Raw genomic sequence first — 72,089 nt, 5'->3', positions numbered from 1 at the left:
CACACATTTAAGGAGTGTTAGGACATATAGGGCTATAACCTTCTGTTTGAACTACTGTTTGCTGCATATGTTTGTGTTAATCCAATCTATTAGCTACTAGACTCATATTTTGTGAGCATTTTTGATTATTCTTTAAGAATGGGGCTGTAAATGTTACATTTAGGATTTATTATTTTGCTTTTATCATCATTTCATCATGTCCAATTGGCAATACAACCAGCAGTCAAAACGCTAATGTATTACATTTATTGTAATGTAGGACAGAAAATAAATCAAATAAACTTTAAATCATTGCTGCAGCTCTGTCTTTAAATACCCTTCTAGTGTGTTTGCATATTTTACTTTAAGCTAAGCTCCAACTTCTTTTGCATGTGTTTTATATTTCTTTGTGTTTCTTCCCTTCTGTGCATATGAAGAATGTGTGTGTGCCTCCTCTCCCAGTTCAGCCCAGTGCTTCATACTGGGTGTTTGTGCAGGCTGAGGAGGCAGAGCAGAGCAGTGGTGATACCCATTCCACCCTCAGCTGCAGTATGGCTCTGTGGTGGAAGAGATCGCTGCTACAAACTAAACACAACAGCTAACGTGTGGCTAAAAAAACTAGCATTCGACAATTCTGCGTTTTTACAGTTAAAACAGCCGATACTCAAAGTACCATGTCATTAATGTGCATCTTGGGTTGATTTACTCACATTTTGGAAGCAGCAGCTACTAATATGTGTTTTTTTGTCTTTGCATGCTTGTTCTGCTAAGAGGTGTCCTAGGAAAGGAAGATAATGCAATAATAATACTGTAAAAGTTATAACATGTCTGTCTGTCTGTCTGTCTGTCTGTCTCTCTCTCTCTCTCTCTCTCTCTCTCTCTCTCTCTCTCTCTCTCTCTCTCTCTCTCTCTCTCATCCTGCAGGATCCAATGTGGGACAGACCGGCCACAAGACAGCGCACATCAAAAGACAGAAGTTTTTTCCATTTTCCAAAACTAAAAGGAAACTACAAGAGAAAAATAAATAATATTAAATTAAATACACAAGTCAGGAATTAAGGTGCATATCTTATTATTATTCTTTTTGATATAGTTACTATATTACCCTATAATATTATTACTTTATATAGGACTTTTTAAAGTTTAAGAAAGAACATTTGTGTATGAAATAGTATACCAAAAATCTGAATATTTTGAAGATACGTTATCTACTATTGAAAAGCGTACTGTAACTTTACATTAAACACATTTTAAATACTTGACAAAACTGTGATTTGAGTTTTGAGTTCTTGAACTTATCTTATCTTCTTATCTTAAAAATAAAGTCTGAATTCATGCAAACTGTAAATACATTAATTTAATAAAGTCACATCTGATCACTTCAGCTTGTTGTCTGTGAAAAGGAAAAGATGGCTCCTTACAAGTGCTGAAGATGAAACTTATAGTTCTGGGGTTTGATGTAAAATTGTGAAATACAAAAATAAAGAAGGACTTCTTTGAAGCCTGAAATGTTAGCCACCGCAGAACTAAGACACATGTTCCCATGGAAACACTCAGTGATACCCGTGGACCAGTGTTGCCATGGTAACAATCAGGGACAACTGTCATGTGATTTACAATATTATGGATCAAACAATGAGGGAGGACGAGTTTCTAGCGCGTACTATTAAATGTAACACAACTACACTTAATTTCCCCCTTAATATATCTTGTAACTGGTGGACATGTTCTTTTTTTAACACTTTATTTATAGATAGATTTAAAATAAACTATTTAACATAAGCAATCATCTCAAGGTACAAGTTCAGAACTCACTGTTCACACAGGTTACAACATTCTCCCCTCTCATCCTTTTCTCCATGGAAACACTGGTCAGCAGGTGTCACTGATTGTTACCAAGGAAACACTGGTCAGCAGATGTCACGGATTGTTACCAAGGAAACACTGGTCAGCAGGTGTCACTGATTGTTACCATGGAAACACTGGTCAGCAGGTGTCACTGATTGTTGCCAGGGAAACACTGGTCAGCAGGTGTCACTGATTGTTACCATGGAAACACTGGTCAGCAGGTGTCACTGATTGTTACCAGGGAAACACTGGTCAGCAGGTGTCACCGATTGTTACCAGGGAAACACTGGTCAGCAGGTGTCACCGATTGTTACCAGGGAAACACTGGTCAGCAGGTGTCACCGATTGTTGCCAGGGAAACACTGGTCAGCAGGTACCAGACACTGCGGGACCAATACCAGGAAACTGGTCAGGTGTCACCGATGTTGCCAAGGGTGAAACACTGGTCAGCAGGTGTCACCGATTGTTGCCACAGGGAAACACTGGTCAGCAGGTGTCACACCGATTGTTTGCCATGGAAACACTGGTCAGCCGGTGTCACCGATTGATGCCGGGGAAAAACCACTGGTCAGCAGGTGTCACCGATTGATGCCGGGGGAAAACACTGTTCAGCAGGTGTCACCGATTGATGCCGGGGAAAACACTGGTCAGCAGGTGTCACCGATTGATGCCGGGAGGAAAACACTGGTCAGCAGGTGTCACCGATTGATTGCCGGGGAAACACTGGTCAGCAGGTGTCAGCCATTGTTGTACCAGGGTAAACACTGGTCAGCAGGTTGTCACCGCTTGTTTGCCAGGGAAACACTGCTAATTCAGGGAAAACACTGGTCAGCAGGTGTCACCGATTGTTACCAGGGAAACACTGGTCAGCAGGTGTCACTGATTGTTGCCAGGGAAACACTGGTCAGCAGGTGTCACCGATTGTTGCCAGGGAAACACTGGTCAGCAGGTGTCACCGATTGATGCCAGGGAAACACTGGTCAGCAGGTGTCACTGATTGTTGCCAGGGAAACACTGGTCAGCAGGTGTCACTGATTGTTGCCAGGGAAACACTGGTCAGCAGGTGTCACTGATTGTTGCCAGGGAAACACTGGTCAGAAGGTGTCACCGATTGTTGTCAGGGAAACACTGGTCAGCAGGTGTCACTGATTGCAAACAATAAATAAAAACTCCCAGACAAAGTTATTTCCGAAGGCAGCCCAAAAAACTAAATAAAAAGCAGTTTCATGTTGTCAGTAAATCTGAGGAAGGTACTGTTAGGACAAAGCATTTATTTTGAAATGCTATATTTGTAAAGCTGACTTCCTGTTTAAGACCAGGCTGCAATCACATCATCATCCACAGCAGGTCAGTGTTGGATCAACGTTTCTCTTGCTGACTTGGTGTCGTCTGCCACTAGTTTTGAACTATTCTGGCAAATTTAAGAAGTGAAGGAAGACAAATAAGAAATCAGTGAAGCACAAAACAATCATATAAGTTTTGAAAAAGTTGCCATGCTATCACAAATAAGCATGAATCAATCAAACTAAACGTTCTTCTTAAATATTGAATTATTTTCAGATGTATTTAACTATTGAACACGTGTAGTTTAAAGTATTATTGTATACTGCAGAATTAAGATCTTCCTTTTGAACTAAAGTGTCCGAACTATGAAACAGCTTCAAACTAAAACACACACACACACACACACACACACACACACACACACACACACCCCTGATTATCTGCATTGTCTCATGAGGATTACTGGCGCATCGACATGAGTAACATCTTCTCCGTCTGTAAGACGACTCATCTCTCTGTGTGGCTGTTTGTGTTTATGCTGCATATTGTATTATTTCTTTTGAAGTTATTCTGAATTATTTTCTTGCACATGGTGAAAAATGATTTACCCATTTTCTCATTTTGATGTTCCAGGTTAATAGATTTGACTTTGAATCCCTCAAGTGTGTCCAACATGATTGATGGGACATGATTAAACATTATGACTTCTTTTTAAAGGACATCAGGTCACTTGCAGCTTCACTCGGCAACTTCTCATTTCCCCCCCATCTCTGAGGTGGAAATGATTTAATGCGACGTCAGTAAAGTGCACACACTCGTGTTTAGAAAAGCATTCAGTTCTGTGAAGTTCTGTGCCAAGAGAACGAAGAAAAAAACATTGTAAAGACAAAAGTTGTGCAGCTTTGCATGAATCGCTCACTGCTGCGGTTTGTGAGGCAGTTAAGATTCAGCACTTCCTCCCAATGTCATCATTTAAAATGATCATATTGGCAAAATCAACAATCTTCTCTATTTTTAATTAAACTTAAAGCTGGATTTTGGTGTTTTACATTAAAAAAATCTTTATTGATGCCAAGTTAAAAGCAAAATGCAGCAGTTACAGGAGGTGAGTTTGTGACTCGACTGAAAGGATAAATCTGGGTGGGGAAGTGAAATAAAGCCCCTTCCTCATTACTAATGCTGAGCAATGCACTTAAACCCCAACTGCACCTAAAGCCTCACAGAGTATCTCCACTAGGGGGCAGATCAGGGCTGAATCACGCCTGTGCAACACTGCAATCAAATCAAAAGTAACACAACATTAAGGTTATGATGCAGACAGATGATGCAAAGGCATGAAGACACAAGACGATAAAAGATTGTTGTTATTTATGAGCACACATGGAATAAATGAAGAAAAGCAGGATGCAGGGCGGCCATGATGTTCCTGCAGACATATAGTTATAAGCAAGTACATCACTGCTCATTCGCTGAGCAGCCTCCAGGTGTGGGTGAGTAACTGTGTGAGGACCAAGTGAAGCTTTCCTGAAATAACTGCTTTTAACCGATGTCTAGTTGTTTAGTATTTACAGCATCAGAGCCTCGTGGCAAAACATTTCAGTCCAGACGAATGACACATTCAACCACAACATCCTGGTTCCTTCAACTCTAAAAATAAAGAGCCAGAAATCTGAGTGTCTGTTGACCGATGTCCTTAATCTGAAGACAGACTCACAGCCGGAGGTCAGTCTGTTGTTCTGCGTCATCTTCTTTTTCACGTCTTTGAATTCGTATGAAATCTGCCTCCAAAACTAACAAATTGTAAAATGTAGAAACAACTCAAATGTGTGTAAATGTCCCTCTCAACTGTCTAAAATGACCATTTACACCTGATATGAACCTGTGACCTGTCTCTGGATATATAATATAAACAATGACATCCGATCTGCAGGCCTTTGGTATTAAAACGCATAACCTTGATTTTGTGACCGGATCCCAACATGTAAGTTAGTTAGACGTGCTGCAGGACTTGAAAACAAACATGTGTCGCGGGTCAAGAGAAGCAATGGATGGATTCTGCAGGAAGCAGCAGAGTTACAGCAGGTGTAGGTGTGTGCACTTCATATGTTGATACAAAACTATTTCAAGTGCTGAAGAAATCGGAGGATGTGTGCAGGAAGCAGGTTAAATATTCAAGATGCAAAGACTTTAGACAACTTTAAAGCTAAAATCAACACGGTTTTAGGCATAATGACACAATTAAACATTTTATTAGATCCTCATTTAAAGCCACTCCTTGAGGATGAACATGATCATCCAACACTGAATTCTTACATTTCTATTTCTATTTGATGCATAAATATGAGGATGTTCTTGCACCAATGACCGCTGTGTATCCATACATTAACTTCACTTCTCCTCCCCTTTAAAAAGAAAAGAAATGGGATTTATATTTCATGCGACAAATCTAAAAATACAGTGACAGGAGTGAGGAGGACGGGCCAAGAGATGAAAGTTGAGAAATGCAGTAAGAATAGAAGGAGAATAATTAATTGTGGAGTATGAGTGATGAATGTGCGTACCTGTTAGGTCAGCCTGACCCTAGAATAGCCCTGCAGTCGTTAAAATGCCATCCAGCCCTTCACATTACAGCAGTGACTGACAGGCTGATTTAAACAGATTTAATTATGGATGAAGACCAAGTTAATGGAGCAAACTGAAATGCAGATGATTTTACACATGCACATACTAATATGTATGCACTGTCAAAAACACAAAGTCACACATTCAGAGCAGTGTGTCCTCTATAGGATCTATTTAAAACACAGGCTGAGGAGGAGACGAGGTCTGCAGGGACAACACACAGGATCCATTAACATCTACTTATCATTATTCATTTCCAAATGGAAAAAAAGCAATAAATAACAAAAACCTTTGATGATGAGCAGCCAATCAGCAGCAGCAAATCTTGCAGACACATAAAATGTGAGCAGGGAATTAAGACGTCCCGTGTTCCGTACAGCATGTTCGACATTTTCTATAAATCATTTCAGTTATTGATTCATTTGATATCTTGTTTATATCTCTGGAGACCCGTTTACGTGTCGTTTATGATTTAAACTGTGTCTCATCCAGATGAAAACACTGATCTGTTGTGGTTTCCCCCGGGCTACATGCAGGTCGAGGTCAGTTCTGAAGGTCATCAGCCTTTTAATAATACGTCACACGGGCCAAACTGCACCTACTACTTTGTAAAAGTTGAAATAAAAAGTTGAAAAACTGAATCAAACTTCACGTTTTGAACACAAACAAAATAACTTATTTAGTTTCAGGCAACAAAACTACTTAGTTAAGTCTTGGAAAGTGAAATAACAACATTCCAGTCTCGTAACACACGAGTGACTCGCGGCAGATAAACTCTACTCAAACCTTTTGCACCAACTACTCACAAAACTCAACAATTAGTGAAAGGGACAAATTAAATCTCCACTTCTTCTCCGTTCATTCCTACTAAACATTACAGCAAAGCAATGTATGCTACGACCCACTGCTGGCTATTCGGAGCAATGTGAATTAGAGCAGGTGGAAATGATAGATATCTGTCGTGAGGCATCTCCGACACTACGGAGGAGAGAAAGGCAGAGGGCGAATAAAGGCAAATGAAAGAAGAGGGGGAAAGAGGAAATTAGATAAAGATGACAAGACAGGAGAGCTGAAGAAAATGGAGCATACATCAAGAAAAGTGAAGGCGGTATGCGAGGGGAGAATTCAAGCAGGGAAGATGAGAGCAGTTTATATTGAAGGCCTGGAGGCAGAGGGATCTCACCTGCGTGTGGGGAAGAAATGAAATATATTTATCAGGTTAAAGCTCTGCAAGAGAACCCTCGGGATACCTGATGTAAGTGTTTCTTTGTGTATTTATACGACACAATTATCTGTGTGAAAGACGCCGACAACACGTGATAAAAGTTAACTTCATTTGGCTGTTAAACTGTGTTTTCTTCTTCTTCTCAAATGTTATAATCAGAATCCTCTGAGCCGTCCTCGTTCACTGTAACCTGAAGTGAGCGTCGTCTTCTTGCAGCAATGCAACACGATAACCTCTGGAACACGTGAATGACACATATGAGAATAACAATGTGACTCGTGACTATCGCTGGAGAACACAGTGAAGCATTTAAAGAGTTATATTCACTATATGCACTTATATATTCGCCAGGTGTCCAGAAACACGACTCCAAATAAATGATAATGTTACTCAGTAACTGATGTGTAAATAAGCAATTCACTTAAATGCAGAGGCAGGAACAATTCAGCCTCTACTGCTGAGCTGCACTGCATACAAATGTTATGTTTTGAAGCAGCGTTGCGCAAACTGGGGGCCGTGGCCCGATGTTGGCCTGCCATGAGGTCGATTTGGCCCACCAAATGTTTCTATCAGAATTATTATTTTAATTTTAAAATATATATTTATTATTATGATTACATTTTTAAAGTTTATTTATTTATTTATATTATACAGAATTATAATATATATATATATATATATATATATATATATTCTGTATTATAATAATTAAGAACATTATTTTATTAAAAAAATATTCTGAGCTAATATAAACTGCTGGTAATTTTTATTTGTGAGGTAAAATATTCTCTTTTATATTAAATAAGAAAAAAAAATTAAATGAAGGACTTTTGGATGCAACCAACATTTTGCATTTTAACAATATAATAAAATACAGATGTTTTCTTTTGGCCCCAGACCCACCATCAAGTTTCACTTTCCAAGGTAAAACGTTTGGCATCCCTGTTACAGAGTGTGTGACAGTATAAAGTATAAAAATGTTGATCAATGTTTCTTTTAAATGTGTGCCATGAAGTGAGAGTGCTTTCTGTTGTTATGCCTCTGGATAAAAGAACTGCAAACTCTCTCCATATTCTTAAAATGAATTAAAAAACCTTTTTAATCTGGCTTTTAATTTGGACAAATGCTAAAGTCTTAGTTTTTAAGATTGAATTTCTCCATGATCTTTTATCCCTGGTGTTTATTTTATTTACTTTTACATATTCACTAACCTTCACCATAAGCACAAAGGCAAATGCAAACACAGGTGCAGTACCTTCACAGGCACAGGTACAGTATCTACACACACAGGTACAGTATCTACACACACAGGTACAGTACCTACACACAGGTACAGTACATACACACAGGTACAATACCTACACACAGGTACAGTACATACACACAGGTACAATACCTACACACAGGTACAGTACATACACACACATGTACAGTACCTTCACACACAGGTACAGTACCTTCACACACAGGTACAGTACCTACACACACAGGTACAGTACCTTCACACACAAGTACAGTACTTACACACACAGGTACAGTACCTTCACACACAGGTACAGTACCTACACACACAGGTACAGTACCTTCACACACAAGTACAGTACTTACACACACAGGTACAGTACCTTCACACACAGGTACAGTACCTTCACACACAGGTACAGTACCTTCACACACAGGTACAGTACCTACACGCACAGGTACAGTACCTTCACACACAGGTACAGTACCTTCACACAGGTACATTACCTTCACACACAGGTACAGTACCTACACACACAGGTACAGTACCTTCACACACAGGTACAGTACCTACACACACAGGTACAGTACCTTCACACGCACAGGTACAGTACCTTCACACACACAGGTACAGTACCTTCACACACAGGTACAGTACCTTCACACGCACAGGTACAGTACCTTCACACACAGGTACAGTACCTACACAGGCACAGGTTCAGTATCTACACAGGCACAGGTTCAGTACCTACACACACAGGTACAGTACCTTCACACACAGGTTCAGTATCTACACACACAGGTACAGTACCTTCACACACAGGTTCAGTATCTACACACACAGGTACAGTACCTTCACACACAAGTACAGTACCTACACACACAGGTACAGTACCTTCACACACAAGTACAGTACCTACACACACAGGTACAGTACCTACACACACAGGTACAGTACCTACACACACAGGTACAGTACCTACACACACAGGTACAGTACCTTCACACGCACAGGTACAGTACCTACACACACAGGTACAGTACCTTCACAGGCACAGGTACAGTATCTACACACACAGGTACAGTACACACACAAGTACAGTACCTACACACACAGGTACAATACCTACACATAGGTACAGTACCTACACACACAGGTACAGTACACACACAGGTACAGTACACACACAGGTACAGTACCTTCACACACACAAAACATGAGGTGTCTCTTGTAATAACGAACAGCTTGTTATCCCGAGTAATTCCTTTATCATACTGTCTCTGCTGCGGCGGCTCCTCACTGCAGAGACAGTATTGCTTATAGGACAGGAGGATTACACACTAATGCATACCAGCAGTACGTCTCCATGGAGCAACGTCTCTGAAAACATATTTATTCATCACAGAAACCACCGGTAATAGAGAAAAAATGTATAAATCACTCTCACCTTCTCAGCTTATGAAAGACTGATTGACTTTTTTGTGCTGATCGTAACTCTATATGACACCACACACACACATGCCGTTACACAGCTGGGCTTCACTCCAGGTTTTCACTTGTTTGGCCTGATTAGACCTCGTCTCAGTACTGTGTGCACAGACCAGGCCTGATTGAAATCTCCCTCCTTTGACCTCTCTCATTCATACATGAAGTTTGGTAAACTCCAGTAACTCCCTGCACCGCTCCGCCAACATCAACCAGTGTTGTTCGATTAGACAGAATAACTCAAAACACTCAGGTGGGTTAGCAAGACCAAATGTACCAAATGCATCAAAAGAAAAAAGCAACACTTTAAATGCTAACACATGCTCATTGCTAGTTAGCATCTTTCTTTAGCACGTTAGCATGGAGACATTAGCCCTGAACTCAAAGCATGTCATTAGTTTTGCACGCATTTAGTCATAAACCAAAGTCTTGGCCAAAGTTAAAATTTGAGCGGATGATGGTGCTCGATGAAAATTAAATAACCACCAAAGATATTACAGTTCATCCTGACGGGTTCCATATTTCAACTCCATCCAATAGTTGTTCACCAAATTGGTGGACCGACATTTCCCTCCATAGTGCCAGAGTGTGTTAGCGTTTCTACAAACACACTTTGCTTCTCATCTGATAACAGCAATATATCAAAGAACACATGACAGCAGCAATATCTTTCTATCCATGTAAAATCATTTATCTCAGAGCTTATTAAACCAAGCAAACTTTTTGCAGCCAAACAATGAGGAAGAGCATTGATCCAGAAGACGCAAGAGTCCGTTGCTCACATTGAGCTCCTCATTAAACCTGAGAGATGGTAACCAATAAGCACCAAAGAAGAAGAGGCTGCACTTGCCTGTGGTAGCTGCACATGATGATTTTATTAAAAACATATTTGACAGCAGCCATATTTTTCTGTGCAGTGGAGCTTGTTTGCGTGATGAAGGGATCATTTATTACACGGCTTATATTACCGAGAGCAGTTGTTACTATCTGGCATGCATGTAATCTGCACATCTCTGGTAAACATTTAGAGTCACTGCAGACTTCCTCCTGTGTGCAAACGTCCTGCGTTCGTCGTGCATTAAAGGCCAACACATTCCAATTCAAGAGAACAAGACGACGCAGCTGTGAGAGGACGATGAGTTTGCAGTCTTTCTTGGTTTTTACTCATTTCTGTCCATTTTTCAAATAATGTGCAACGGTAAGATGTGGTGTAGTGTCAGGGAAACGTATCAAATCTATATTATTCCACATTGTGTAAAGAAATTTGAGCTGAGGACGGCATTATCTGCTCCATTACAATATTAGCTCCATTATCTAATGGGCTGGGATGTGACTGCACGGCTTCACTCAGTCGGCTACAACACTGTGTGTGAGGGATCGAAATGAGAGGGGAAAGCTGAAAAAATTATAAATGTTGTGCACACTGTTTCTAATATTACATATTAATCTCCATTATAAGAATGCAGACTCATTTTCCTTGTTATCATAATAACGAGATGGAAAAAAAGAGGTGGAGAGAGGAAAGGATGGAGCGACACGGTGAAGACAAAAGAGAGGAAATGGAAGAGAAATTATTGTTGGCATAGCGTGTGTGTGTGTGTGCGTGTGTGCCTGGGGTCAGAAAGTTGAAGTTGGACAATTGTGTGTTACGGTGCGGTAAAGGAGGACCCAAATGCAGTAAACAGATGATGATTATAACAAAAAGAGAGCTTTAATATAAAAATTGAAACCAAAATGAAGGTACAAAAAACAAAACTGAGGGAGCAGGCTAAGATAATACGAAAACACAAACCAGGAAGACCAGAGGAAGACACGAGGAAGACACGAGGAAGACACGAGGAAGACACGAGGAAGACATCCAGAAACAAAGGTGTAACATTGAATGACAAACTGATACCAGACAAAGGGGCTGGAGAGCTAACTAAAGGAAGGAACTAATGAGGGGCGTGACAACAGGTGAGGTGGCTGCGGAACTGATGGGACAGGTGAACACAATCAGGGCAGGAAGTGAAGTGGGCAGCAAGGAGAGGAGAGGAGAGTGACCAAATAAAACAGGAAACAGATCAAAATACAACCAGATCGTGACATTGTGCAAAACTCTGGATGAAGTCAGACGATCCACCACTTTGGTCGAAGCTGAAATATCTCCACAAATATTAAGTGGACTGCCCTGAAATGTTGTGCCGACATTCATGATCCCAAGAGGATGAATTCTTGTTACTTTGGTGATCGCCTGATTTTCATGCATTGCCACCAAAAGGTCAAAGTTATCACTTATCCCGCAAAATATCTCAAGATCTGGTTGATGGATTGGCACAAAATTGGGTGGCAAAATGATGCATCCCAATGGAACATGATCTCATCCTTTCTTGTCGTATCTTTCTATTTAAATTGTGACTCGTTACTGAGAGATGTAGCGCCACGTGACATAATGTCGTTGTAACTCGTCAGTTAAGGCATGAAACTACGTCACTTAACAAAAACGTCATCAGTTAAAATAATTCAAACTGATGGGTTTACATTGGAGTTACTTGAAAGCCCGGTGCGTCTCATACAGACCAAATACCTGCAACACTAATGACACTCCCATCAGCCTCGGCTGCACTTTGTGATTAATGCTAATTAGCAAATGTTAGCATGCGTACGCGCTAAACTAAGATGGTGAACATGGTAAATATGCTTAACGTCAGCAAGCAGCCTTACAGAGCCGTTAGCGTGGCTGTAGACTCTAAATATTGCAGCACCTTCAAAGACTTTATAAATGTGTGTGTGCCTCTTGGAGATTGCCTAATTTTTTAACACTAACTGCTGCTCTGAGACACGATGCAAACCCTGGTCCCTGGCATCTTACTGGAACATGAATCTGATTTTATGCTCACTGGGGCTTTCGTGTTTCGGAGCTTCACTCTTTGTTAATGACCATCGGCCGAAGAGGCAGAGCCGAGGTCACACAAACCACATGATCACACATCATCTTAAAAGGTCTGGTAGAATCTAATGCAGAAACTGACGTGACATTCATCACAAAAAACATAAAATGCACGTCCCATGGTTGCAGTGTGTGTGACACAAACACTGTGGATACTCCTGAGGCCATGTGAGTCATGACTGAGTCTATACAGACAGTCATGTAGATACTGCACACTATGCTACACAAAGTGCACAGGCATGAGGGGAAATAGTAGGAATTCAACTACTGATGCTTGGGCAGAGCCTCGGCGTCTTATACCTAGGCACACCGGAGCGTCTGGATAGCTTTCGACTAACTCCAATGTGTAAACTCATGCACGTCACTATAAGACAGTTGTAAGTGCAACTGACTGAAAGTCCACGTGAGAACGGAGGATGGATCAAACTCAACGTTGAGTTATTCGATCTTACTATTGTTACATATGTTACGTACTGAACTAACGGCACAACAATACTTATTCTAACCAAACCCCCGATCTCCTAACACTAACCCAGTACCTTTGTTGCCTAAGTAGTTGTGTTGCATAAGTAAACCAAACAAAGTAAACCTACATTGGAAATGTATTATTATTATTGTATGTATTATATAATGTTTATTTTGAAAGAGACTGTATGCATGTAAAGAACATGATTTCCATGTTTATTTCCAAAAGACAAAACACTTGGCATGGACTCAGGGAGACGGGAGGGAAAGAGAAAGATGTGAAATGTTCAGAAGATTTCTGGCAAAGAAACAACACTTTTTACAGACTGTAAGTTTTGCAACTGCATTACATATCAATCAGTCACAACATGGAGGTCCACTAGAGAGCCAGCTGTGCAGAAATAATGGCTAATGTATAAAGACAGTCTTAGAGAGGAAGAAACATCTGTTATGTAGCAGTTTATTGTTGCACGCTGATAAAGAAAAATGTTCCTTTTAATAAGAAGGCCTATAAAGGAAGAACGGAACTAAATTATAAGTAAATATAGTATATAGAAATAATAGCATGTGAATAAACCTTTCACACAAACCAGTTATTGTTCAATCGCATCAGTGGTTTGATTGTATTGGACATGACAATGGCGAGATGCTAAACCGCTATAATCCGCTTTACTTAGCCAAGACAAGCTGCTGGGTTTAAATTCACACACACACACACACACACACACTTCAGAGAAGAGGTGTGTGTAGGTGCGTTGGTGTGTTGTCAAGACGTACGATTGAAGTTGATTGATCTTATTAGGTTTTTCTGTTGATACACACACACACATATCCATCCACACACAAATGAACTGCACGTTAACTAATTCTCTCTCTGTCACGAACACACACGTCCCTGTGTGACTCAGCTGTGTGATATTCACAGAGGAGCGGGAACAGAGCGAGGAGTGCAGAACTAAACAACGACTGTCAGGTTTATTTCTGTCTCAGACTGGATCTTGCCTCGGCAACGGTGTGTGTGGAGCTTCATGCTCTGATCTGTTGCTGGCCCACTTCCCCTCTCGCTGCTCTCCTTCGTAATGGCAAGAAATAGAAATTAAAAAACTAAAAACAGACGAGGAGTGCTGCAGTATGCAAGTTCTTCCACCAAACCTCTACAGAAACTCAAAATAATGCAAACACCAAACAGTAAACACTAGCTAATGTTGTCCAGCTTATACTTCTGTCACTGCGCACTGATACATGATAGAGATTACAATATATGATAATAATAAAGATAATAATAATAATAATAATAATAATTGATAACAAGGTGACGTACACAACTTGACATGAATAGTCATAATAATTATAATAATAACATGTTGCATTTACTGTGACTTAAATTAATGGAACTACCCAGTGTTTCACAGGGAATCTGAATTTAGTTTTATTTATTATGTGCTTATATTAAATACAAATATGTTGGCTCTTTTTTCTGTGATTACATTACATTATACTATATTAAATCACATTACATTATATTTTATTATATTAAATCACATTACATTACAGTTCATTTAGCTGACGCTTTTGTCCAAAGCAACTTACAATAAGTGCAAACAACCACGAGGATACAACTCTTGCAAGAACATTAGCTTCAAAGAAGCCAAACCAATTTAATAATAATAATAATAATAATAATAGTGTGCATACAAAGAATATCTTTTTTTTATATATAAATTTTTTTTATATATTTAAATGTTTTAATTTATTATTATTATTATTATTATTATTATTTATTTATTTATCATTGGCCGAGCTGCAGTCGAAACAGGTGAGTTTTCAGTCTACAGAAGGTATGAAGACTTCCTGCTGACCTGACATCAATGGGGAGCTCGTTCCACCATTTTGGAGCCAGGAGAGCAAACACAATAGGCCGATATATTAAACAGCTGATGCTAACACTGTCACTGTATCATTGACTAATAGGAACCATGTTGTCTTTACAGTCAGTTCACAAACTGCACACTGAGAATGTTTTAGTGGAGTAGGAGACGTCTGGTGTCCAGCAGTCAAAGTTTTAAATGTGACAGAAGGAATAGATTTTTAAGGTAATTCATCTTTTTGGTTGGAAAACCTTCTGAGTTATTATTCAAAGCTGAGTATTTTCTATGTCTATGGAATCTTTAATGGTTTCACGTATAAGTGACGAAGCTGAGTCCCCTGAATCGTCAACTAAAACTCTTGAGATTGTGATAAGCTTTTGGGAAAAGTAAAACCCAACTTTAACGTTATCATATAACTTCAACCATATCTTCATCGCATCGACAGCTGAGGGGAACTTCCACGCCGCTTTGCAGCCATTGAGTGCAATGATGAAGTCCTGAAAACCACAGTGACATACATCCCGTCAGTCCCACAGGTAGGTACATTACTTCTTTGTCCAATGCACCTGGTGACAGCCTGGTCTCCAAACATTACGTCCCCACACAACCAAACTGCATTGTCAATTACGTTTCCAGGGAAACATATTTTCTCCTGCACATCATGGTTAGCGTGAGGAGAAGGATGGAGTCAAACAAACACAGGACTTTCACCCAGGAGGGAAACGTAACTGAAATAATGTGACAAACGTATTGTAATATCTTTTTACTCGACCTAACCAAGTAGTTTTGTTGCCTAAAACATTTTTAAAACATGCTGTAAGGCAGAGTTCTAGCAGACACAAATAAAACACCATGACCCTCCAGCGCAGCTTCCATTTAAAGAAGGTTTACGTGTTGTTCTTTGCTGCACGCTGTAACTGTTACTGTGTGGCAGCTCCCTCTGCTGATCCACACTGACGAGGATCCGGAGCCAAGCACAGTTGCTCTTTTCACCCGAGATGGATCGGAACACATTGTTTATCGCCATGGCTGCGCGATGATGTCATCGTCGTCATTGGCAGCCATGCCAACGTTGTCTTCTCACGCTGACTCCAATCTGTCTCCTCGCAGTGAGACTTGGACAGCACATTCGTGTGTGTGTGTGTGTGTGTTAACCTTTACTGTGCATGTGGGTGTTCATGCCCGTGTCTTTACATTAATCGAAAACCTTTATTTTGAAAGGACCAGTTAGAGCTTTACATTTTCTACCATTTTTAAACGACAGTTTCAAGATTAAAACGTAGTTTTCGTGTTAATATTAGAATTATAAATGTTAGCTGTGAAGCTAACCGTGTAGCTGTTATTATGAAGGTTAAGGATGATGTGTCAGGGAATGCATCATGTCACTGAAGGCCCTCACAAGTATAGACGTGCAAATGTGTGTGCGTATGTGTGTGTGTATCACAGGCTGTGTGTTTCTCACTCTGCCAGGACTGGCACTTGGGACCAGCCAGTAATGAGATCTCACTTCTGGCTCGCCTTCCTGCAGCGATGGCGTCAGCAGACACAGAAAAAGACATACTGCAATTAGACACAAATATACCCAGTATGCAGGAGGCAAAAATATACAAACTGTGATTTGTGTTTAAACATGTTGCAACTCAAATAGCAGTTTTTTTTGAGTGAAGAACACTCGGGAACAATCTGTCTTAGTTTTCTGTTGTTGGAATATCGTGTTAAGAAAATGAACAGTTTGGGTGCATTACTTCCTGCTGAGGTGAAGATGAGTATTTATAGCTTCCACTGGGTCGGACAGGAGTGTAAAAGTTACATGATCAGTTATATTTGAATGATCTAATGGGAGTGAAACAGGAAAATGACACCACCCCAAAGCCATCATCAGGATTTTAATAATCATTTTAAGTCCACATATCTTCCCAGAACGTATGAATCACTCAAAACGACAAAATTATACTATATTTTTCTGAAATTATTACCCAACAGGAACATAGTTTTAGTTTGTTCCTATTCCAAATGTATGTTTTTATTTTATTTTGTCATCTGTGTTTGTGAAGAAATACGTAAATTCAAGAGGAGCAGGTGTTCAGGTTAAAGAGAGGCGAAGTGGAAGGAGATATTTATATATCTAGATATATAGATATATATCTAAAGTCCCATTCAGACAGAAAATGTCTAATTTTTGGGGAAATTATTAATCCCTAAAAGTAGTAGCCAAAACATAAACTTATATGATTGTTGGAGAGATACTGAACAGCCAGGGGTGTTATGTGTTTAGTTGCATTATCACATTTAGGAATTAATTTATTAACAATGTAATTCCAAAGTCTGCAGACAGAGATTGCAGAGCTCATAAATCCTCTTTCTTCCTGAACCAACATTTTGTCATTATTGCCGAGCAAACTTAATTATATCATATCAATCAAGCTCCGTAGTCTTGCTGGGAGACTTCAACGCACACGTGGGAAACGATGGAGACACCTGGAGAGGCGTGATTGGGAGGAAAGGCCTCCCTGATCTAAACCCGAACGGTTGTTTGTTGTTGGACTTCTGTGCTAGTCATGACATAACAACCATAACAAACACCATGTTCGAACATAAGGATGCTCATAAGTGTACGTGGTACCAGAGCACCCTAGGCCAAAGGTCAATGATCGATTTTGTAATCGTATCATCTGATCTGAGGCCGCATGTTTTGGACACTCGGGTGAAGAGAGGGGCGGAGCTGTTGACTGATCACCATCTGGTGGTGAGTTGGATCAAGGGGTGGGAGAAGACTCTGGACAGACCTGGTAAGCCCAAACGGGTACTGCGGGTGAACTGGGAACGTCTGGAGGAAGCCCTTGTCCTGGAGATCTTCAACTCACACTTCCGGCGGAGCTTTTCAGACATCCCTGTGGAGGTTGGGGGCATTGAACCTGAGTGGGCGATGTTCAAAACATCTATTGCTGAAGCTGCGGTGGTCAGAAATGCTGAAGGCTTTGGGTGTTGAGGGGCTGTCTTGGTTGACACGCCTCATCAACATTACGTGGAAGTCTGGGACAGTACCTAGGGGGTGGCAGACCAGGGTGGTGGTTCCCCTATTTAAAAAGGGGGACCAGAGAGTGTGTGCCAACTACAGGGGTATCACACTTCTCAGCCTCCCTGGTAAAGTCTACTCCAAGGTACTGGAAAGGAGGGTTCGGCCGGTAGTCAAACCTCTGATTGAAGAGGAACAATGCGGACTCCGTCTTGGTTGTGGAACAACGGACCAACTCTTCACTACGGGAGTATGGGGTGAGGGGGTCACTTATGAGGGCCATCCAATCCCTGTATGCCTAAAGCGAGAGTTGTGTCCGGATACTCGGCAGTAAGTCGGACTCGTTTCCAGTGAATGTTGGTCTCTGCCAGGGCTGCGCTTCATCATCAATCCTGTTCGTGATTTTCATGGACAGGATATCGAGGCGTAGTCGTGGAGGAGAGGGGTTGCAGTTTGGTGGCCTGAGGATCTCATCGCTGCTCTTTGCAGATGATGTGGTCATTATGGCATCATCGGTCTGTGACCTTCAACAGTCACTGGATCGGTTCGCAGCCGAGTGTGAAGCGGTTGGGATGAGGATCAGCACCTCCAAATCTGAGGCCATGGCTCTCAGCAGGAAACCGGTGGATTGCCTACTCCAGGTAGAGAATGAGCCCTTACCCCAAGTGAAGGAGTTCAAGTACCTCAGGGACTTGTTCCCGAGTGAGTGGACGATGGAGCAAGGGATTGGCCGGAGAATCGGAGCAGCGGGGGCGGTACTGCAGTCGCTTTACCGCACCGTTGTGATGAAAAGAGAGCTGAGCCAGAAGGCAAAGCTGTCAATCTACCTGTCGATCTTCGTTCCTACCCTCACCTATGGTCATGAAGGCTGGGTCGTGACCAAAAGAACGAGGTCACGGGTACAAGCGGCCAAAATGGGTTTTCTCAGACGGGTGGCTGGCGTCTCCCTTAGAGATAGGGTGAGAAGCTCAGCCATCCGTGAGAGACTCGGAGTAGAGCCGCTGCTCCTTTACGTTAAAAGGAGCCAGTTGAGGTGGTTCATCTAGTAAGGATGCCACCTGGGCGCCTCCCTAGGGAGGTGTTCCAGGCACGTCCAGCTGGGAAGAGACCCCGGGGAAGACCCAGGACTCGGTGGAGAGATTATATCTCCTCATTGGCCTTTGAATGCTTCGGGATCCCCCAGTCGGAGCTGGAGGATGTGGCCCGGAGAAGGGAAGATTGGGGTTCCTTACTGAAGCTGCTGCCTCCGCGACCCGACCCCGGATAATTGGTAGACGATGGATGGATGGATGGATTCATATTTTATGTAGACCTTTATTTTGAAACTCTTGGGATTCTGCCAGTTGTGCATTTAATACATATAGGTGTGCATGAGGATCTCTTTGTTTATTGGTGAACATTATATAATTTTATATTTTAAAATACATTTTAAATTATTACATTTTTCACTAACATAATTGTTTTATGAAAATATTTTAAAATAGTAAAACAAATATGGCTGTTTGATATTTGAAATAATTAAAATATTAATTATTTTAAATGTTTAAAATAAGATTTTTTTTCTTTTTTTTAATAATCACTAAAATATTTTTTGTGTGATTATTTGTATTTTCCTAATTTTTTTAGGTTTGTCTGTTTTACTTTATAACCAAAACGTTAAATAAAAATAAAAACGTGTCCTCGTCTCCGTGAGATGAAAACTTACCAAAGTGCCCATAAGCAAAACCCAAACTCCCTGCCAGGTGTGAGCTCTGCAGCAGAATATGCTCCACGCTGCAGGTGAACAAACACAAAGAGTTTTCCTACAGAGTTTAACATTTTTAAATGCCTCACGGTTCACATACGAACAGTATAAAAAGCAGTTTTCCTCTGATTAAGTCGCGTATAAATACTCCTATCATTACACACCGCGCTCACACCTTTCTTTTAGCTTTCAAGTGCCAGGCATGTCTATTTCTGTGCAAGCCAGCCGTGCACAGCGAGCGGTGGGAGCGTGCATGTGAGGCAGCTGCTGGCATGAGGCAAGGGAAACTTGAAGCACACACACACACACACACACACACATAAGTCAGAAACCTGAACTGGTGACGACTCGGCCCCCAGTTGGTTATTTTAGTCCGCAGACACTCAGAAGACTCGTTGGGCTTTGTCTGGCTGCGACACAGATACAAACGTTTTAGCAGGACTGATTAATCATCCTCACGAACATCATCATACTCGACATTTTAATAATTATGCTTTGGTTGATCAGATAAATCAAAAACAGCTTGACAGTGATGCAACAAGGTCCTGCTAAATATCATGATTGTTGGCTTTTCATGGATATCAACATGGAGGCGTGAACAGAAGAGAATTAGAACCACAGTTCAAAGTTATCTTAGATGTGTTTGTTGTGATGTCTCAGTTAAGTCTGTGTAATGAACACTGATAACTGGATGCTGCTAATTAATAATTTAATCACATAATAAATCTCTCTGTCATATTCTGTCACTCCGTCTACATTATGGTGGTTCTGACACACTCCCCCCTGTGTTCATTATAATGACTGTCACTAATGAGAATTTACATCACAATTTACATATTACGTAACAGGTCGCATGAGAGTTCATCTCTGGGGAATATGTACCTTTAGTTCATTAGTCTGTGGCAAAGTATAGCTTCTTTGTTCATTAAACAGACTCATTTCAGATACACATACATAAGAAGTCAGTTTATAAGACACATGTGATACTGAATATTTACTGTATAGAGTTTGGCATCAATTTGAGATAAAAATAATAACAGATTGTTCCAAATTTAAGAGTAAAAATTATTTATTTCATTTTACGTCACTAAAATCCCACCTAATGTCGCTTCATTTGAACAGATATATATTAATTTGACTTATTATATGTAACTTTAAAAATGATTTTCCTTGACTTTTTTCCTCAGAACAAGTCTTGATCTCCGTGAGACTGACGGATTAAAGAATAAGACCTCAGATCTTTATGTGTCCAGCTGAGATTCTGCGTCAGTCTAGAAGAAGAAAAGCGGATTTCTTCAATTTGCAAAGTTCATGAAGAATAGAATGAGTTTCATTTCTATTGCACTTTATTTTCACGGAGAAATACTACTTTTCTTTAGTAATATTAACAGAAACATATTTTGCAAGTATGGAAGACTAAGTTGGCCAGTTATTTTGAGAAACCCCTAAAATTAGAGTTTTTTCGATGTTACCGGAAGATGCATGTAAAAGGATGTTTACGATGATTAATACATTTAAAAATTCGATGCTGAATGATGATAAGCATTACATGTAATCCCAGGTTTGGGCCAAAAGCTTAGCATGACACAGAAGTAAAAAAATGTATTAACTGACAATACGAGATACCAAGACCGCAGTTAAACAACATACAGTCAAACAACAAACAGTCAAACAACAAACAGTCAAACAACATACAGTCAAACAACAAACAGTCAAACAACAAACAGTCAAACAACATACAGTCAAACAACAAACAGTCAAACAACATACAGTCAAACAACAAACAGTCAAACAACATACAGTCAAACAACAAACAGTCAAACAACAAACAGTCAAACAACAAACAGTCAAACAACATACAGTCAAACAACAAACAGTCAAACAACATACAGTCAAACAACAAACAGTCAAACAACATACAGTCAAACAACATACAGTCAAACAACAAACAGTCAAACAACAAACAGTCAAACAACAAACAGTCAAACAACATACAGTCAAACAACATACAGTCAAACAACAAACAGTCAAACAACAAACAGTCAAACAACAAACAGTCAAACAACATACAGTCAAACAACAAACAGTCAAACAACATACAGTCAAACAACATACAGTCAAACAACAAACAGTCAAACAACAAACAGTCAAACAACAAACAGTCAAACAACAAACAGTCAAACAACATACAGTCAAACAACAAACAGTCAAACAACATACAGTCAAACAACAAACAGTCAAACAACATACAGTCAAACAACATACAGTCAAACAACAAACAGTCAAACAACAAACAGTCAAACAACAAACAGTCAAACCAGCCATCATAAATACTTAATTTAAAATCATTACAACGTCATAAAGAAATATCAGATGATTGAGTCACAATATGGAGTCACTTCAATTACATCCAACACACAGACAGCATATGAGTCAAGCATTTCACAATCACATATTCACAAATACACACAGAGACTGAAATGGTTCCAGCTTCACATGCAGACAAACTCGAACTGCGGATACTTTTTAAGTGACCCACAATTTAGGAATTCACACTCACACAGCCATCGAAGTAATCAAAGCATAACACGCCGAGCCATAAAGGAAAGTTGTGTATTTGAATGAAAACATTGCTATATATAGACAATGAACACACTCACACACACACACTCTCACACACACACACACACACACACACACACACACACACACACACTGATCCCCCGAGTATAGCAGGCTGACTCAGAGCGAAGGCCTGTTTGTGTTTCAGTGTATTTGTGTGTGAAGACAGAAACCTCAGAGTCGCTAAAAACACTGGGCACCTGTTCCCCGGATCCCACCGGGAGAAATTCCACTGTGTGTGTGTGTGTGCGTGCGTGCGTGCGTGCGTGTGTGTGTGTGTGTGTGTGTGTGTGTGTGTGTGTGTGTGTGTGTGTGTGTGTGTGTGTGAACCTGTGTCAGTAACAAGAATGTTGACACTGGACTTTCCTGTCTCACGTGGCCTCCGTGCGACATCACTTCCTTCACGACCCTTCCCTATTTAAAGGCCGGTCTGGTGCTTCTGCAGGGGATTACAGTCAAAGTCCTCGCACTCTTCACACCAGCAGCTCACCCACTGACCGACTCACGATCCGGAAGGCTCTGGATGCTTTTGTGACGATCCAACCGAGGCTTTAAAGGCTGAGGCGAACTGATATTTCCGCCGTGATCATCTGGAAAATGTGTATTTGCGAGTAAAGAGTTGGAGTTGGTAATTGGAACCAACAGAAGCTGAATATTTGCTCTGAGAAAAGCTTTTTAGATTTACATCAGCTTTGTTTTGTCTTAACTCAACTACACTTTTTACAGAGCGTTTTCGAGAGATTTAAAGAGTTTCTAAGACTGTAAACAGTCCAACCCAACTCTAGGAATTGCCACAACACGTCTTGCAAGGTCTTGTTAGAATCTTCCAACAGCAGAGTAGATTTCTACAGCATTAGGAAAAACACAAGACAAGAAAAAACACCAATTTCTGGAGACCCTTCTGTTCTGTCACCATGAGTACCGGTGGGACTACCACTATTTCCCCAAAGGAGCCTCAGGCTTTCAAGCGGGCGGTACGGAAGATTAAATGTGCCGCAATGGTGGCCAACTTGGCCAAGAGCTGGCAGGGCTGGGCCACTGAGCACTCCGGTGCGCAGGACGCCATCCCGAGCGGCTGGATGCCAGCATCTGTTGAAGCGGTGGATATAAAAGAGCACAACCATGAGGTCAAACTTACTCTAACCCCGCGTGTAATCGCAGCTGACATCAGTGACACCGGTGACACAAGTGGGAGTAAGATCCGGACCGGTTCTGTAACCAAGACTGTGCAGCCAAAACGCAGCGAGTGCAGCAGCAGCGTTGTGGTCAACGCCATCCGAGGCAAGATGGAGGCGGGTCCCGATGAGAGCAAGCCGTTCCTGGGCAATGAGTCACCGACACGGCGGCGCCAGATGAGGGCTCTGCAGAACGGCGGAGGGGGAGCGATCCAAGACAGGAAGCTTTTGCTCCAAGAGAAGAAGCTGGGGTCAAGGAGCAGTAGCGTTGACACTGAGGACAGCGGGCTGGGAGAGGAGGCCGCGCTCAGCGACAACAGCGAATCAAAAACTGAGCTGGGCGTCATCCAGACCAAGAAACAGACCAACAGGCCCAAGGTAGAGTGGTTAATCACAAAGGGTGGGGAAAAGTTTGAACGTGGAGATATAAAGTTACCAAAATAATAAAAAAATAATTCAACATTCAAATTTAAAGCGACATCAATAATTGTTTCTATATCAACTTTAGATCAAATAACTGTTTCTAATGTGGAAGGTGTGTCTTGACGAACTTCTCAGCTTTACGAACCTTTTAGCCTCTTTTATCTTAGTGTTTTGGTTTTACAGTCTCTGCCGTTTTCAGCAAACCAAATGTACCTGCCCAGCTCCAAACTAGATCAATGAATGATGATAGAAAAGTGTTTCCATGGCGGCTAGAGTCTCAAAACAGGCGTGTTGGCAAACATCTTTATAAAGTGATGATATGTCAACGTTCTGCTGCAGCTTTAAATGAACTGAAAATGAAACACGCTGAAAAAGACGGATGTTATCGAGAATATAGTAACGTCAAATAATATTCATGAGAATTATCATTCTTTAAATTTCTACTTTTTTTAGATTCATCAGCAAGTTCCGGTTATTAGGATTTAAAAAGAATCTAAATTGTCCTGAAGGAAGGGGAATTAAAATACTTCCTGTCTGCCTCTGTGGTATGAAACACGGTTCTCTGCATGCAGCTCATATTGTACATTTACCTGAAGCTCAGTAGGGAACGTCCACATATTCAAATAACTGAAACAATACAGAGGGAGCTGCTAGGGGTCTGTTATTTGTCCTCACAAAGTCCAGAAAGTCGAGAACACAGAAAAGACCAAACACTTAAAAGTCTCTGGCTCACACCCAAACCTATTATTTTGTGCCAGAGGTGAGAGTTGGTCCTTCACACACTTTAGTGTTGTTGGTTTATATAAAACCTAATATGTGCAGATTAGAGTTGTTTTGCCCTTTAAATACTTTAGCTTTGACCTGACACGTATGAGTTTCTCCGGCTTTCTCTGCAACTACAATAAATGTTGCTCCTGTCCCCGAATAAAATACACAGTGGAGGACAAATAACCTAAATTAGAGCGTGAATGTTCCCACATGAGTCCCACAGCGTGAATAAACAAGTTTAAGCAAAGGTCCCTTTGATGTCACCTGAAGAAATCTAACTCCCTCATGGACACCAAACAGAAAAACAGTTGCATAACTCTGATGCAAAAATCTCTCCTATAAAGGGCAAAGGAGCCGACCGGGAGGCCCCCTCCATTTATCCAGGAGGTCGCCAGAGAGCAAGGCCAACTCATAAAAACACAAGCTGTACCGCGGCGCAGTGGAATATATGTAAATAAATATAGTCCTGCTCTGCAACGTGTTTCCCGACCTGACCTTCAGGTGGAACAGCCAGGGAGGGGAACATGAGGTGAAGAGAGAGATGTGAGGCAGACACGGAGACAAGAATAAGAAAACCTTCAAAAGATCTGAGCGTGGAAAGACTTTTGATTTCAATACCATTTAAATGAGATAGTGAAAACTGAAAGGTTGGGTTAGTGTTGGAGCAGATTGAGGGTCACAAGAAAACAAACAGATCTAGTTTCCTCACTTACACATTACAAAAACATCTGAGGCTTAACCGAATGAATGAGATGAGTCGCTTTAACATCAATCATCACTATGGCTTCTTTTACTGGGTTGTATTATTATGGTATTGTTATTGAATGGACATTTTAATCTGAAAGGTCATTTGTTATCATTGCCTGATACATGTAGTTGAATATAAAGTAAAATATTTTCCTATTTTCGGTATGTGACGTCATTTTATTTCCTCATACTTTCCGACATATCTCGAGATCACAACTTATTTGTCATTATTTGAAAACAACAAATGTTCTACAAGAAGAAAAGATAAGATAGTTATAAGATAACTTCTGGAGATACTGATGTCTTATTATCTAGATAAAACTATGTTTGTTATTTCGAGATAATGACATAAATAATTTGTGATCTCAAAACAAATAAAACTTGTTATCATGGCAACACGACGGTAGTATAAAGTTTGTCACATGGTCATTTAGGGCTTCCGTAGAGTACAGTATATATCTCCATCACTGTTTGATTGACAGCTGATCTCTGGAAACACCACAACAAAACAAAGATGGCGGCAAAATAGAGAAAATAAAACATTTGATGGGGAACATTATCGCTTTAAGGGTTCACAGAGTTTTTTTAAAGGTTCCTCCGTGACACGTCTTCACTTTTCATAGCGCAAATACCAAAGAGATATGGTGACACTGATCTGAAGGCCTGGCACAGGAAAACACAGAGGGAGGAGGAGGAGGAAGGAGGGAGAGGGAGGAATGGGGTTAACAAGGGTTAACATTTAAAATGTTTGACTAAAAGTAATGCTTTTTCACAAAAGAAGATGTAAAAACTTTTGTCATTGAAAATGCACAAAAAGGGCTTACGAGCCTTTAAATTTACTAGAGAAGAATGTTTTTAAAACGTTTTAATGGATCCTCAAGGTCGTAAAGTTTGTGTATGCTGGTTTGTAAAAGCATACATACAGTATTACCGTTAGTGTATATGTGTGGGTGCATAGCAAAGGCCAAGATGTGGATCAATTACACCAACTAGAGGGGAGTTTATTTAAAGACTGAGGGTCATTAATCAGCGTTAACATATAGACATATGTTTGAAAGACAGAGTAGAATGGCATTAAGGACTTAAAGAATAAAATCATGTCAGTGCAAACAGACTTTGACGGGGGCTGAACAATAGAAAAGCAAAAAAGGTTATAAAACGTCCCAATACATTCCTGAAAGTTGCTAAAATTGTGAATGCATGCACCATATTCAACAGAAAACTCTTATTTTGTTTCCTTTGTTGTACGTCAGCTGTCATAAAGGTGTTTTAATTGTTAAGTAACACCCACTGTGCTAAAATCATTGAGGTGCCCGTTTAACGAAGAACCTAAGTTATATTCTGTAAGACGCTTCACTTTTTTAAAGGTCTGATGTTAACCACCATATTTTACCTCCAGATCAAGATTACCACTACGAATGACATCAAAAGCCGCTGGCAGCAGTGGTCTGTGCAGCACATGGAGGGCCAGAAGCTCAACCCCTTCAGCGAGGATTTTGACCACGAGTATGCCATGGCCCAGCGCGTCCGCAAGGGCGAGTCCGGCTACGGTCGACCCAAAGACGGTTCCAAGACGGCCGAGAGAGGCGACAGGGCCCAGAAACACATCCACAGGGAGATGGAGGAGATGGTGTGGCTTATCAGAGACATGGGCTTCAAGGACAAGGAGGGGAGGACCATCATTACCTTCGGCCGGCTCTTTGACCGCTACGTGAAGATCTCAGATAAAGTGGTGGGCATCGTTCTGCGCTGCCGCAAACACAAGATGCTGGACTTTGAAGGGGAGATGCTGTGGAAAGGACAGGACGATGGTGTCATCATTACACTGAGGGACTGAGGACGGACGCCATGTTTTGCGAAAATTCTCAGTGACTTCAAGAGTACAAAAAAATGCCTGTCACATAAAGTAAATTGGTAGACGTAGGCTAGCTGTCTTTTTATCTCTCAGAAATTTGCCAAAATGAAACAAAATAACGCTGTAAAACTGGTATTTTGCATTTTATTAATGCTTGACATAACTTTGACTTGCAGTGAAAGGTTATTGTCGCCTAATGATTCTAATGTTGAAAGATAATACACACATAGGCTACATAAAGAAGCATCAGTAAAGACAAATAGAAATAATATAGGCCTACATAAGTTATTAAAAGGCATATGAGTGTAAACATGGAGGCTACACACACACAAACACACTCTCAAACCAGACTCATTAGTTCTTCTCATATACCTGACAAGTCATCCGGTGAAGGGAAGCTATCTCTAGCATAGTAACCATGCTAACCATGCTAGCTATGCTGCTACAATATCCTGGGAGCCTCAAGCATCCAGCACGTCATGCCAGGAAAGCTTCACTCACACTGGGGCTGAAGAAACTTTGATTTCATCTATTTATTCACAGAAAAGTCTTTGTTTTGTCCTCTAAAGCTAATTGTGTTGTATACAATTGAACAATGGTAGCATGAAGTTAGTCTCGTCACGGAATATTTGGAACTTGTTGGTGTTTCAGATAGACTTAATGCTAACAGGACAAGAATTGCAGAGCAATTTGATCATTTTTTGTCCAATTTTGATTAATATTGCTGGCAGAATTTAAAATGAATGAGCAAAATTTTGCTAAAATCTACACTAAAAAAACAATGAATTAGTATTATAAATAAATGTTCAGTTACCATTTAACGTTTTAATTATTATTACTTGTGTATTTTATATGATATTATAAATGTAAAACATTTACCAAATTTGAAAAATGTCACCTTTTTTTTGTTGGAATATCTTTTTAATACAGAGACATGTGGATGTATGTGGAGAAACCACACTTTTTCTGGAGCACAATAATCATCTGTGAACTGTTCTCTAGCCAAAGTTTTGCTAGATTTGTGTGAACACGGTCGGCTTGAGCTCAGTAATGGAAATCTTAACTGTTATTTTATGTTTGAAAAAGTCGTGTCTCTTGAGTGTAAGTTTAACGTGTTTTAGTTTTGACGTGAAATAGTGAAATGTGTTGAACCTCATTTTAACATTTAGGACATTTACTGTTGGAATTGTGTTAAATGATGTGTTTCAATTTTGTTTGCACATTTTCTTCTTTCAAAGTGAAAGTCTGAGAGCCTTCTTACAGAAGGACCATTTTTTTACAAAGAGTTTATTGTAAATATACATATATACGTGTCATTGGAACACCAAATTAGTATTGAGACTGTGAAATTTGTCATTTTTGCTGCGGTCACAGTGTTACACTACATGGGAGTCAATAAAGACTGAAACTTAAAACAAGGTAGTGTTGAATACTGAGCAAACACAGCAAATAACATAATTCATCTTCCACTTCAGCGCATGTTATTTAATCAATTACATGAATACTGTACACAAACACACACATCTTTAGTTTTAGGACACCTGCTCCTTCATACTAATAGAAATCAGTAGAAGCTGTTCGGTCATTTCCTGCATCACTGGGGGGTTTAAGCTTTGGCTCAAAATGCATGACATTGCATTTATTTAGCGGACGTTTTTATCCAAAGAAAACGTACAATAAGTGCATTAAACCATCTGGATACATTCGCAAGAATCGCAAGAATTATGCAAGAACTTCCATTTCATCAAATATGATGAAGTTCTTCATTTAGAAACAATAAGAGACGGAGAAGAGAGGGCGAGTACCAGCGTCTTGAATCGAATTGGAGCGATTTTCATACTTGCATATTGACTGACATATAATTGACCAATTGGGCAGTTTTGGGGACTGTCATGCATCATAACGAAGGTCACCACATGATCTTGTTTAATTATAGAGATTGCTTATATTGCTGTCTAGATTTCATATAAGTTTAGTCTTTGAATTTATGCTCAAATCACATATTAACTACTAAAAAAAAGCCAGTAGTTATTCTGCTTTACTTTTGCACCATAAACAAACTACACCAGAGTTTGTTTGGAAACACGAGACATTTTAAACCAGCCTCGATGCAGATGTTTGGTCTGCACGAGAGTTAAACTTACAGCTTTCACATCAGCCCAAACAAATCACAACCAGAGAGGCAGATGCACCAGAACTGGTTTAGACCCAGTTCGTGAAAGCACCTTTAATTAGAATTATAACGCAGACACAATCTACATATCCCCTCCTCACAAAGAATCCAACAAAACATAGGAAGGGATATTTATAACTGTGGTTTGAACTTTATATTTCTACCTGGTGGACTTGGTTTGCTCACATTTCTTGGATGCTTCCCGAGTGTCCTCGTTTACAGATGACACTGTTACGATGAATTACGGGCGATTCACTCTGGATAGTCTACAGGGTTGCAAACTTGCTAAAAATCCTTGGATAAGTATCCAGAAGTTCATGCCAGAGCCCTTAAGCACTTGCTGATACTGCAGTGAGACACTCTTAAGACCCAGTGGACTCAGTTGCTGTCAGTCTAGACCCTGTTAGCAAATCGCAGGGCTTTTTCTTATTTTTTCTCCTCACCTTCCACCATCACTACAACCTCTGCTACCGTTGGGGTTAGCCTTGGATGAGGCAATGGAAGAAAACTTGTGCACTAGAGGAGTGCGGAGGGATAGTAGAGGATACTTTGGACAGTCCAGACATCTTGGTCTCACCCCAAAGTTCTTCTGAGGAGGCCTATAGTTGAAGACATGCAAATACTTACTTGTAAATGTGTCCCACATTAATTTTTTTATGGGAAATGATGCATGATAATGATAATGTGAAGTGATTTTGCAGAGAAACCTACAGGATCAGCTTACAAAATCACACAAACACAAAGTGCTGCTCGGCTCAATGGCATTTGTGGGAGAAAGTGCATGTTGCATATTTACACATGTTGCATATTTATGCATTTTGCATATTTACGCATGTTGCATATTTACACATGATGCATATTTACACATGTTGTATATTTATATATGTTGCATATTTATGCATTTTGCATATTTACGCATGTTGTATATTTACACATGTTGCATATGTACACAGGTTGCATATTTACACAGGTTGCATATTTACACAGGTTGCATATTTACAAATGTTATATATTTACACATGTTGCATATGTTGCATATTTACACATGTTGTATATTTACACATGTTGCTTATTTACACATGTTGCATATACAAATGTTGCACATTTACACATGTTGCTTATACACATGTTGCTTATTTACACATGTTACATATTTACTCATAATGCATATTTACACATGTTGCTTTTTTACACATGTTCTATATTTACAAGTTATATATTTACACATGTTATATATTTACATATGTTGCAAATGTACACATGTTGCATATTTACACATGTTGTATATTTATATATGTTGCATATTTATGCATTTTGCATATTTACGCATGTTGTATATTTACACATGTTGCATATGTACACAGGTTGCATATTTACACAGGTTGCATATTTACACAGGTTGCATATTTACAAATGTTATATATTTACACATGTTGCATATGTTGCATATTTACACATGTTGTATATTTACACATGTTGCTTATTTACACATGTTGCATATACAAATGTTGCACATTTACACATGTTGCTTATACACATGTTGCTTATTTACACATGTTACATATTTACTCATAATGCATATTTACACATGTTGCTTTTTTACACATGTTCTATATTTACAAGTTATATATTTACACATGTTATATATTTACATATGTTGCAAATGTACACATGTTGCATATTTACACATGTTGTATATTTGCACATGTTGCATATTTACACATGTTGCGTATTTACACATGTTGCGTATTTACACATGTTGTATATTTACACATGTTGCATATACACATGTTGCATATTTACACATGTTGCATATTTACACATGTTGCATATTTACACATGTTGTATATTTACACATGTTGCATATACACATGTTGCATATTTACACATGTTGCATATTTACACATGTTGCATATTTACACATGTTGTATATTTGCACATGTTGTATATTTACACATGTTGTATATTTACACAATGTTGTATATTTACACATGTTGTATATTTACACATGTTGCATATACACATGTAGCATAGTTACACATGTTGCATATTTACACATGTTGCATATACACATGTTGCATATTTACACATGTTGCATATTTACACATGTTGCATATTTACACATGTTGTATATTTACACAATGTTGTATATTTACACATGTTGTATATTTAAACATGTTGCATATACACATGTTGCATATTTACACATGTTGCATATTTACACATGTTGTATATTTACACAATGTTGTATATTTACACATGTTGTATATTTACACATGTTGCATATACACATGTAGCATATTTACACAGGTTGCATATTTACAAATGTTATATATTTACACATGTTGCATATGTACACATGTTGCATATTTACAAATGTTGTATATTTACACATGTTGTATATTTACACATGCTGCATATTTGCAAATGTTGCATATTTACACATGTTGCGTATTTACACATGTTGCGTATTTACACATGTTGTATATTTACACATGTTGCTTATTTACACATGTTGCGTATTTACACATGTTGCGTATTTACACATGTTGTATATTTACACATGTTGCGTATTTACACATGTTGCATATTTACACATGTTGCTTATTTACACATGTTGCATATACACATGTTGCATATTTGCACATGTTGTATATTTACACATGTTAAATATACACATGTTGCATATTTACACATGTTGCATATTTACAAATGTTCTATATTTACACATGTTGAATATTTACACATGTTGCATATTTAACCATGTTGTATATTTACACATGTTGCATATTTACACAAGTCTCATATTTGCACATGTTGTATATTTACACATGTTGCATATTTGCACATGTTGTATATTTACACATGTTGTATATACACATGTTGCATATTTACACATGTTGCATATTTACACATGTTGTATATTTACACATGTTGCATATTTACACATGTTGTATATTTACACATGTTGTATATTTACACATGTTGTATATTTACACATGTTGTATATTTACACATGTTGCATATACACATGTTGCATATTTACACATGTTGCATATTTACACATGTTGCTTATTTACACATGTTGTATATTTACACATGTTGCTTATTTACACATGTTGCATATTTACACATGTTGCATATTTACACATGTTGCTTATTTACACATGTTGTATATTTACACATGTTGCTTATTTACACATGTTGTATATTTACACATGTTGTATATTTACACAATGTTGTATATTTACACATGTTGTATATTTACACAATGTTGTATATTTACACATGTTGTATATTTACACATGTTGCATATTTACACAATGTTTGCTAAAGAGAAAGCTACCCGCTAGCTTGCAACCACAAGGATCGAGAGATGGCAGAGATGATGTTGCACAATTTGTTTGCTTCCAGTGTGTTTCACGCTTTAACGCAATAAATGGCAAGGCAGATTAACTCTTATTGAGATTTTGTGGAGTCATATATTCCACATATATATAAAAATAATTCCGACAATCGTATGGTTTGGATATTTCCTCCCACAAATTGCAAAAATCTGAAATAGGAACCCAAAAAGAGAGAGTAGTGGAGGAAAGAAATGGTAAAAGGAGGTACACGAGCAAGAGGATATCAAGGGGAAGCGTAATAATTGGTGTTATTTGCCCAAAGGACTTTTGAGTGGAGCAAAGGAGGACACAGAAGGATGATGGGAAAAGACGTTTCTGGAGTTTTAAAATGTAACCTTTCGATTCAAAGTCCAGCTCCATGTTACTTGATTTCATCTCTTCTTTCTGTGTACAAAACAAGAACATGTCAGACGCAGCAGGGGGCGCTACAGTGACAGACAGACGAGGTGGATGAGCGTCTGTGTCAAACTCTTTCCGACAGTATCTGGTGTCTGTGTCTCACTGAGGTGAAACATGCTGTTGTTTGGTGTTGTAATTTCCCCCCCTTCGAGAAAATGATTAATGTCTCAATTTGCATTTGCACCATCTGAGGGCCTCCTGCTGGTTCATCCAATTTTAGTTTGTGAATTTGTCTTTCTGTCTTTGCGTATGCAAGTCACGCTAGAACTCGTATGTGTGTGTGTGTGTGTGTGTGTGTGTGAGTGTGTGATGTGGTGTTTTCTCTGTCTCTCAGTCTGCGCATGTGCATGCAAGTCATGCCTTTGCCTCTGTGTGTGTGTGTGTGTGTGTGTGTGTGTGTGTGTGTGTGTGTGTGTGTGTGTGTGTGTGTGGCAGCCTAGTGTGACCTGCCTTGCTGTCACGCAATTGCTTTGTGTGTGTGTGTGTGTGTGTGTGTGTGTGTGTGAGAGAGAGAGAGAGAGAGAGAGAGAGAGAGAGAGAGAGAGAGAGAGAGAGAGAGAGAGCTTAATACAAGCTGATCAGTTTGGTCGCCAGGGAGCCTGTACGTCTGCCAGAGAGAGAGGCAGAGGGAGAGAGAAACAGTGAGTGATGTTGGGAGAAAGATTGAAAGGGAGCGAGAGACATACTCTGAGAGAAAAGGGGAGTTAAGAAAGAGGGAGGTAAAAAGCGAGGGACGTAGAGACAGAGAGTATTCCATGTAGACGTCCGGGCTAAAGCTTCATACTTGGGCGTGCTTAGCTGCTGACTGTCAAACTAAATCAATCCCTCCCACTCCTCTCTCTCCATCTCCCCATCTCATTCTCTGCCTCCATCTTTCTTATTGTTGTGTTTTTCCTTCTCCTCCCTTTTTAAAATCTTTTCTACTTCCTTTCCCCGTCATCGGTTCCCACGAGAGGGTTGCAGGTTCAGGAAAGTCTTTAGGGAATGCAGCCGTTGGTCAGCTGACCTGTAAGAATAAGTTGCATTGTTATGAATCATCTTGCAGCTGTGGATAAAAAGCTCTGTCTCGCTCACAGGAAGCATGGCGTATATTTTAACGACAGTTATTATGAGGAATTAGAGCAGTGAAGCGTCTCAAGGGCATCATTTTGAATAATGCAAGCATTACAATATATGCAGATGATTCGTCTTCAGATTTAGAAAAGGTCTTAAATGAGGAATTGAAAATACATAATTTTTTAACACATTTATTTCTTAATGTAGAAAATAATAAATGTATGTTTGGCTCAAAACATGCATGCAAAATCATGGCGTTTTTGTAAAATGATTAGGTGTTATTGCACAAATTAAATCTTCAGGGATACTGTTGTACAGAGAATAAATGAATAAAAACAATTAAAGCATCTAATGATGGAGTTAAACTATTTTATTGACAGCTGGAATAGAATAACAATACACCAAAGTGTGCATTTACTCAACAATATAACAGTTTGCCAAATAATCTGCAAATATACTTTTTTTTTTTGTGTTTTCAAATGACAGTGCGGTGAATAAAAACTAAAGTTACACCACTTTGTCATTCTTCTGATAACATTCAGGTCCTCAAGGCAGTAATACATGAGCAACAAATGGAAAGCAACGCAGATGCTTAATGCATTGCTAAGATTACTTTACGCTAGCAATTGGTGACGCTAACCCAGAGATGGGATGAAAAGTATTCAATCATTTAAAATATTACAATATACTTGTAAATGGAAGTTGGATGGCGAGGTGATGACGTCAGTCAGTTGTCAGTGGCTGAGACGACTAAAGGTGTGAATGTCTTTAACCAGATGCATGTGAAGGAAAGTCATATACAAGTTTGCTTGAAAACCTGGAAGAATTGATTTTTCATCAGCATTGCTTCCAAAAGTTGCCCACATCACATGTTCCTGACAGCAAACCATCACCTTCTGACACACGTAGTATTTTAGGGGCCTTTCAGATGGCTTAGAACATTTAAGGCTGTGAATGCTGTCGATAAAATTACTTCGTGTCATCAACCATTATTGGAGACATGAAAGCAGGATCTGTGAACTCATAGGTGAGAGGTCATTGAACCAGGAAGGGTGTTGACTTCAAGGACAATGGCACTTTGACTTGCACTGGGGTCACCCAACCTAAAAATGTATTCACTGGAGGTAATGTGGGGCGCTTTGAATGAGAGGATCTACCAGATGGCTGGTGGGGTGAGGATGGCCTCTGAGGGGGAAAAGGTTTGGGAGCCGCCACTGCTTCACAGCAGACTGAGGAGATGTGTTGCTTCTGGGAGCCACCAGCCTCGTAACAGAAGAGCTGCATCTACCCTTCACTCCTCCACCTCTTCCCCCCGGAGAGAACATGATATGATGTGTGTGTAGAAATGTACACACTGTCACTGTAAAAGAAAACATAGTGCAGGTACTTAAGAGGAAAAAGATATGGACAATATAAGCTCCTATCAGGTAACAGAAGTTGAACTTCAAAGGACATTCTGCACAGATTCACTTCTTAGGTTGATACTCTGCAGAAACAGACAGAAACAGACAGAAACAGACAGAAACAGAGACCTGCAGGTCGAATACTGTTTGCAAAGTCTCAAAAATCCATCAGGAAATTATTTGTCATGCCTATATATATATTTATATATATATATAAATATATATGAAGGCTTCCAGTTATCGTAGCTGGAAAGTGATTTAGTAGGACACTCTCAGTTATGTCTGTTCTATATTTGTTTGCATGTTTCACCTGTGTTTTACTTTCGTCCTTAAAAGTTAATGTGCATTTACAGTAAGGAGAAATACTTTTAGAACTGAGAGTTACAGCTTCTCTAAACGATGTAACGCCTGTATAGTTACATTATCGTGCGCATGTTAACTCAGAGGGCTGCAACGCTAACATCCCTCAAGGCTATAAGATCAAGAAAATCCAAAATGTATTAACTAAACACATAAGCTGCTTAACATATGCAACACAACTGTCCCAATATGTCTCTTTAAATCTTGCACAATGTCCCGTAACATTGAGAAGCACTAATGGAAAATGTCTGGTTTTGCAAAACATCAACCTAAAAGGCAGGAATGGTGGAAAGTGTCAGGACTCCAGTAGTTCTTACAGACGGTTAGATTGCAAATGGTTGTTGTTGTTCCTCTTCATTTTACTCTTCTTGATTGAAACCACCAAGTACAAACATGTGCATTCAAACATCAATAAAGAACCAACAGTGTAAGTGTTGTTCAGAAACAGCTCAGAGTGTTTGAGTATCTGCAGAAACTTAAATCACTTTCAGTAATGGGTTGAAATGGTGACACTGTAAAACTTTTTTTGCGTCATTTTGATTACTTTATGCGACAATTCTTAGTCCGTAGCCCTGTCAAAATGTATATCGGTGTGTTTAAGGCCTCTACTTACATTACAATTGATAGTAGTACATAATTAACATCCATGTGGCAGACACAGTCAAAACATGGGGGAAATGAAAAGCGTACATTTTCGGTGCTGAAAGTCGACTCTGACTATATATTAGCTCATTCGTTTGCCTTCAAAGTTACAAACTGTCACACACAGATTGAGACGGGTGAACAAGAAGCTTTTGATGAGCAAAATGACACAATCAATTTTTAATAAACAAACATTAATTACTGTTAATCCTGCTGGCAATGTGGGCATATATATTATCTCCCTTTTAAACAATTAGAGCGTTTTCTTGCAAGTGTCAGCAGAAGCCGTCATAGAAAACCCATCATCCACCGCTTGCATGCATTTTTTTATCCGTCAGATGCTACAATAAACAATCAGCTGTTTGCTAACGTCGTTTATTGCTTCGTAAAGTATCCGTCACGTGTTGTACAGGCAGCTGCTGCAGGTTGGACAGATGGGGAACTTCTGTGACGGTTACGGCTGCAACTTTACATTTTCAACTCTCTTTGTGATCAACATCTAAATCATTATCATGCAATCTTACTTTTGTTCTCTGCAAAGTCATTTCTTTAGAACAGAATGAACTCTGCTTATGGGTTACTGATAAAAAATGTAAGTGTAAACTTTCCTCTTTCATTGGTCCTCAATTGGGGAGTCAGCCCTCCCTCCGTATAGGTTTACATTTTGGCACAAAAGAACACTGACAAAAACACATTCCTTGGGTCACAGTAAGAGGAGTTCGTTGATTTTAAATATATTTATATATATTATATACATATATATTTGATGTATACAACTTTTCTAATATATCCTCACTTTTAAAAACTCCCAGGCAGTCGTTGTAACACTTAGATTAAACTTCACACGACTCAATGTCATTTTAGGTTGTGAAAAATGATCCCGCATTTTTCAAATCAGAAATTGTGATGTTACTTTGGGTGTTACACTTCAGCTCCTTGTCAAATTCAAAGAGATTATTATAGACTGCATGACTCTCCCTGGAATAAGTTATGGAAACAACTAAACATGGATGTGTTGGGTTAAAGTGATGCATCTTAACAAGTGATTTTTGGTTCCTGCATTCAAATTTAAGGTGTTTTTAAAACATAAATATTCTGCGTCCTTAAAGTTTTCCCCTGGACAGTAAGACATTAAGACTTGAGCAGTTACAGGTTTTGGAATCACATATGTCTAAAAGTCCTGATATATACAAAAAATATGCCAAAATATAACTTAAATCGTCTTTAAACATTACACTTGATGAATTTGACTGCAATGAAAACAGCTGGCTCAGCGAAAAACTGCGATGACTGGATGTTTGTTATTATTGCTTTACAGAATGTAGCTGATTTGTTTGGAAATAAATACAGTATTAATATCCCTGCAACACTGCTACTGGCTAAAACAGAGGCCACTTTTGCAAAGTTTCTTTTTTTTGTCGAGTAAAATTACTCCAAATTCTGTGGTTTCATTAAAATATTAGTTGATTAGTAGAAGAGAAAAAACATTTTGTTCGGAAATCTTGCTTCAAAGTTAAAAAACAAGTTTTGTTTTTGTCTCTTATTACAGATATCAGGAAAAAAAAGCCCAAAATGAAATTCAGTAAACTTTGAATCTGAATTAAATTGCTACATATGTTTGTTTTCCTCAATTAAATATTTAATTTCTCCTCTGTCTGTGCAGCGTGTAGCTCATGCTTAGTCTTATCAAGTAGTCTGCTAATTATTTAAGTTTTAATCAGTCATGCGGATGCTACCAGCTAATGCTACAATCTTACGGTAACTAGCAAGCGTATCCCTTCCTTCCCTCAGAGTTTAACAACAATCAACTAAGTTATTATAGATTAACTTTGGTTCACTCCAAAAGACACTAACAACCATAATATTTACACATAAAAAAAGTCGTTAAGCATCATAAAGTGCCCAAATGAAATACATTTACTTTTGTTATTTAATAAACTATACATTTCTCTACAGTGTGCACATTGTGTTCCCTTTAAATTCATCCTATTTTTGTGTCCTTTTTATTTTTTTATCTGTAATACCTGACGTCAGTCCAGACAGATCCTTTGTTTGGATGATGCAAAGTACATGTCATGCTTCCTTCCTCTCTCTTTCCTCTTGCTCCCTCTCTTCCTCTCTCCATACTGAGTCATAGCATGGCTAATCACCAGTTGCCTCGTGGATTAGGGCTGTAATTTAGAATAAAAGGGAGGCTTCTCGGCACAGCCTGAATACTGCTGTCAGATGGTGTGAGTGGTTGTTTCTCTTCACAATAGCACAAGCCGCAAGGTAATTGAAGAAGAGGAAGGAGAAGACACTTGCTGGTAGAAATTGGCACAGTAGAAACTGTTATTAGCCAAAGCTTTAGAAAAAAAAAGAGAGGAGGAATCTTAAAAATCTACTTCTAGACTTTCAGTTTAAGAACCTTAAACTGTGATATACATCAAGTGTTCAACCATCTGTCTTTTTGTATTAGCATCATGTACCAGGTACAATATCTCTGCCTGCACTTTGATGTGACCTGCAGAGGTGGATGTGAACATGTTGAACAGAATTGAACCAAATGAGGAAAAAGCACCCTAAACATGTCAGACCCCATTCACACCTGGCTGTTAGTATCTGCATCGTATCCAGATAAAAACTACATTACATTTGGAAGTGATCGTGACATGCATCTGGTTAGCTGCTTTGAATTATAAAGGTGATCTAATACAATATCCTGCATGCATACAATCCAATTAGGGTTGGACATTTGTATAGATCTGTACAGTAGCATAACTTTATGCAATAGGAAAGGTTCTGGGTGAGCTGTAAATCTCCATTTTGACACAATCAGTTTGCTACAGATTCAAGAAACAACCAGGTAAAATGGGGTCGTAGATCCCCTTTACTAAAAACCCTCAAAGCTGCATGTTTGCATTCCTACCAAACACAACACTGGCTGATTGCTATGATAAGCAGCATCCACGAGAGATGACTCAATAATCAGGAAATCAGCTAATGTTGCAATTGATTGCAATGAAAATGTACAGGCTCTTGGGTCGTACTGGAACATGATCTTTGGGAACTCAGAACCTGCTAGTTCATCTTTAAAAACCAATTACTAAGTAACTGGTAGGACAGAACCACAGCAGTACTCTGGATCCCCAAGATCAAGTAGAAATGTCGATCCTTCCAGAAGAGGAACGCGTCTTTCATCACAAACATATAGTACCAAATGAACTGAACATTGCCGGGCCAAATGTGTGACAGAAAAAAAGAAAAACAGCTCAAGTTAAGTGTTTGAAACCAAGATGTCTTGAGTAGTGACAACACATAACTATATATCCACATATATAGTTACTTTTTAAAGACCTCTGTAGTCCTACTGCGCACAGATCCAGTCACCTACATTCTGCTGTCCCCGTGCTCCTGCAAAATGGGAGGCTGGTGTCTCAAACTGTCTGAGGGCAGTCTAACATTAACAGATAACACTCAGGAGCTGTCCAGCCCCTTAATGAAGACGCAGAAAGACAACAAGCAGTCCTGGGAATGAGAATCGAATATGAGGCTGCGAAGGCCCCGCAGATGAAGCGAAGCTGAGGCTGCAGTGTGTTGTGGTGCCAATAGGATGTGATCGATGTCGGCAACCGAGCCCTCCTTTGAAGTATCCTCATTAAGTAGGTTTTTGTTTTCTCATCAAAGAGATCTGAAGAAAGCAACATTTTCCTGTGAGTCTGAGGGGCGGTCGGTTGCAATAACACAAGAAATGTGCTTCCCGTGAGTCCCAGGAAACCCTGCTACAATATCAAAAGTATTACAGCGCATTTCCAATGACTTACTAGTTAGTAAAGTCATTTCTCAATCAGGGGAGTGGTTCAGTCCCAAGTGTGGTTGGACCTGTCAGAGCGTCCTTGAGTATGGTTCCTTAACAGTACAGGATGTGTTAGGATTTGGTTGAGACAGCAAATTTAGTCGCAACAACAAAAAACGTGATATTTTTCTTGAGTCTTAGGATCGCTCACAGCAGGGCCCAATGGTGCTCTCCAGGGACATCTGGGACGAGTGGCGGATGAGTGGCGCCATCGTTGGGTCCACCATGGAGGAGGTGGGGAAGAGCTTGTACCAGCCAATCACCATTGTGCTGAGTTCCAGCTCCTCCAATAGGATTCGAGCTACACCCATGAAGCATTTGCGGTCCATCCGTCCGTAGTTGCCCCAAACGATCACCTACAGAAACGGGTCGTAGTAGATCAATTAGTCTTTATACGATATCTTTTGGGTTTATGTGTCAAAGGAGAGTTATTATACATTTTAAGAAAGGCTTTAAAAGAGCACCTTCTTTTAGCTTTAATTCAAAACTGTCTTCACAATAAGAAAACAGAGAATTTAAGTCTTTTTTTACATCAAAAGTAATCGTTTTGATTCATAATATCCTGCTTGTGTGTGTTTAAGTGTGTGTGTGTGTGTGTGTGTGTGTGTGTGTGTGTGTGTGTGTGTGTGTGTGTGTGTGTGTGTGTGTGTGTGTGTGTGTATGTATGTGATACGTTAGGTGTCCTCTGTCACCTGATAACATCAGGGCTCATCTCAGACGGCCCAACATCTTGTCAAGCAGCAGACAAAAAAATAAATATCCATCCGTGTGTGTGTGTGTGTGTGTGTGTGTGTGTGTGTGTGTGTGTGTGTGGGTGTCCTTGTGTGTCTGAGCTTGCCAGCATACCAATGTGTGTGTCTGCATGTGATTTCCACAGAGACTTAGAGGCCAAATCTGCTTCAATCTATCCCCTCCATCTTTAAAGAAGGAGAATCTATTTCTCTTTTTGTCTGCCTGCGTTCTCCCAACAAAGTCCGGACAGAGAGGAGAAATCTATGGAAGGACAAGAGAGTTTAGTAAAGTACAGTGTCCTAGATCCTCTTCTGGTCCACTTTCCAGAAAGTGCAACTAAAACACACACACACACACACACACACACACACACACACACACACACACACACACACACACACACACACACACACACACACTGCAGGTGCTGATGGAAAGACAAAAAGGGGCTTAACAACAAACAAAATAAACCCAGCATGTTGCATTGAAGTGAGGATAAGTGGATCCAGACTGGATGGACTTGAATTGAAGGGAAGAGTAAGTGCTCCGTAACACCAGAAAGTAGGACAGCAAAGTTCATACAAAGTCCTGTTCATTTTGTCATCTATTTTGTTGTTATTGTTTGTTGTTATCATATTTTTTCTGCCCTATTTTGTTTTTGTTTGGTCAAGTGAACATTTTAGGTTTTTAAATCCTCAGATTATATTTCAGTCCAGCCAAAACCCATCGTTTTGTAACATGCGGAAAATATTAACCCCCAGTACCCTAACGTACGCAAACTGTATGCATTATAGTAGACTTAGACAAGGACAGAAAGTGTGTGTGTGTGTGTGTGTGTGTGTGTGTGTGTGTGTGTGTGTGTGTGTGTGTGTGTGAAAGAGAGAGAGAGAGAGGGGAAGAGAAGGTGGAAAATGAAGAAAGATTTAGAGTTTTTTAGTCCTTTCTTTTTGATATCGTTACAGTTAGTAATAAAGTACGTCGGTGTCGTCTCGTCTTAGTCTTGGAAAAAAAGATTGTTGACAAACAAATTTAGTCAGATTTCTTTAACACTCATTTTAACATTTTTGCAAAATACACAATATGATCAAAAGTACTTTTTGTCTTGTGATGTTTTTGGCAGTTTGGCAGCTTAGTGAAGGGAATATATACAATGACATATTCTAGATAATGTTCTTCCTTTGTGCTTCCATATAAGGTATTTATGGTTTCCCCATTCTGGGGTGGAAGAACTTGACTGGCCTGCACAGAGTCCTGACCTCCACCCCATCCTTCACCTTCGGGTTGTTGGATGGGGTCGAGGTCTGCAGTAGAAGCTGAATCTGCATGTTTTGTGAATGAGATGTTCAACAGTCACGTGGGTGTAAAGGTGTAATACTTCTGTAAGGTGCTGAAAGCTTTGTGACGTAATGACTACATTGTTTTAACAGTATTTCACTGTAAAAAGCTAAAGATTATATTTGTTCTCTTGAAACGATGCAGATATGTTCCTGGTGTCACAAACAGAGATCACTTCACATTCTCTGCATGTCTCCATCTGAGCCACTCACAGCTGTGACACCAGAAACTCTCCCGAAGACACAGAATAATAAAGAATGAGGGGAAATAAGAGCGACACATGTTGGAAAAGAAAATACGATGAACCCTGGATCTGCAACTTTTCCCCAGCTCTGAACAAAACTCATATTTATGCGGACGTCAAACACAAATATGCATATGGAAAACAAAGTAAAAGATAAAACCGCCCAGTCGTCAGAGAGATCAGGCGATGGAGGCACAGAGTGCAGAGCGGAGGAGAAAGACGGACAGCCGATAATTAGAAAGGAGGCGTTTAGTGACTAATTACTCAGTGACAGCCGCGCAGCAGCCTCAGGCCTCGACTCTAAACTAACAGAGGATCAAACCTGCAACCTTCAAAAACTACTGACACACACACACACACACACACACACACACACACACACACACACACACACCTGTCCCAACGGCATGTGTGAGTTGCTCATTACAGGAAAAATATCAGGAAACAGGACTTCCCAATCCCAATCCCAATTTCAAACAATGACAGAAGAGTCACACTGAACTGACGACCCAGATTTCCTTTCTTATATTAGATGACTCACACATCACATTTATATTTATGTAATTATCACGATCAGAACACTGCAAAATGTATAAAGAAATAAGTAATAGTGAAGTCCCAGAGCTTGTATATCTGACAGATGCTCCTCGACTGGTATTAAACGATCAATGATTGAATCATTGCACTGGTTTGTAAATGTGATTAAGTCGTTCTCTTAAGTCCTGTTTCAGGCTGTTCTCGCACGCTGTTCGTAGCTTTACCTACGGAAAGCAATACTAATCGTGAACCAGGAAGTATAAAGAGCGGAAAAGTCAACATAGGGTGGAGGTCGGGGGGGGGATGGGCCCCATGTGTTTGATTTATCTGTCACTTCGCCACTTCATAGTTAATTCAACCAAATAATCACAATCTTTTCCTAACCCTAACCAGGTGTTTCCTGTGAAGAAGGAAGTTTATTTTTGGAACTTTACAAGCGAACATTGACGCTGGACTTTTGGAGAAGAATATCGAACCGTTGCCTGTTTGTACGGGAGGGATGATAATAAACTGGATATTAATTAATACAGTAAAGTGATGCATGTAATAACTTCACGTCTCAAGTAAATATTCTTATACGATGTCAGGATGCACGGTGACATTAAACATGTGTATAAAATCATTTTCTCTGAATGGACAACTTGTTTCTCTGTCATGGAGTTCGGGGACGAAGGATTCTGAATGAATCTTCAGTGTGCACTTAGGCTTTGCTAAATAAGGAAGTGACAAATTGAAAAGCGCTGCTGATTTCAGCGATTTTGATTATCCAGTGTGAATGAAGCTGATGAAACTCGGAGGACAAGCAACACGGAGAGCAGATCATTAAGAAGGAGGCGTTCAGTGACTAATTACACAGCGGCAGGAGCAGCAGAGCAGCTTGTAGCAGAGCTGCAGGCCGCGCCACTAAAAACATGCACACCACTGTTTCCACCCGCTCATCACTGAGGACACCTGCCACACACACAGGTTACAACATATGGTTTATTATGGTATTCAACCACTACATCAAGAAGGAAAGAACACACATTTTCTGGTGCACATTCTACGTCACCTACAGGGCTAGTAAACAGTGACGATGTGACGGTGGCTTCTTCTTTTTTTAGATCTGTTCCTTAGTCTCTCTTTCAAACTCTCAAAGCAGAGTTGGATATTGTTGGATCATTGGAAAGACTAACAAAGACAATTTTTTATTTGATTCTGTGCAGTTATAATTAAGTGTGTTTTAGGTTAAATGATTGAAAAGGTTTCTGTCAATGGAGTCTGGTGGCTTTGAGTAGAGAATATTAAGTGTATGTTTTGTACGTTAATAAAGTTTGTTTATTTATCTATTTTTGTTTGACTTACTCTGTCAAGCGTCTTTGAGTTTCTAGAAAAGCGCTATACAAGTAAAATATATTATTATTATTATTATTATTATTATTATTATTATATTTGTCTAAATCCCTGTTGATTTTATTTATTATACATATATATTTTTAATTTATTTTATATATTATATATTTACTTCAACGCACGTCATAGCATCGGGGCAGGAAAGGTCGCAAACTAGCATGTCTCCCCGGGTGTCAAAGCTTGAACCGATAAATACCGTGACCACTGTAGAGTCATCGGTCCGGGAATGATTGTAACCTTTTCCCACCAAAGACAAAAGCCAGGTGTTCGTGGGTTCATGTCGAGTGGGGCCGGAGCTTAAGAGAGCGATGAGAAGAAAAGAAGAATACAGGAAGAGAATGAGAGAATGAGAGAAGGAAGTTGGAGAGCTCACATTCCGCTGTAATAATCCATCTCTTTCAGTTTGTTTTTTGTGACATTTTTGATCCTGAGATCATCTGAAGCTCAAACAACTGAAAGAACAAAAATCAGCTCCAACTGCCTTCTGGACCCTCAGGTCACATTCTTTGTGTAAATGTCAAACTCTTACTCCCTGACTCTTCTGCTGCGTCTCCTCTTCACTTCCTGAACTGTTTCTAAAGTCACAAAAAGGAGCGATTTCTAACAATCATCAATTTCCTGGTGAAACTCGTCATTTTGCTGTTTTATGTTGACAATCTGGGGAGATTAGTATGTGATTGTTTGTTATGAATTAATTTGTATTCATCTGTGGATGCAAATGTCAGCCTGTCGGTCCGTGCACCACTTTTAAATCAGAATGAAATATCCCAACTGTTGGATGGATTGGCATGAAATGTGTGCGGACGTTCATGTTTCCAAGATGATTAATCCTGATGACTTTTGTGTTCCACTGACTTCTCAAAGTTTTCACTCATGCAGTGAAATATGTCAACGTCTACCACAGGGGTGGGGAACCTCTTGCCTCCGGTCCGTATACAGCTGACTGTTTTTCCTGGCCAAGGTCAGGGTCCTTGAATACAACACGAGCGGAACGGGCCATCACGTGGTCACGTCATGTCAAACTTCAATTTTAAACGAGACGGTCGTTGACATCAGCGAACGCAGCATGGCGAGCTTAAAACAGAAAGCTGGACGCGGAATGTCACTTTCCAGGAGAACTGGACGAACAATTATTTCTTTGTGGAAGTAAATTGCCAGTGTGTCTAGTTTGTGTGGACGTACTTGCGGTGATGAAAGATAATCTCGAGCGTCATTACTGCACGAGACATGCCGAACTGCACGAGCTGAGAGGACGAGTGTTTGGATAAAGTTAACGCTCTTCGGTGGAGTTCGGATGTTGTTAAAAATAAAATGGCCGTTGATAGGAAAAAGGTTCCCCACCCCTGATCTACCAGATGGATTGGCACGACAGTTTTGCACAGAGATGCATCGGACCAAGACGTTGCATCCTGATGACGTTGGTGATCTCCTGACTCTTCGTCTGTAGCCACCATGAGGTTCACATTCATGCTTTTTGAGTGTAATATCTTGATAACTTTTGGATCGATTGCCATAAACTTTGGGTCACACGTTCAAGACCCTCTCAGGGGGAATTGCAATGATTTTGTTGAGCACCTGACGTTTCATGTAGCACCACCATGAGTTCAAAAGCTTAGTTTGTCCAGTACAACTGAACGCCACTCAAAGTCAGCGTTCCTACTGGTAAACTTGTAAAATCCATCCCGACTTCATGAAGACGTCACACAACAATGGAAGCGCACATTGTAAAGGATAAACCATCAACTAAAAGACAACGTGAAGTATATTTGCTTGTATTTAATAAAATAATATATACCATCATATAGTAAAACCTATTCTGCATGTAATTGATGTCTAAACTTGTCGCCAATGTTATTAGCTAACTGGTTAAACAATCTCTGAAAGTTATCTTCTCTGCACAAAAGTTATTTAGGAAAATGGTAAAAATGTCAAAATCCATGTTGTGTGTTATGTTTGGCGCTTAGAGGTTGGAAGCTGGAACCTCCGAGTTGTCTGGAACGCAGCATAAATACAAACCTGACCTTCCCATCAGCCTCAGCTGTACTTTGTGTTTAGTGCTAATGTTAGCATGCTAACACTGTAAACTAAGATGAACATGGTGACCAACATAATCTGCTAAACATTAGCTTATTGCTTTGTCATGGTGCACATGTTAGCAGACTGGTGTTAGCATGTAGCTCAAAGTACCACTGAATCAGGTTTCATTGTATTTAGAAAGAAAACAAGAAAGAAATCCAACATTTTTGATTTTTTAGTAAATAACATCCAGGGTTGCATCATTCAATTATTTCAGAAACAAAAAGGGAGAACGGTTTTCAGGTTTTAACATTTGCTTGGTAAAAGGAGGGAGTGAAATATTTGAGGAGTATAAAGGATATTATAGATGGTTTCCATCTTTTATAAGATGTTTGCCTTTGTTTTGCTTTCTTTTGGTCAGTTTCCAAGTAAATATTGTGAAACAAACTTTGTCTAAAACCAGTTTAATGTCTCTTTTATAAGCGTCTGTGTTTCATATCTCACCTGCACCACTTTCCCCTGCGGGCTCTCAGAGAAGACTAGGACCTGGTTGTAGAGAGGATCCAGAGACTTCCTCACTGACTTGGTCTTCTTCTTGGCCACACAGATCCCGTTCTCCAGGAGGTAAACTTTGATGTAGGCCGCTGAAACGACAAAATACAAAAGTTAAATCTCAACTTAACCCCTTCACCGTTATCTGCAACTTTAGAGCTGGAGTTTAGATGTAAGAACAACACAGACTCCAGTGCAGTCCAGCAGAGGAGAGGAGAATAAACAGGGCAGAAGACAAAGTAGAAAAGACCGGAGCCTCTCGAGTGACTGATACAAGCTGCAAGGTGAAGGTCATGTGACAGACGGAGACGGCCAGAGGCATCAGTACGTTTCTCTTGCTTGTGAGTGTAAAGTGTCCTCCGGTAGAGCAGGTGGCAGTATTATGTTTAACTTTAGCTGAAAAACGTTTTCCGCCAGTAAACACACAGTTTGTCTCTCTGTTTGTCTGTCAGCAGGTTTACAGAAAGACTAAATTACAGGCCGGTACACAAACTATGTTTCACTTTCGTTAACATTGAGAGATGGGGCATTTCTGCTGCATTCATGTGCCGTCAGAATAATCTGAAAAATGAATTCCCTGTCTGGGAATATTTACGTGAACTTCCCCTCAAGTCGGGAAAGGATATCAACGAATTGTGTAAACAATCAAATCCAAGACACCGTCTTTGTAGCGTCCATGTTGTTTACACGTTACGACTTAAATCTCATGAACACGCAGAAGTCGGAAGAACAAATCGGGAAACATGACCGATCTCAGGAGCATGTGAACGCACCATTGTGACGTTTTATTTTGAAATTACTTTCGCAGTTACTTAAAACATTTATTTAAATAAAAAGCATCAAACCCCAGTCAGAGTGGTTAATAAAGTTAAATTAGTTTAGTGCTCGCAGACTAACTTGCTAGCGTTAGTGCTAGCCCATCACTCCCCTTGTGATGCTCGCCTCGCAGTTTGTTCCCTGAAGAGTTTCCAGCCGACTGGAGTAGACAAAGGCAGAGAGTCGAGGGAATTGTGGTGCACTGCAGAAAACTTATGCAAAACAAAGCTCATTTGAAACCATTGTTTTCTCTGGTTTTCGGTGTGCAAAAAACAACAACCCTCAAGAAAACATCAGACTAAGCAAAAATTAATAACTTCATGCAAACACATGCAAACAATGTCTGTCAGCAGGAGTCTGCACCACAGAGGGTACAGGGCTCTCTGCGGATACAAAGGCTTTTTGTAGATTGAATTTTGTTTTGCTTTTTTATTTTCACACTGCAGTTATGATTTAATGTCCTGGGATGAAACTTCGTTCCGAAGTAACACGAGCCAAAACAATATTAGAGGCTAGACTTCTAACTTTTACTTTAATGCACTCACTTCGTTGTTTTTAAGTCGGAAGATTGCATTACCATTTTACAAACATTGAGTTTGTGTGTGTGTGTGTGTGTGTGTGTGTGTGTGTGTGTGTGTGTGTGTGTGTGTGTGTGTGTGTGTGTGTGTGTGTGAGTGTGTGTGTGTGTGTCCGTGTCCTCACTAAAGGAGAACAACTTTCCTGTCCCGTCTTGGAAACAAGGTCAAAGACCTTGTACTAGAGAGCTTCATTACAAACTCCATCAACACGCACACGCACACACACACACACACACACACACGCACACACACACAAACACACACACTCCAAAGTTTTTGCCCTGTTTGTTCGATGACATTATTAAAGATTAGACTCTGGAACACTGAAATATTGAGCAAGGTGTTTATAAATTATATGGATCTGTCTGACTCTGTTTTTACTTCCATGCTTTTCTTTCCTTCACACTAAATAGATGCACTTATTTCTCTCTCCTCTAGCTCTGGTTTGTGCTTTGTTCTGTTTATTGTCCTCTTATCTTTTATCTCTCTCTCAAAGCTTTTCCCAGATATGTTTTTTTGTTTCCCTTATTTGCTGACACTGTTTTGTTCTTATGCAATTAGGATCAATGGGTGATTTAATATTATGCAACCGCAGAGGGGAGCCACAATCAGAGCTAATAGTTTGTTGTTACACAATCCAACTTGCTGCATAAAGCAAAAAACAATCAAGTTGACATCGTGCCAGTTCTGTTTCTATTCCCTGTGACCAGCACACAGCGCTCATACAGAAGAGTTTACATTGCACTTATATTACACATAAATTACACAATGTGTCTTTTTAATGCACACTATGCAAATATTCTTTTATTGTAAATATATAAAGGAATAATAATAAATTCTGGTATTGATAATTGTCTGAATAATCCAGCAGCTCTAAATAATAATAATAATAATAATAATTTCAAGTAATTTTTTCTTATAGTTACAGACTCTCCCTACACTCGAATTTTGAGCTTAAATTAAGTTTTTTATTATTGATATCGCAATAATATTGTTTGAATATGTTTGAATTATAATGGTCGTGATAATTGTGTAGTGGAAATCTGACATCGTGACAGCCCTGTAATAAATAAACACATGAAATGACAGGATTTTATTATTCAGTAAAATCATATTCCTGGCATTGTGTTTGAAGCATTTAATAAAGGAAAATTAAAGAAATAACATTAAAAGGGTATTTTAACAGTAAAGCTTCCCTGCGGAGTAATCTTCTAAACAAACAAACTTTATGTGCACAATCAATGTTTCTCACAAAATACTTTGTGTGTCCTTGAGGTCTAACAAATGCATTTCCTTAATAATAAAACATTTGCAAAGCTGATTTGAAACCTGCTCTTCCTGCTAGCAGCGTTCTTCCTCCCTGTGTTGGTGCAGAGCATGCACATGTGCACATATGCACGTCCAGCTGGACTATAACTCATAAAGACATTTGTTCGGCTGCTATTGTCCAATATCTCCACATAGTCATTTTAGAAAAATAGAAAATGTGAAAAGAAATTATTTTGGTGGCTTTTCAAATATATTTTTTGCAGATCTGTTTTCCTTCATTATTTACCTGCATTATAGCTGGTAAACCATTTCCTGATTGATATCCGATTGATTTTAAAGCATTTTTCAAACACGCTTAAGGAAATAGGACCATCCAGATGTGTTTGTTTAACCATAACGATTCTACAGCACAGCATGAGAGTCAGAGCAACACGCTGCTTGCTTCACTTCAGCATTAGCAGCGGAAAATGTAGATCTTACTTATTCAGCAGATCACCTCCCTCTGCTCTGTGTGTTAACTCCCTGAACATTGAAAACACCATTTCCTCCTTTCACTCATGCATCTTTCATATCATAACTGTAACTATTGTAGAGTATATCCCATCAGGTTTAAAATGTCAGCTGCAGGCTGTTCTGTTTGTAAGGAGCTGATGCTATTTGCTGTCTTGTGCTGCGTTCGTATTCTTTGGAAACGTCGATGTTCTGAGACATGGCAGCCGTTTGATGAACACAAGTGGAAAAGATACCAAATTCAAATGTTATGACGTTTCTGAGGAAAATCGTGTAGAAAACATTGTTTTGATTGTTTGAGTGTGTCAGTCAACATTACCTGGAGGTCCCTTGGAACCTGGTTTCATGGTAAGTCCTCTGGCCTGGATCACCTCCACCTCCAGAGCCCCGTTCCTCTCCAGCAGGCCGATCTCTACGTCACCTGGAGGGATGCAAACACAGGTGAACTTTAACAATGAGGATGGAGAAGCTATTTAAAATACTGGCCTTCATAAGATGATTTTAGTTTTGTGAGGTGTTGGAAAAGTTTGCAAGTGAGGAAAAAAAGACAGACTAACATTGGGTGTCATTATAAAGCAATGACATATTTTCGTAACGTGTATTCTTGTAGGCGGATTGTCAATTTAAAGCACGAGTGAGTAAACACACTCACATGTGTTTAGTTAGAGTAGTTGTGTTTGGATACAGGACACTTGCTGTCTGTTTGCACTGATATGCTTTCATTTGTAACTTTTTTTCTTGGACCACAGAGAGCCGAGGGAGGTGAGGACTACAGTAAATACCATTTATATTTTTTTGGGTGAACTAATCCTTTAAGATCACCCAACACAAGACCAGGTCTCAGACCAAGTAAAGACCAGAGCTGAATGAGTGCAAAGAAAGTTACGATCGGCCTCATGCAAGAAGTCCTACTACAAAATGAATATTCTGTTCATCTTATTATTATCATATATTATCGTCACCATGTCTATGAGTTTTCTTCATGCATGTCTCTATATCAGGGCTATAATATCCAGTATCTAACTTGTTATCTTTTCATCAGCTGATTCCCAACTGCAGGACTTGAAGCTCTGTGGCGCAAACGTTTTCTTTGTGAACTTTTAATAACATAACACACACAAACGAAGCAGAACAGATTGTGAGCTCAATATGGCAATTTTAGGGAAGTCGATTATGCTCATGACTGAATGTCACGACCTCCCCATGAACAGGTGGCAGTCATCAGGCTGAAACGAGCGGTTTACAATTTAGCAATACAGTCAAACAGGCAGAGGAAGTTAAGAGAGGTTCGGGATAGGAGAAAAAAATGCATTTAACCAAATGTGGAATAAGCATGTAAATCCTTTTTAAAGGAACAACAGAGATGTAGAGCCGCGTCTTTCTGAACACATGCCTGCAATAATGAGTGACAGTATTTGGGCTCATCATTGTATTGACCACAAGTGAAGTCCTTTAAATAGTTTCTAGCAGACTGCAGTGACTGATTTGATGGACAGGGAAAGAGAAAGTGCAATAACTGCTGACAACGAGAGAAGTCAGAGATGTCAGAGTATTGTCCGGAGAGCGCAGAGCGTTTCTTTCAACTGTTATGCATCATTGAAGAAGTTCAACGTCTTTCTTTCTGGTTTTGTAATAAATGTCATTGAAAAATATTCTTTCTTTGTCAGCATTTCTGTATCACTGATCATTTCAGTGATACAGAAACATCATGTGAGTCTTTGATCTCAACTATTACACTCTTAAAGCCTTAAAGCCTCTTTTAGCTTCTTGTTTTGGTTGCATTTCATCTTACTTGTATGATTTACTCTCAACCATAGAAATAGAATGAGAGTAGAACAGACATTGAACTGTTTTCCGTGGTCCGATTATTATTAGTAGTAATGATGACAGCTCACTGAAGTTAGCCCGCGGCTACAAAGACGACAGTTCTTAGCAATGGCAACGATACACATAAAAATGGACGCCGATCTGACCATCTTGCTATGTTGATTTGAATGTTTTATTCTCATTCTATTTCTATGGTCTTAACACTCACATTAACCTTTATTTCCAGCTGAACTGGCACCAAATGACAAAGTGAGCAGGTAGCATGTAAAGAAGATGGAACGTCCAACTTTCCACTCGTTGGAAATCACTTTGGAAAAAGGTTTTCAGCTAAATATTCCCAAAATGATGAACGCAGTCCTTTGAAAGTAACAGATCAGAGATGACGGCCAAGTTATTCTGGGTTCTCTGACATCATATAATATTGGCCTGGACAGCAGATTTGGAGTGGAGTTGGACCGGTCCGTGCCACTGTTGTCGGGCCAAGGACACTCTCTGGCTGCCAGCGAGGAAACTGACCCACTTACAGTAGATCACTGCTGTGGAGGAAAGGCTGCGTACAATATATCCAATATACGGCCTGGATATGAATAAGTGCACGGGTCGATAAGAAAAACCCTGCAGCGGGACACAGCTCTAATTTACGAGGCACTTTTTTGGCCAATGAGAAATGATTTCAGCCGTCAGTTTTATGAGGAAATAAGGTGTTTTTCTTTTCAATTTACAGACCCGCTTTTATGGGAAGAGTTTCACAGGCTTTTTACAAAATAGAGGTCATATGTGAATAATGGTCCTTCCTTACTTGGAGATAAGAAAGTAAAGAGGGATAGATTAAGTTTTTAGTCTTGTGTTATCCATCTTAGTTTACATATAGTAGATGAACTGCTCCTGTGGCTCGTAGGGGAAAAAGCTTTGCAAAATGGTTGTGACAAAAATATGACCTTTCTGGGGATGTACCCAAATTCAAATGCATTATTCAAAATGAAATGAAATGCATTTGATGTTTGAGGCACAATTGAATGTGACTTCCGGTATGTGACTTCTTCAGGTCCTCTATCCAAATACAGAGACAGATCATTTTGTTGAACATATACAGATAATGGCGTCTCTGTACATCTCTGGTCCTTTCTCACCCATGGATGTTGTTGCCAGCGTCTGTCGCCCAACAAACTGAGCAGGTCCCATCCCATCCAGGAAGTCGCTGAACTGTGCATCCGATGCCAGACACATGCCGCTGTAGTTCAGGCTGCAGAGAGAGAGAAAGAGGCGGACAGGTGGTTAAACACGACCGGTTTACTTCAAGTAGGTAGAGAAAGTGAGTCAGAGACGGGGAGATGATGCAAGAGAGAAGAAAAAGAGCCGAGACAAAAACTGGAAGAATAAGGTGAAACGAAACAGGAAGTGATCACTCCTGTTTCCTTAGATAAACTTCCAAAATTATAATTGGCTCCCTGGATTTAAACTCAGACTGTTGGTTTTACAGTTTGACCCCCTGTGTCCTGTGTCTGTGTGTGTGTGTGTGCGTGTGCATGTGTGTGTGTTTGTGGGAATGCAAAGAAATCAGCTCAGAGTGCTTTGGTGGCGGAGTGCCAAGTATATTACAACTATGTGTGTGTGTGTGTGTGTGTGTGTGTGTGTGTGTGTGTGTGTGTGTGTGTGTGTGTGTGTGGTGTGTGGTGTGTGTGTGTTCAATGGATGGACAAATCCACCTTGACATGTTTTGATGCTGATATCATCAATTTGTGATGCTCAACATGTATCTGAACCAGGACTGCACCCACTTCTTGCAGATTACTGTAAACACTCAGAGCATTGGGTCTGTGTGCAGCTTTCTGCTAAAAAGGTCCCACAACCCTAGTCTCTCTCAGGGTGTGTGTGACTGTGATGGATTGATTAATTGACACCTCCCTGGCTCTCCTGGTAGTTTCTTTGTACATATTATAGCAGGACCACAGCAAGATCCTTCCTCAGCTATGCCCATATATATTTCTTGTAAAAATTAGATTGATTGAGAAACAGATGACGCTTAAAGCTGCAGTAGGTAACTTTATTAAAAACAACTTTTTTATCATAATTGCATTAGACTTTTTCTCTTCAGTTTGAGAGAGTATATCTCAGTTGTTCCTCGCCCCCATTTCCTCAGAATTAGAGAAATAGTGTAGGGTTTTCTACCAGGATTTTGTAAATAGGTTGAAGTGGTTGCTACATAATAAAAGTCGCTACAGAAGTTACCATCTCTGCCCATCATTGCAAATTTAGTTTTTAGTTTTCTCTGCACCTTCTACATCTAAAAATGAAACGGGCTGTTCGACTGCCACCCAGAGAGTTAACAGGTTAATGTAGAATTGGACCAGACGTAAACTGTTTTCTTAACAAATCCAACAACCAATGTCAATACATCATGTTCAAGTTTGGCCCACGACCCTGGAGTCCACAAAGGCTAATCAGCTTAAGAGATTTCCATCGCTTGGGGTGCCTGATTGTTGTGAGCCTGGATGTGTAAAGAGAACTGGATACAGCGTTGGAGGCGGGGCCCCGTTCATTCCTATAAGCTCGTGGCACACAAAGACAAAAAGGTTTGAATTCCGAGTATGCACCCATTTTGCACCCATGTCACACCTGCTTCACTAAAGAGGCTTGTTTGTCGTTTCACAGAAGCCAATGGTACAAATTTCTCTAAAATAAACTGTATTGACTTATTGTAAAATCAACAATCCTGCTTACTATGTAGCTAACTGCCAGTTAGCTAATTGTCAGTAAGCTAGCCAGCTAGCTTGGGAGAATGTAGTCACTGGCTAGAACTAACATGTTCGTAGCTAGCAATAGTTGGTTTCCAAACTAAAGACCAAACCAACAAGTCCTGCAAGTTGTCAAAACATGGTCAAACATCCAGGACTATATATTTGTTCCACTTCCTGGGATGACCAGTTAGCTAATTGTCAGTAAGATAGCTAGCTAGTTTGGGGGGAATGTTGTGACTGGCTAGCACTAGCATGTTTGTAGCTAGCAATAGCTGGTTTCCAAGCTAAAGATCAAACCAATAAATCCTGCAAGTTGTCAAAACATCGTCATTTGTTCCACTTCCTGGGATGACAGGCCCGTTAGCTAAAATCCTGGACCAGAACTATTGAAACCCAATAATTATACTCTGGTGAGTATGCTCATTATTTATTATGGCAGCACTCTTCTTCTTTCCTCCCTTTAACCTTCATCTATCTCCCCCTCGTCTCTAATTTCAATTTCCATTCTAGTTTACGGTTGCACAATCTTTATTCATCCCTGCTCTGATGAGATCACTTTAGTTGCACATTTAAGGAAACAGGTGAATCACTTTTTCATACCAAAAGTCCTTCCACAAGGACTGCGACCTACATTACTCAACAGCTTTGTCTTCATTGTTAAATGAAGGGAAAAAAGTGTTAAAATATTTACTAGATTGTTCCAACAAAGTCACACAAAGCCACATCGGCTCACATCATAATAGCAACAGTACACAGTAGGTTTCTCTCCAATATAATTAATGCACTTAGCATCACTTAGCATGGATTAGTCATTTATGCAGACGTAATTTCTTATATTTCTTATTAATTTATTGTTGGTGTGTATAGTTTGTTCTTATGTTCATGTGTGTTTCTAACTATTAACAAAGTTAAATGTGTTGTAAGATTCTATTCCTGTGCTTGTATGTGCTGAAATACATAAATTATACATGGAATTAATAAATCAACATGTTAGATTGAGAGTCATTATAATGAGGTAAAATCCTGCATGTGTGTTTGTGTTTGTGTTTGTGTTTGTGTGTGTGTGTGTGTGTGTGTGTGTGTGTGTGTGTGTGTGTGTGTGTGTGTGTGTGTGTGTGTGTGTGTGTGTGTGCGTGTGTGCGTGTGTGTGTGTATGTAGAGTGCTGACATGCAATAAATCAAGCAACATTAGCCGAGTGGGTATTACTGGGTGATAAAATCCTGAGTTTTAGATTATAATATTGGTGTGTGTGAGGCACATCTGGGATTACACAGCAGTTTCACAGAAATATGACGCGCAATGTAAATTGAGTGCTGCAGGCAGATGACACGCTCGAAATATTACAAATATTCAAGTTCTTATATTATTCATGATTGTTTACTGACTGTTCATCATCAGTTTGTAAATGAATGTCAAAGCATCGCTTGAAATACTTAAAGTGTTTGAAGGTGAAGAATTTATTCGTCATTCTCGTGGTCGTCATTAGCTTGTGATGTTTGAAATATGAACTGGAGCAATAAGAAATGTAACTTTATCGAACCCCTAAATAAATACTTTGAGTTCCTAAACATGAGCACGGAGCATTAATCATGCTTTAGGTCAGTGGTCCTCAACCACCGGTCCGTGGGTCATTTGGTACCGGGCCACACAGAAAGAATTAATAAAAAAATATTTGATTGATTATCCGTCTGAAAGATGTTTTATTTTGAAAAATGACCAGATACATCCGTCTGTGCGTCTATGTCTCTTGACACATGTCAATACCAGAGGTCAAGACGCTCGTCTGTCACGTGATACTTTACTTGTTAAACCCACAAGCAACAATGAGTGGAAAACAAATGTCTTCAAAGAGCTTTTTTGGAAAAGAGAAAAGACCCAATGAGGAGGCATTTAAAAGACAACATCAGGAGTCCTACTTAAATATCGCTACAGGTGATTCTCATGCGCCGCTCTCCATAATATACAGGCTCGCAAATGAGGCAACGAAGCCTTCAGAACAGCTTCGCCGGCACCTGGAGACCAAGCACCTGGCATTAAAAGACAAGCCCTTGGAGTTTTTTAAAGAAAAAAACATGAACAAGAAGGACATAAACAATTACTGATGGTCACCACATCAACACATGGGAGTGTCATACTTAGTGACTAACCGTGTCGCTAAGAGAAGAAACCTTTTACTATTACTATTACTAAGAATTTATACCCCTATATTGGACCGGCTGGTTGCAGAGACACAAGCTCAGGGCTCCCACTAACTCAGCGTAATGCTGAGTTTTTTATGCACTTTATATTTGTTTTTATGCCGGTGGTATCATTTTATTCCGTCATATTTATCCCCCCCCCCCCCCCCCCCCCCCCCCCCCCCCCCCCCACACACTTTGAAGGCCGGTCCGTGAAAATATTGTCTTACATGAAACCGGTCCGTGGAGCAAAAAAGGTTGGAGACCGCTGCTTTAGGTACCATATTGTACGGGAAACATGCAGTGAACATTTAGCAGGTAAATTCCCTTTATTCACTCATTATATTGATTCATAAAACGATCAGCATTATGTGTCTTTCAAAACAAATTTGCAATATACTAGTGCATACAAATTGTTTTATGAACCAACGTTGCAAAATCGTAAATTAAAACTGAGACCCGATCAAATGTCTTTACAGTAAAGTCACATGACCTCATCATATCCCTTACACAAACAAAGCAAATCCTGCCCCAACATCAGAACACACACACACACACACATACACACACATACACACACACACACACACACACACACACACACACACACTGGTCCTGAATTACCCGATAAATCAATAAGCTCATAAGTGTGATTGGATGGTATTAGCTAACAAAGTGCTTATTCATGGTCGTGCATATGCAGGCACAGAGCTTTTCAATCAGCGCACTGAGCCAAGCAGCTGACGGAAACACAGACGGACAGAAAGGCGAGCTGCGGTTTGCAACTGCTGATCTAAATAATGTTGTGCAGCTCAGTTCCTCAATGTAGTGACGCTTGTAGCATATCAACAGATTTATATTTTAGCCGCTTCGCTCTTCTGTCCAGCAGCGTCAAGAGATAATAAAAAGATTATGTAACAACAGTACTCTGACATTTTCTAACTTTTACATTTAACTAGGGAGGACATCTTTGCTTAAGGCCACGATTGTGATGCTTCCCAGAAAAACTAAAATGGCTTAAGAAAAACTATTTTCCTGAAGTTTTCATCCATGCATAATCCTCCACCCGCTTATCTTCTGCAGGGTCACGTGGAATTAAGCTTGTAGAGAAATAACAGTGGTTATATGGTTTATGTTAAAGTTTAAGGATGTATTTATTGAGCATGGAAATATTACTAATATCATGAGCGTTTTAGTTTTACATCCAGAAGTATTGTACATCTTAACCGAATTTGGAGAAAATCTGCAAAATAAGTTTTTGTCCACTAACATTATGCATTTATACATTTTTTGGTTTCCTCCCGGAGTATAAGCAGCAGATAACTCTTCAGCCGGAAACCATTTATAATGTTGAAGATGAAGAGGGCGCAACAAGAACATGATTAAAATAGTGCCAATCGAACCTCAAACTGTGAAAAACAAAGTATAAAAGATGGAAATAAAAATATACAAGAGAGATAGATATATATTATAGAGAGATATATAGAAGAAGAGAGATAGAAAAAGAGGACAGAGAAAGAAGACAGATAAGAGGAAATATATATAGAGAGAGGAAGAGAGAGAGAAGAGGATAGAATGGAGAGATATAGAGAGTATGTGAGAGAAGGAGAGAGAGGAAGTAGATAGAGTGAGATAGTAGAAGATAGACATTAGAGTAAGATAAGAGAAAAAATAGAGAGAAAGAGAGAGAAGAGAGAGGAGAGTAGAAAGAGATAAGATAGAAATAGGAAGATAGAGAGAGAGGGAGAGGGAGAGAATAAGAGAGAAAGAGATAAAAGGAGAAATAAGAGAAAATAGAGTATAGAAAGATGAGAAAATGAAAGATATAGAATATATAGTATAAGATAGAGAGATAGATAGATATATGATAGATATATAATAATATATATTAATGAATAGAATATTAGATATAGAAAAGAATATATAATAAATATAATAAACTATAATAATATAAATATATAAGATTTATATATAATATATATTATATAAAATATATATATATATACATTAAATATATACATATAAATATATACACATATATATATATGTATATATTATATATAAATATATACATATAAATATATACATATATATATATATATACATATAAATATATACACATATATATATATATGTATATAAAAAATAGATATATATAATATATATATATGTATATATATATATATTATATATATATATATATATATATATCTATATATATATATATATATATATATATAATATATATATATATAATATATATATATATATATATATATATATGACATTTCTGTTTGTTTCATGTATTAACGTGAGGAAGGTTAAATCAAATCTGTGTGAAAATCTTTCGTCTCTAATCGTTATTTTTTCCATTTTTGTTCACATCATTATTATTGTCTAAGTTGTAATTTTATGGTTTTATTAAAACATCTTTATTGCTCGTCTGTCCCTCCTCAGTGTCTTTCCCTGAAGTTTCTTCACTTTCTTCCACCATTAATTGTTTTTTGGGGGGTTTTCTTGACAGATGGGGCTGTTTGTTGTACAGATTTTAAAGCCTCCTGGGGCAAATTTGTAATATGTGATATCGGGCGACAATTTGATTTTGTTAATCTTTTCTTTTATCGGCACACCAAAAGACTCCACATCAGCCAAGAGTAAATAACTGTCTTTAGATGTTTTTTAGATATTTGCCATTTGCACTGGAGCAAATTGAAAATGTGCATAAAAACTAGTTGATGTAAATGCACCTCCTGTGGATCTTCTTGCCTTGAATGTCCTCCATCAAATTGTGATCATGAGGGGTTTAAGGAGGCTTCTCACTTCTTATGCACTGATTGAATTAATTGTAATTTAAGGGATCAAAGTTAGAGAAAAGTAACAATAACTAATTATGTTATAATTATATTACATCTTCTGTATCGTCTGTCGATTACGACTTGAGTTAATGTCTGTGTGGTTAAAACTCGGCAATAAAAATTGACCTTTTCAGTATTTAACCAAAAAATCAATCTTTCCTTCACCGTGTGCTGCGAGTGCCGAAGCATAAACACAAAGAGGTTTTTTCAGGCTTCAGCTTCTGCAATTTTTATTATAGGAAAACAAATGAAAGTGTCAGTGAACATTTTGCTGATACATTATTTGTGACTTGTTAATTAACAAAGTTTCCTCATTATGTTAATAGAAAACATAATCCGGGTGCCGTTATGTGTCTTCAAAGCATATTTGCGGTTGCAAATTAGAAGTATATAAAAAATAATTTATTGGAGACTGGAGATTTATTGGGCTGTAATTGCAACTGTGACTGGACACAATGTGCAATCTGAGTAAACACTGTGGAGTTGAATCAAACAGGCTCAGTGTGAAAACACCTTCCTGCTCTCACTCACTCTCATATCTGACTCTGTGATACTTCCTCATTATTTCTCTTTTTGCTTTGTTAACATCTTCGCTCATATTCAGTAGCATCTTTTTACAGCTGCGTACAGGTGACTCTGCTCACCTGCTGCAGTACCATGAGATAACATATTATTTCTTTTGGGATGCAAGCTAAACAGTTCATAAACAGAATATATTCCAAATATAAATGGAATATTAATATGCATGCAAACACGCTCAATGATGCAATCATCCCCTTTCTGCGGCTCTACCTCCGCTTGTTTTCCTCTCTCCTCTGTGTGTCTTTAAACCCTTTCTGCCCCAATCAGTGTGTCCGTCTGCCTCCTCTTGTTATGTAACTGCAGGAATTCAAGCTGGTAGCAACGTTGGCACTGATCTGCCGTGTCCATGTGTGTGTTTGTGTCTGTGTGTGTGTGTGTTCAGGAGTACTACACTAGTATTGCTGATGTAATTTTCCACTGGGCTTTACTGTATACTCTGTGTGTGTGTGTGTGTGTGTGTGTGTGTGTGTGTGTGTGTGTGTGTGTATGTGTGTGTGTGTGTGTGTGCGCGCGCATCACCCCTGCTGACTGTTGGAAGGAAAATAAAATTGATTTCCCCGAGCAAAATGTCCACAAATGCTGAAGAATCCTCCAAATTTCAGGGGATTTTGTTCTTAAATTGTTAAAAATGCTTCAGACATACAAACAAAGAAGATGGATGGTAGGAGCAAAACACATGCTGGACAAACAAACACACAAGTGGAAAGAGTGAGTGCACTTACAGGTATGTCAGGCGTGTAAACCTCCGCCAAAATATGTGAAAAAATCTTTTTTTAAGTCAAGTTCATGCAGCGGAAAAAAGCAAAAATTATAGAAATGTCACAAAGATAAGAACAGGGGACTCTTGTCACATGTGTTGTCACTTTTTGGATAAACTAGCAAAACCAGAACCTAAAAGTTGTTTATGAACTTAATATTTGCCTTCACACCTAAGTGACTTTAAGCAGAGCAGTAACCTCCTTGTACTGCTGACTTCCCTGCAGATTTTCTGATAAATTCTCAAATTGCTTATCAAAAGGTTGTACTGGAAAAGTGCTAATACTGTATATATTGACATTTAAATGGACTAAATGATGTCCGACATCTAGAAATCTGCTCTGTATTATGATATTACTGTAGTATCTTGCAGAAAACGTGCAGTTTCTCTGTATACCTTGCTACATGACATGCATCAAATAAACTGATCTCATGTTGTATGCATGAATTATTCAGCTAGTTTGTGAATGTGCACACAGACCGGGGACTGACGGTCATGGAGCTGCCAAAAGCTTGCACTGCGACGAAATATCGAGTTTTTAGGGAGTCCCGAGTGGTCGGGGCTCATACCACATGACCGCAATGTTCAATGGTTGGGTTGTTTGCCTCGTTTCCTGTCTGCCTCTGTGTCGTCTTTGCAATGTCTGGATACGCCTGAACTGACTTCATTGTGTTTGTGTTGACGAACCGGAGCCGGATGAGTTACTTACTTTCCCTCGGAGCCGTAGCTGTTCATGCTGTCCTCTATAGACTCGTGGCTGGCCTGGCGGACGGTCCGACTTGGCATCTCCACAGCCAGACCCGTCTCCGTGCTCCTCTGGATGCCTCCCTTCAACTTCCTGCCCTCCGTATCCACTGCAGGGAGACGACAGACACACACATAAATGCCGCTGCTGTACAGTACAGTGTGGGGACATCGAGTGAGTTGATTGTTTGGTGACAAAACAAACATGAATCTGTGTTTTCTTCTTTCTAAAATATTGATATTAGAATCCCCACATTTGTGTATAAACTGCTCAGTTGAAGCTGTTTATGTGTTTGTCCTGCTGTGACTTCATTAGTGTCAGAAGAAGGACGACCACGGTGATGAGGAAACACTTTAACGAGGCCAAGGACGAAGGCACTCGATTCCTCCTCCTCAATGCACGGCACACTTTATGGGACCTATCTCCGGCAGCAAGGTGTCCTGTGTGTGTGCGTGTGTGTGTGTGTGTGTGTGTGTGTGTGTGTGTGTGTGTGTGTGTGTGTGTGTGTGTGTGTGTGTGTGTGTGTGTGTGTGTGTTGATATAGTTTATAATGAAGCTCTCTAGTACGAGGTCCTTCACCTTGTTTTCAGGACAGGACAGAATTTAAACTTAAAACAATAAAACAATGATTTAATATGAAGAGATAACAGGTCTCTGTGTTGTGTTGCAGAGATATCTACTGCAGTTAGCATGCTAACAGCTAGCTGCGCTCCGTGCAGTCTTGTAATACCATTTGTTCCTCTAGAGGCGATAGTGAGTCACTGTATCTGTATCTGCTCTCAGTACAGAGAGAAGAAGAACAGCTGCCTGACTGTAAATATTACAGGCATGTTTCTGTTTTATAGTTTGTTTATTAGATTAAATTCAAAGTGGCAGAAACGAGAAAACCCTGGAGCTTCTTCTGGCTGAGCTCAAGTCTCTTCGACCGCCGCACTCTGCAGCCGCCTCTGCAGCCGCCTCTGCCGACCTCTCTCCTCCCCGGCGGGCTGCTCTCCTGGCTGTGCCGCCATCAGGAAGACGAGACAAATATTTGGTCGTTTTCTAGTTTCTGCCACTTTGTATTTAGTCCAATAAACAAAGAAACATAACGTTACACGGACTACAGCCCCGTGAACATCAGTGCAGAAAACACAGATGATCAGCTTTCAGACAGTTTTCTGACTGACAGGCGTTACACAGGAGGAAATGAAATACACAATATGAAGACGGAATGAGAATACAATAAATATGCCAAACTACTACAACTAAAACATGAACATTAGATAGTATGGACCCAGTTTAGAGGTGAAATACTGCGCCCTACTTCTTTGGATCAGGTGGCTCAGAATTACACGCACACACACACACACACACACACACACACACAAACACTATTTTTGTAAAATGGTAATGTAATCAGTTTCATAATGGAACTGTTTTCACTGTGAGTTTTCTGATTTAAATAAATGCTAAAATGAGTGGATTAAAGATTAAAATCAATAAAATAAAATAAAATAAAATATTTTTGCCCTCTCCTGACCAAATCCAGACGATGTTGTTCTATCTTCCTCCACAGACCGTTTCAATCACCTTAACGGGAATAAAAATGCTTTAGGAACCCTGGCACACACACACACACAACACCCACACACACACATACACACACACACACACACACACACACACACACACACACACACACAGTGCCATGAAGTTAGTTCTGCAGTTATTAAAGAGCGACCTAGAATGGTGCTATTTCCATCGTTCACGTGGGACGGGACGCTGGCAGATTTGGGTTACTGCTTCTGCTTCTTGACTGGTTCAATATGATCAGTTATCTCCAGCGCTGCCACACATCCACACCACCGTCAGTGCAGCCGGTACAAAGGTCAAGCTGATGCTACCTGAGATTGTCACAAGTGCGTAGTTTGCACCTGCATTTACAGGTTTCATTTCAAACATTTAGCTGACGCTGTCCATCAGAGTGAGTTACTATCAGCTTTATAGTGGCAGAAGCCAAAAAACTCCTCGTATTAAAACAATAGAAATTGGGTCAGGATGCACTTTTAATGCTTGTGAGACCCGGTGAGCAACATGAACAGCCACAACAAAAAAGCTTTGTAGTTTTTAAACAAAGTTCCTTGATCCATTTAGTGTGTAAAGTTAGATTAATTCGTTTTTAGGGTCGTTTTAAGTGTTTTTGTAGTTTTCAAATGTTACTGTGTAATTAATACATCAAATCAAGACAATGTGTTTGCAAACTTATATTTCACATAATACATGAGTGTCTGGGCGCCTTCTCTCAACATTCAGATATCAGAGTGTCCCACTTCACATATCTTCATTATGTCTTATGAATGTACTTGTATTTTAACTTATTTGTAAAATAAAACAATGCTAGTGCCCAAAATCACACCATATTCCCTCTACATGACACTAAACTGTACCTCCGCCATTTTATTTAAGGTTCTGAATACTGAGTGTGTACACTACGCCTTATATTCTGCTCAAAACAAGTCCATTGTGTGACTCTACAGCTGTCAGTGACGTGTCCCGAAATCTCAATTCAGGTGGCGTCACCACGTTGGAACCCAGACCTGCGGTGAGAGCGTGAGAGTGTGTATCTTGCTGTCACCTCTTGTCACCAGTGGAGTGTTGAGGCGGAGCAGAGTTACATAACTAATAGCGAGTGGATAAAGACTGGAGACACGTGAGCCTCTGATATTATCTCAAATCAGTTCAAATCAATTCAACAGGCTTTACATGTAGCAGAGTGAAAGGCAGTCAGCAGAAAAGACTGACAGTTTTTCTTATTAACAACATTTCTACCCAGATTCACTTTCCATATAACGTTATACCGGATGCCTGTCTGCATCTTTGCATCTCTTTCTACTTCTGTGCTTTAAGCTGCAGTTAGCATGTAGTATTAGCTGCTCTGCTAGTCGGTAAGACTAACGAAAACTTAACTGGACTTGGACTGTTTTGGGACACGGCTAATGACACTCAATCCAAACTGTCTAGACTAGAAAAACATTGCAGTCCAATACCGAGTTCTTTCAAAAGTTCTGATTCAAGATGATTGACCTTTAGGATGATATATATATATATATTTTACTCTCAAATTGTTATCATGAAGGACCATCCTTTAAGAAATATACATCAATCTACATTATTAAGGTTTTCTAAAGCTGGTATTGGTTTCCTCGCATGGAGTCAAAACGAAGATGTACAATCCTTTTTTTTCTGAATTATGTTCAGATGAGAAAAACTAAATTTGTCAAATATATATGCAAACATACACCAAAGTATTTGGTAAAAAAAGCATCTTTGAAATGATTCTGATGACTTTTTGTCTGTCATGTTTTCATAGTGAGGTGTCCACACCGGCTACAGGTAAGTGACCCAGAAACACAAATGTTTACGGGTATAAGAAGACAGATGTTTAGCATCTACGTGGAAAGCCAAGCCGGACCCCTTATTCCCACTTCGACCAGCTGTTGTTGTTTACTTGTGTCCAGATGTTTGGCATCTTCCAGCCACATAAACATCTGGTGGCTCAGTGTGTCAGAGTAATGGCAAAGTTTGCTTCTGTCCACTCTGTCAACATGATTTCTCCCCTTTCTCTCAACACACCCACAACTCTGGTGCATGTCAGTTATTTATAGTGTCCTATAAAAGTCAGAAATCTGCAAGTACTAAGTTCATTGTGATTACTTCTGTAGTTAAAATGCAATGTTGTCTTTAACCACTAACATTATTGCTCACTCTTTAGGTCCAGAGTGATATCCCGCCTTCTAGCGGCCACAGTTTTCACCCCGGGAGGCTGAAATGTGGCTCGCAGGTCAAGTGTTTGTGAACGCATGGATGCATAAAGGTACATGCTCGCAGCCTTGCAAATATGCACTTCTCAAGCGTGTTTAAATTTGAGCAAGAGCATCTCTCCAAATCTGTTCCCCGTGCACTGGAAAAGTAAAAATCGCCCACTGCGTGTGTGACGAATGTAGTTCACAGCGTGTGATGCAGAACACCCTCTGTGATGTACCACACAAGGGTCTGATGTGACGCATACAAGTTGTGATGCAGCAATCAGCGAGCCAGGACTCATTAGATTGTCTCCCAGCAGAGAGTTTTAATGAAAGCAGAACAGACACAAAAATAGCTGCTCCCCATTCTGCCAACTTATCTGGCCAACTGACTGACAGACAGAGAGGCTGAGAGACGAGGTGGGTCAAACCTCAGATACAAGGCTTCTGCAGAGACACACGATGAAGAGCTGATATAATCCATCAGCTTTAAACGTGAGGATATTCAAATAATCTAAATATCTAAAAACGACTCCAGTGTTGTGCGGATCCTTTTAGTATAGATGAACAGTAAGATGACATTTCTGAATAGGTCATTGTGACACAATAAATAATCTTTTTTCTCCTGTACAATCTGCCGTGTCACATAAGATATTGGACTTATGGTTATTACAGCGCAAACACGGCCGTTAAAGTTTCCTTCTCCGCGAGAGAGACAGAGGGAGAGAGACAGAGACAGAGAGAGACAGAGACAGAGAGAGAGAGACAGAGAGAGAGAGAGAGAGACAGCGAGAGAGACAGAGACAGAGAGAGACAGAGGGAGAGAGACAGAGACAGAGAGAGACAGAGACAGAGAGAGAGACAGAGGGAGACAGAGGGAGAGAGACAGAGATGAGACGGAGAGAGAGAGAGACAGAGGGAGAGAGACAGAGAGAGACAGAGAGAGAGAGAGAGTAAAGGTGGGGGGCAGACAGAAACAGAGGGTGAGATAATGAGATAGAAAAAGGAAAGAGAAAGGAAAGGAAAAAGGATGAGAGGGAGAGAGGTGGATTTGTTATTCTTGCAGGGTGTTGCACAGACACAGACATTACCTCACACAGCTGCTGCAGAGAGAGGAGAGGGTGACAGTGTGTGTGTGTGTGTGTGTGTGTGTGTGTGTGTGTGTGTGTGAGTAAAATAGATGATAAAGCAGCATCTGCTTTAGGGCGGGGCTTCCTTGTGATTGACAGGTTGCCAACACGGTGTTGTCCGGTCTAAGTGTTGTTTTTAACCGTTTCACTGTGTGTTATCACTTCATGAATTGAAACATCTTGGTCGACTAAAAATGTCTCTACTTCTGGTTCCAAAAAAACAAGATGGCAACGGCCAAAATGTCGAACTGGAGGCTATAAAACAGTAGTTTTGAGTGATGTCACGGTGACTACGTCCACGTGTTATATACAGCATATGAGCCTGTAGGTCTCTCGTGTAGACATGGTGTCCCCCAAACTAAACTATAACGTATACACACATAAGTGTCGGAAAGATGACTTCTCAGCTCGGCCATTTCTCTGGATAAAAACGTAAACGTTGCTTAAGTTCGCACACAAAATGTTACTTACTGTAGTTGAGGTTTGATGCAAAGAACGCTCCCTTAGGTCAGAGTGTCCACAGTGAGGTTTAACGTCACACATTGTTACGTCACCTCCGTTATTAATCCAACAGCAACAAGAGGACATCGTCACAGAGGCATAAACATAGTTTGCATTTAAAAGAGAAAAAGACTGCAGTTGCAAATACTAGAGCTTTAAGGGCTTTTCATTCACGGAACTGTGAATTAAATTATCTCTGTGAACCCGTAGTCAATCATTTCTTTCATTACGTTGATCTGGTGCAATGTTGTTTTCCACGGGGAATGTTTTAAAAACCAAAGCCATCATTTGAGTGATGAAAACTCATTTTAGGTGTAATTAATTGTTCTTCCTTCAGCGTTCTGCACTCCAGAGGACATTTGTCTCCCATAAAGGTAGAAGCATTAGAATACACACACCCATGAACACACACGTACACAAAATGCAGTCACGGAAGAGTGGGATTGCTCAAGCCTGCCGTTTTTTGGTACAGGGCTAAAGTCAGATTAGTGCCAGTCTGTTTGTCTGCTTTCACGGAGAAACATGCTTAATCCCTGTTTAATCCCACCTGCAACGGGATTGGCCACCGCCTAAAACTCTGACGGCTATTACCCTGAATCCAGGCATTAGACACAGACTACCACACACCTGGGCCTGAAAGACGGATACAGGGAAAGAGTTATGTAAACACAAAGAAAGTACATTTGTTTTGGGGAATTCTGCATTCGTCTCGCTCACTAATATTGCATTTCGAATTGAATTGGAAAAGAAGGAGAGAAGCGGGAGGAAAGTGGAAAGGAAATTACAGCGTGAGGAATTTGGACGAGGATAGAGACACGGAAAGATGAAGGGAGCCCCGTAAAAAGTCAAATACGCAGAAAAAGACACAACAAGCACAGAAGGAAACCATTTTGGAAAAATGTACACGGAGGACGAGGTAGATAAACATGTGCACGGATGAAAGCACCACAAAGAAAGAGATTCACATGCAAGACGAGGAAATGTATGTAAATAATAACATGAAAGATTGCAGGTTTCAACAAGGTACATTTAATGATTTTAAATTAACCCCAAGGAATTAAATACCTGTTTGTATTTTAAATTCATATTCTCCCGCGGAGCTTCTTGATCATTTGCAGTTAACACAACAGCGTTATTAAGACCTATACAATTTTATTTACACATTTTAAACCTTTTTAGACCAACATTTAGGTGAATTTCATTACCGGTTTTTGTCGTGGTATTGTGCACGCTGGCTTACAGTAACACTAGCCAAGTTTCCACCTAAATGAAGCGAAAGTTTTAAACAAATTTCCCCAAATTTGCCAAGAGAAAATGCAAATAAATGCATTTATATCCTTACACTATTGTTATACAGATATCAGGAGTGGAAGGTACATTGAACCATTGAAGAAGACGAGGAAACATCGAGATGTCGACCTCCGGAAACACACGAAGCAACGACCAAGTGCAACTCGCTGCAGTAATTACGTCTTTCTGCGACCGGGAGGCGTGTTCATGTGTTTCAGGCGGGAATACATTCTTTGTAAAATTTTGCAACAAAAACAATATGGAAAATGTGACAGGAATATGGCGCTTGTTTCCTGTGTTAATCTGAGGAAGTCTCATCTCTCCACAGATCTGATTTTTCCGTCTACGGCTATTTTTGGTCTTTTCACTTTAGTAGAACCCTTAATGGACGTGTTTGTACATCCAACATCCACCCTGTCCACCTCCTTATGACTTCCATCGATTGATTTTATTCATAGATTATCAGACAAAGAATCAAAAATATCCAGAGAATAAGATGTTAAAGTGAAAACATTTATTCCCAACATGGTTCTAAGATGTTAAAAGACAAAGAAAACACAACAAACCACAAGACATGAAAATAATTAAATACAATAAATAATCAACAACATTTAAGAAAAAAGCAAAACACCACAACAAACTGCACATTTCACTTTAACTGTGTTACCCTGCAGTTGCTGTAGTCAACATCTATTCGTACATGGATGACATTTTTAGATGGTAGCAATATACATGAGGTCATATTCCTGGAAGAAAACTTTGTAACGTGAACGCCACAGTTTTCCTGCTTATCTCACGATCATCAGGGTGGAAGATAAAGTCATTGGCACCGTGATAAACGTGTTGTAAAACCCTGTGTAAAACAGCTGTGCAGTGGTTTGCCGTCTGATAAGCCTCCAAACTCAGGGATCTATTACTCAAACTGGCCTTCCTGGATTGTATTTCATCTTCCCACCGGTTCCTGAAACAACACCCCCCACCCCAGCACAGCCACTTCTTTTAAAACAGTGCCATTGTCAGAATGAACATAGAGAAGACAATGATAAATAGATACACTCAGACGAGAGAGCAGCTCCTGAACTCAGTGATTCACCCACTTCAGTCTTCAAAGACAGGCTGCGATAAAGAGAGAGAGGAAGAGACAAAGAGTGACCGCACCTGGGTGTCCGTTTTGGTGACTCAGCCTCTTTAGACGGTAAACTGACTCACTGCCAGCTCGACTATCAGTCTCTGTCGGCAGCCTGAGCCGAGACAACACAAACAAACACAGGAGTTCTCTCTGTTCGGCTTTTACTACGTGAAAAAATAATGTATGAGGACATTTTCAGGAAACTAATAGTTTGTGTGGAACACCGAGAGCCCGTTTGTTTGTCTGGTCAGACGATGCACCAAAAATACAGTGAAAACAATGCAAAGAGAAAAGGAAAGTAATCAGTGCTCAACCTTTGAGCTACATTTGAATTAAAACCTCTTACCATGTGCGGGCCCGCCGGCGGGCCCAGCAGGAGTTTTATTGCACCCTGTACATGGACATTTTTGAATTCTGAAAAAAAAAAAATATATATATATATATATATATTTGGAAAGCTTAGAATCTCGTCTATTTTAATATGGAGATGGAAATCACAACAGCGGTACAATCAGCTCCTCAAACTACCACGTACACTCAAAATCAAAATCATAACTTTGAGCCCACTTACCTATAAAGCCTCATAAATACCCTCTTTTCAGCAATATGTTGAAAAAGACGCTCCTAAGGCTTTGCCAGAGGTCCACACGTTCATCTCCGGGGAAAAAATATCCACTGTGAACATCGTCACATCGATAAAAGTCCATGAACAGGTGTTGTAATCTGTGAAATCAGCTGATCGATTTGTACATTGTGTGATCATAAACAGTCATAACTTAATATCTCGTGCTCTCATCACGGTTCAGACACGTCCTGGTTTTAGCGCGGGCTCTCAGCGTTAGATTGACACTTCATTTGAGCCAATCGGAGCTTTGATGGGTTTTTTACAATTTATTATTTATTGTACAGAAAAAAACACAAAAAAATATTAGAAAAAATGTTTTCAATTTACTTTGGTATTGGTTTATTTACCCCTATTATTATTATTATTATTATTATTATTATTATTATTATTATTATTATTATTATTATTATTATTTTAATTATCATATTTTTTTCTATTTATTTATTTAAATTAATTATGTATTTGTCAATTGTCAATTCATAGTCAATTTTAGGCTGAAATAAAATAAAAATAAAAGAATGGAAGAACCACAAACATAATGATTATTATTTAGTTTGTAGCCTGATAATGATAAAAACTATTTTCATGTCATATTCATCTTCATTGGTGGGAGGGTGTATCATGGGTGAAGGAAGAAGCCATTACATTTTGGTGCAGATTCACAAATTATTTTTCACTGAGGTCTGCTCTCTTCTAGTTTACTTTGGGATCAATAGAAAGAAAATAACAGTCAGTCATGAGCAACATGCAGCTGCTACAATCATATCCACTGTGTAGATGTGATTAAATGACCTCAAATGACCTTAAATTACAAAACAAGTCAACATTTACTGGATGGATTTCCATGAACTTTCGTACAGATCTCGTTCCCAAGAGGATGAAACCATTTCACTTTCAGATTCTTCCTCAAGCACCACCATTGGATTGAATTTCTTTTGTTTGTTAGTGAAATGACTAACTAATTGAAGGATTACCTGTCATTTGGCACAGTTATCTATAGTGCACCGAGGATTAATCCTAAATTGTACTCTGGTGATCTCCTGACCTTCCTGTGACGCCACCAGCATTTCAAACTGACACAAGGTTTTTGAACAGGCAGTTAGGCTACCAAATGTTAGCATGCTAACACACTAGACTAAGGTGGTAAACACGGTGAACATTCCCTGCTAAACATCACCTTGTTAGTTGGGTGAAATCAGATATATTTAGAGATGAAATGTTCTACTCGTCCAGTCTCTCACTTCAGAGCGTCCAGAACCAGCAGAACAAAGAGGATCCATTATTTGCCTGCTGGTGTCACTTGTTTCAGTGCTGCTGGGTCCAGTGGGGGGCAGCAGAGGCCCTACACACTGTTTTACACATGTGAATCTTATTTATGAGGTAGATACACTGTTAA

At 39.5% G+C, this 72,089-nt stretch overlaps 2 protein-coding genes and 1 long non-coding RNA gene across 4 annotated transcripts; 1 reads left to right on the top strand and 2 right to left on the bottom strand.

The window, feature by feature from the left end:
• Window positions 1-15,337: 15,337 nt before the first annotated feature.
• LOC115008756 (uncharacterized) lies at window positions 15,338-20,116 on the bottom strand. 2 transcript variants are annotated; one of them, XR_003832335.1, is made up of 4 exons: window positions 20,041-20,116; window positions 19,670-19,737; window positions 16,411-16,470; window positions 15,338-15,445 (listed from the first exon to the last, which is right to left on the bottom strand). It is a non-coding gene; the product is annotated as an uncharacterized LOC115008756 (long non-coding RNA). The 2 variants fall into 2 exon arrangements; XR_003832334.1 differs by lacking the exon at window positions 15,338-15,445 and having other exon boundaries at window positions 16,316-16,470.
• A 2,653-nt stretch (window positions 20,117-22,769) lies between these two features.
• abraa (actin binding Rho activating protein a) lies at window positions 22,770-28,507 on the top strand. Its single transcript, XM_029432821.1, has 2 exons — window positions 22,770-23,883; window positions 26,843-28,507. Exons 1-2 carry the CDS (start codon window positions 23,245-23,247, stop codon window positions 27,278-27,280), a joined length of 1,077 nt encoding a protein of 358 aa, XP_029288681.1. The 5' UTR covers window positions 22,770-23,244; the 3' UTR covers window positions 27,281-28,507.
• Window positions 28,508-40,369: 11,862 nt separating this feature from the next.
• On the bottom strand, window positions 40,370-63,246 carry LOC115007788 (regulating synaptic membrane exocytosis protein 4-like). The gene is made up of 6 exons (XM_029430751.1): window positions 63,171-63,246; window positions 62,201-62,345; window positions 53,512-53,624; window positions 50,874-50,975; window positions 47,334-47,473; window positions 40,370-40,929 (listed from the first exon to the last, which is right to left on the bottom strand). Exons 1-6 carry the CDS (start codon window positions 63,244-63,246, stop codon window positions 40,711-40,713), a joined length of 795 nt encoding a protein of 264 aa, XP_029286611.1. The 3' UTR covers window positions 40,370-40,710.
• Between the last annotated feature and the right edge of the window lie 8,843 nt (window positions 63,247-72,089).

The sequence above is a fragment of the Cottoperca gobio genome, chromosome 5 (genome assembly GCF_900634415.1).
Source record: "Cottoperca gobio chromosome 5, fCotGob3.1, whole genome shotgun sequence".
NCBI lineage: Eukaryota > Metazoa > Chordata > Actinopteri > Perciformes > Bovichtidae > Cottoperca > Cottoperca gobio.
The sequence above is the reverse complement of the archived record's forward strand: the minus strand, read 5'-3'. Positions and strand labels throughout refer to the sequence as shown.

What these genes read in the sequence shown, in the direction of transcription:
- abraa (XM_029432821.1), top strand. Translation starts at nt 23,245, where the DNA reads ATGAGTACCGGTGGGACTACCACTATTTCCCCAAAGGAGCCTCAGGCT. An exon ending in AACAGACCAACAGGCCCAAG is followed by an intron (nt 23,884 to 26,842) that starts GTAGAGTGGTTA and finishes TTTTACCTCCAG; the next exon opens with ATCAAGATTACCACTACGAA.
- LOC115007788 (XM_029430751.1), bottom strand. Translation starts at nt 63,246, where the DNA reads ATGGCGGCACAGCCAGGAGAGCAGCCCGCCGGGGAGGAGAGAGGTCGG. An exon ending in AGCTACGGCTCCGAGGGAAA is followed by an intron (nt 53,625 to 62,200) that starts GTAAGTAACTCA and finishes CTCTCTCTGCAG; the next exon opens with CCTGAACTACAGCGGCATGT. An exon ending in AGGTTCCAAGGGACCTCCAG is followed by an intron (nt 47,474 to 50,873) that starts GTAATGTTGACT and finishes TTGTCGTTTCAG; the next exon opens with CGGCCTACATCAAAGTTTAC.